Source organism: Populus trichocarpa, chromosome 15 (genome assembly GCF_000002775.5).
Source record: "Populus trichocarpa isolate Nisqually-1 chromosome 15, P.trichocarpa_v4.1, whole genome shotgun sequence".
Taxonomy (NCBI): Eukaryota; Viridiplantae; Streptophyta; class Magnoliopsida; order Malpighiales; family Salicaceae; genus Populus; species Populus trichocarpa.
The window spans coordinates 8,471,780-8,543,868 of record NC_037299.2 but is presented as its reverse complement, the minus strand read 5'-3'; the positions used below and the strand labels follow the sequence as shown (position 1 = coordinate 8,543,868).

Below are 72,089 nucleotides of genomic sequence, written 5' to 3'. Positions count from 1 at the left end.
ATATATTTTTATATATTGATCACAATTTTTTATGTACCTTTTAAAAACATTTTTTCTCTCTCTCTCTCACATATATATATATTATCAATCTTAAAACTAAAATGCCCTACAACCATTAAAGGAAACCTTGATTTTTATTTTTTAAAATAAACTTTAAAACAAATGGAAAACCCTTAGAAAACAAAAATATTAAAAAATATACAAAAAATGAAAAACCTAAAAAAATAATAACTTATAAAATATGAAAAATGAAAAAATCGTGTCATTAAACCTCATAAATACAAATATGTCCATAGCAATTTCTTATGAGTTTTTCAAGTCTTGTTAAGCTTGTGATTTTCTTTTTTGTTATGATTTATGATGTATTTTTGTCTAAAAAATAATAATAAAAAGATACACGAGAGAAAACATCACTTTTATACACACACTCACACATTAACCCTAAAATCTATGTCCTAGACCGAGACACGTACTAAAGTAGGAGGACTTCATGCGAAGTGCGTTCATGTATTAAAGTCAAGGGTGGTGTGTAATTATGCCCATCATCATCGTCATTATTGTTTGATGTTTCTTTCCTTCCGTGGATTCCGGTGTCTCCATCCTATCTATCTTCCGCGATTGTCGCAGAATTGTAGTAAGGGAAAGGAAAAAGGGGGGGTAGATAGCTAGCTGCATGGCGACGATTCAGAACAAACATTTCCAAGCTTTTCTTTTCCCTTCCTCTCCTTTTTTTGGCTGGTATAAGTAGCAAAACAACTTTTTATTTTTGTTTGTTTGTTTTCAAGGAAGCTGCCTGCCTGGGCATGCATTTGCAAACCCACAAAAACCCTTCCACTTTTTAAGCTCGTCTTTCTGGATCCGAGTTCACCGACCCGACTCAGTACAACTCGGGCCCGACTCTCACCATACCAAAATGGGTTGCGTGAGCTCGAAGCAGGCGGTGTCCGTCACACCAGCCCTGGACCATTCTGTCTTGTCCGGGTCGGGCCGGGCTCGTGTCGGAATGGACCAGCACCCCAGTTTCAAGAAGAATGGGGATCACCACCACCATCAGGTGGTGGTAAGTTGCGGAGGGAGCGAGTTGGGCGAGTCAGGAAGAGCTCCGAGTTCAAATGGCGAGTCGTTGAGCTTTAGATTGAGGAGTTTACACAAGTACATTGAAGGTGAGCAGGTGGCTGCAGGTTGGCCCGCCTGGTTAAGTGCCGTAGCTGGAGAAGCCATTCACGGTTGGGTCCCTCTCAAGGCTGATGCTTTTGAGAAATTGGAAAAGGTTGTTAACTAATTATTAAGTTTTATTTGTTTATTTTTTTCAAATTAAAAAAAAAAAAAAAAAAGGAGAGGAGGAGACGTGCTGTGTTTTTTCTGTCATCATAGACAATGTGGTGTTGGTTTTTGTTTTTATTCTTTTTTGTTAGTTTGTTTAAAAAGATTTAATCTTTAATGCCTTTGCTACTAATTAGCGCTTCTTGCTGTATATGTTCTTCATTTATCAAAAATCCACTTGTTTCTTTCTTTTCTTTTGGAGAAAATAAAATGTTGTTTGCGCAATATAATCCCTTCAATTTTATTTTATTTTAAATAATATACAAGCAAGGAAGTTTTAGAATGAACAATCCAGTTGGGGGTTGGGTGATTGGCATAACAACTCTTCTTTTAATCTTTATATAATGCTAAAAGTCTATACAGTGTTCAGCTACAATCATCTCTGGACAGCTTGGTTCCGAAACAATGCCAGGTCTTGGAAGGCTGCTCACATCATACTATGTGAATCTTCCAGATTAGTACTTCATGATTCTGATAATTGCACTTATTACTCTTATTATTTCACTGTAACTAGAACTTTGTGGAGGAATTTCTTTCCTTTTTTTTATCCGATTGTCGGTTGCTTCTTTTATGCAATTTTCATGTGTGGACTAGAATCTATAATGTCAAGTGTGAAGGCATCTTGTTCTCTTACTCACCTGAACTTAAGCCTTGCCTAGATGACTGCTGCTATTTCATTTTAGTTTATATTCTCTCCTCTTCAATTGGATAGTCAACTTATTTTCTGTACAATTGCTTTGATAGATAGGACAGGGTACATATAGCAGTGTGTTCCGAGCACGTGAGACTGAAACTGGGAGGATAGTTGCTCTGAAGAAAGTTCGGTTCGACAATTTTGAGCCTGAGAGTGTTCGATTTATGGCAAGAGAGATATTGATTCTTCGTAGGCTTGATCATCCCAACATCATGAAATTGGATGGATTAATCACTTCACGATTGTCATGTAGCATATACCTCGTCTTTGAGTACATGGAGCATGACATCACTGGACTCTTGTCTTGCCCTGATGTCAGGTTCAGTGAGGCACAGGTTTTAACTCTGCCTTTGTCTGTGTTGCTTTCTAGAATTTGTTTTTGGGTGTTTCAAGACATCATGGAAATAAAAAGTTTCTCTTAATCTGTAGCATCAAATTTAGAGTTTACTGTATAAAACAAAGCTCAATCATTCTTGAATACAAAGAAATGTAACATCATGTAAGAGATTTGTTCACATTCGTTACATGTTTAAGGTGTCACCTCTGTGAGTTAATTGCAATTTTTTTCTGCGCACTGAAGTATATTAATTACTCTAATTTGCAGATTAAGTGCTATATGAAGCAGTTAATATCAGGACTTGATCACTGTCACTCAAAGGGTGTAATGCATCGGGACATCAAAGGATCAAATCTTCTCGTAAACAATGATGGTATACTGAAGGTAGGAGATTTTGGATTGGCAAACTTCTGCACTTATGGGCACAGGCAACCTTTAACCAGTCGTGTTGTGACTTTGTGGTACCGTCCTCCTGAACTTTTGTTGGGTTCTACTGAATATGGAGCATCTGTTGATCTTTGGAGTGTAGGCTGTGTATTTGCAGAACTTCTTCTTGGAAAACCAATCCTTCAAGGGAGAACAGAGGTAAGCATCTTTTTCCTGTACATGGTTGTGCATTATTATGATTTTTGTGTGATTGGTGAAATATACTAAAAATAAGGTGCTAAAGATTTATATGGGGGGGGAATTTGTAGTTTCTGTTGAGTACTACTTTTCTCATATCTTTCTTGGGTTAGAATTAATACAAGTAAAGTAGATTCGTTCATCTCTCTCTCTCTCTCTCTCCTTTTTGTTGTTATCTCTCCTTTCATTATAGCGGCATCAGTGGTAGAATTTTGTGAAGCCCGCTTCTGAGACAGATTCCTGAAAATCATCATAACAACTCTCCAATTCACGAATGGATTGTACAAGTAAAATCCCTTAAAGAATGTTATGGTACCAGATATGCTTTTATTTTATCCTCATTTCAATGTGAGATGGCTTTGAGGAGAACCATTTTTGTATTTATCACATGAAGGCAGTTACTTGTTCCAGTCGATTTTGTGATTCTGTTCCTCATTTTAACAGTAGAGGGTGGCAAATCAGAGGCATGCCCATGTTGGGATGATCAGATATACCTGTTTACCAGTTTTGTTGTTGCAGACCTAAAGAATTATATTTTATAAAAGTTAGCTGTTCTTGTCATTTCTGTTGATTTGCTTTTTCTTCAAGATTTTGTATGAATGCTCTTTTTTGTTTCTTTCAGGTTGAACAATTACACAAAATTTTCAAGCTTTGTGGGTCGCCACCTGATGAATACTGGAAAAAGTCCAAACTTCCTCATGCAACTTTATTCAAACCACAGCAACCTTATGATAGTTGCCTTCGTGAGACCCTTAAAGATTTGCCAACAACTGCTGTGAACCTGATCAAAACTCTTCTCTCTGTAGAGCCTTACAAGCGCGGGACTGCTTCTTCTGCTCTTGCATCTGAGGTGATTATTACCTCCTATAGCATTTGATATGCCCGTTTCAAGAGGTGACCTTGATTTATATAGCCATGGAGTTAAATATAATTTATGTTCTATTTGAATCATCATACACTGGTGGATCACATTTTAGACGTACATTCTGTTCTAACCAAAAAACAGTGTTCATGTTTAACCTTCATTTATGGAAATTATTGTTTTTTTAGACCAAAAAATAGAAGGGGTGTCTTTTTATGGAAATTGTGTGACTAGGTGCCATAGGTTTATGCATTGGTAAGCTTATTTTAACACAAGCTCCTTACCTTCAATTTTTCAGTATTTCAGCACAAAACCTTATCCATGTGATCCATCAAACTTGCCAAAATACCCACCTAGCAAAGAGATAGATGCAAAAAACCGTGAGGAGGCAAGGAGGTGAGGATTCTCATTTTTCTCATCCAGTTTTCTCTAAAAGCATTTTGTTTCTCTTCTGAATTAAACATTGGTTTGGCTGCTTTACTTTTTTTAAAGAGCACTTGCAATGAAGTCATTCCATGTCTGCTGTCTCAACTGAGACATATAATTAGCTGGATTTTCTAAATATGCAATTGAGTTGAGCAACCTATGGATATGGGGTCCAATGATGATAAAATTAGTCCATCATGCTTTAAAATTGCATTGGACAGCATTTGTTACTGTCATGTGACCACTGCTATTACCAAGAAATGAAACAGATGCCTCTTGTTAAAATCTCATTTAAAAGCCTGTAAGTTTACAAACCTTATGTGGACAGCAATTGGAAATTTATGACTAGAAACTATATTGACTGCAGGCTTATTATTAAAAAACTCAAATCTCCAGGATCATAGGTTATACACTTATACTGACATCCAATTATATTGGCTCTGAACTTTTAGGAAAAAGATTGGTGGGAGAGGTCGTGGAACTGAAACTAGAAAGTGTACAAGAAAACTATGTGGAATCAGTAAATTGGCAGCAGAGGTCTCTCTCTCATACGAGCACACATGCACGCACACACGCGCGCACAGGTGTTTGTGGAAGCTGATTCACACTGATAGTGATAAGTTCCTTTCTGTCTCCAGGATCTAGCAGCTCAAAAGCAATGTGGTCAAATCAATATCAGTAACATGCGTGTTCCAAAGGGAGGAGATAGAAAGTCAAGTGGAGAGGCACGGAAGCCATCACTTGATAAATTGGAAGAGATTTTCCATATAAAGAATGCATCCCAAGGAGACATTCCTTTTTCTGGTCCATTAAAAGTTTCTAGTTCAAGTGGTTTTGCTTGGGCAAAACGGAGAAAAGATGATGCATCCATAAGATCCCACAGTAGGTCTACTTCGAGAGGTCATTCTAATAATAGATTAGAACCCTCTTCTGCGTTGCAACAGAAGACTAATTATGACACAAGAGGACATGATAATGGGGATCTCACCCATGGAATCCGTAACAATTCTAGAGGCCATGATTCATATGAAATTTCTAAGCTTGCTTTGCGAAAACAATGGAGGCAGTTTGAACGTCCAGATTCTTTTGATGCTTCCGAGGAGTACCATTCGCAAGAGCTATCTTTGGCACTTTATCAAAGAGAGGGAATGGAAGCAAGGGGAAGTAATTTGGTACGTTTGTAAATATTAGAACCGCATCTAACTTTAATTACAGTCTTTGTTAAAGATGAAATGAAATATGTCTTGATGCTTGCTTTCAATTTGTCTGAAGGCACATGTTGCTTGTCATAGTTTAAAATCGAATGAAATTCCTAGATTGGTAAAGGTTGGAGGTGGTGGTGAATACAGAGTTAGCAGCAGGGTTCAAGTCACTAGTAAGTGATGGTGTGCTTTAGCATAGAGAACAACAAGGGCAGCGATTTTTCAAGATTTTTATTTCTTTTACTCTGGAGAGAATTTTGAAACTTTAAAATTGTTATTTATTCAGAAAAAAAAATTCAGAGAGGAAAGGAGCGTTATTAGTTGTCTCTTGTAACTTTTTTGTTTGTTTATTGATCACTACATGTTGAAACAAAAAGCTAAAATAAGGCTTACAAAATATAATGTTCACATCATCATGATTTAAGCCAAGAGTCGGCAAACTGACACCATTAAACCACACTGGGATGATTTGCTCGGACCGTAGCTCTAATTACTTTGTAGATTTTTTGAACTGCACAGAATTTGAGATGTGAAATTAACTTTAACCATTTTTTGTTTGTGTTTGTGAATGGAATAGAGGGGTGCAGATTATAGTTTGCAACTGTCTACTGATTATCTAACTTAAGGTTTAACTTGAATAGGTTTTTGAAGACCAAGTGGACAAGGTCGACTTCTCTGGACCCTTGTTATCTCAGACGCACAGAGTGGATGAACTCTTAGAAAGACATGAGCGCCATATTCGCCAGGCAGTCCGAAAATCATGGTTTCAAAATGGTACGGAAATGATAATATTAATCCCCTCGTTTTTGTTTTTAATATTTTCTAAAGGTTTTGCATCATCAATCATACCAACTTGGGCTATGCCATCATTGTTTTCTTCATTGCTTTAAATCATCTTAGAGACCCTGGTTCCTTTCCTTTCTTAATCCTATGGTTTTACCTCAAAACTTTGATTAATTGCTGGAAGGCGTTGATTTATACCTAAAGAAATGTAAGTAAACTGGACCTCAGACCATTGATTGGGGACAACATGTGGCTAATTCATCATTTCCCATCATGACGGTCATAACTGATGCTGCCATTTATGAAACACTGCTTCTCTCAAGTTGGAAATGAAATTATAGAGGAAACTTGAACTCTGGAAGAGTGGGGCTTCCATTACTCATTAGTTTTATCAAATCATGATAGTTGCCACTTGCCACCGTGCATGCATCTTCATGAAGTTCCATGATGCTCAATTTGACTAAAATTTTATTTGAGATCCAGGCAAGAAGCATGGAAAGTGACCATCATTATATATGCTCAGCTTCCAAAGACACGATGGACAGGTTTCTCTCCTGGAAGTAATAATCAAGAAAACAGGTTCCATAACACTCATCAAGGAAACATGTTTAAACTGACCTACCGTACCCAACAACGGCGCTATTGAACCATCAGCTGGATAGAAAGTCGAATGAAAATCTAGAAACTACAAGTTGATTGTGATCCTATGTATCCAAAAGTGAGGAGGAAATTGGATTGAAGAGAGGTCCATATTGATGGTTTGCTCTCTTTTTTCCTGCATTTGAGCATTTAGTCTTCTTTTTTTTCCTATTCCTTTTGTGTTAATTATCACCTCTTTCTTTTCTTTTTCATTTATTCACTGTTTTGCCAAGCTGTTTTTTCTTTTTCTTTTTTTTGCTTTTTTTCTGATATGACCTATCCTGCTCCATGTAAGAAGTGGAATAATGGTTAGTGACCTGAGATTATTTATGAAAATGATCAGATTTTCAGGGTTTGCAGCATCTGTTTCCTTTTTCTTTTTTTTTCCTATCTGATTCTGGAGATTTGGCAATTAGATCAAACATGAGCAGGTGTAATTTGCCTTTAAGACATTCGCTGGGAGCCGCGATGTAGTTCAGCTGACAAGTCACAGCAACAAGTGGGTTTTGATGCCACCATCCAAGTCATGACATAACTGAGCAGAAGAAACCTTCGGTGACTTTCCAAGTCATGGTGAGTTCACTTTTCTTATTACGGAAAAATAATTAAAATGTTTATATTTATGTAATTCTGTTACATAAGATGAAATAAATATATGGCCTAGGTAACGGCTACTTGAAGTCATGAAAGAAATTGCGCGGGTATTTCATATTTTCAGAAAAAAGGTTAACATCAAATATATTCTCGAACCAGTGAGATGGTTTCAATTTTACACTTAAATTATCAATTGTATCTTTGAACCATCAAAAATGGTTAGATGACATTGTACACAGACAATACTGACGTGGATGTGGATGATTACTATGATGCCATGTCGAGTATGGATGTGGATGTTGATGTGGATGATTACTATGATGCCAAGTCGAGTAGAAATGGGGGAATTTGTTTTTGAATGAGCGGCTTATACGGGGAGGAAAGAATGTGGAGAGTGTTGGCTTTTTTTGAAAGATATATATAGATGTAGAGAAAATGATAAATTTAAAATATTTTTGGGAATTTCAAGAATCTTGTTAAATAAATCTAGGGTTGTGTGGGGTTTATATTAGGGGTGATTATTTTTGGTCTAGTTCGGTTTTTATTAAAAAAAAATAACCAAACCGAATATATTTAAAAAAAAAAAAAACCGAAACCGGTCGGTTCAAACTGACCGGTTTCGGTTCGGTTCAAACCGACCGGTTTTGGTTCGGTTCAAACCGATCGGTTTCGGTTCGGTTCGGTTCAAACCGACCGGTTTCGGTTCGGTTTGGTTTTATATGACAAAAACTGGTTCAAACCGGTTTGCCTCGGTTTTGGCTCGGTTTTTTTGGTTTGGCTCGGTTTTGGCTTGATTTTTCTGGTTTGACACGGTTTTTTCCGGTTGTTTTTTGGTTTGGGTTCGGTTCGGTTTTTTCGGTTATTTTTTTTCGGTTTTTTCGGTTTAATCGGTTTTTTTGTTTTTTTTCTCACCCCTAGTTTATATGAATATTACTTAAAGATTAAATATTTTTTTTGGCTTTGAATAATTGATTCAAGGCTGAGTTATAAACTATAATTTATCTAAGTGTTTGGTTTTTTATGGTAATCCACAAAAACCATCGATAAAAAATCTTTAAAATACTTTTAGGAGAGAGATTGTTATACCTTTAAGTACTAACTCTTTTCTTTTTGTATTTTTCAAGAATTCTATAATTCAGGTAGTTTCAGTACTGTGTATTTTGTGTTGTATAGAAAATAAAAGGCATAACATTATATTTATAAGAAAACCTAAAACTTGTATAAATGATAAAATATAAATTCTCTCTTGAATAATATTACATATATTTTTTAGAAAACAATTTAGAAATTTATTAAATCAAGTCTCTAATTTTTTTCAAGTCTAGAATTGTAATTTTCAATATAAATTACACTATAATCCTCAACTTTCAAAATTTACTTACAATCTAATCACACTTAATTAATCTATCTCATTTAATTTTTTTATCAATAGTTTTTTTGTGCGTGATGTATTAGGCTTCTTAATAAGTTGATTCAAATATAAATCACAATCTTAAATAAAATAAGATTAAATAAATTAATTTATTATCAATTCAACAATTAATTGATTTATATTTAAAGATCAAGTACAATTTCTAATAATTTGTCATGATTATTTAAATATTAGAAAAGTCATAAGTGGTTAGATTTAACTTTTCAGTGACTAGTTTATAATAATCATTATTCATTCATCAACAATGTTCTGATTTGGATATTATAGCATGAAGTGTTTATTAATAATACATATTTTGTGAAATCATGTTTGTTCTCAACACCATATTCATTGATTAATTGAATAAGATTTGAAATTCTTTTTAAATCTCATTTCACATTGTCTATGGATTTACAATCAATACTATTTAAGAGCGTATGAAATATTGTTTCTAATTTACCTAGAGTAATGAATCTTCTGTTGATTACTTAAATACTTTTATGTAGTTCATGTTATATCCAATATCTACTTGTTTATTATCCTTGATTAGAATAACGTGTTGCAGGATTAAAACATAACATTCACTATATAAGATAACTTAGTTATCTTAAGTTTAAGGATCACTTACACAATTGTCACGTGAGCCTTTCTATAAACACGAATGATCTTTCCATATGGAATTTTCATGCGGGTCAATCGGGTCAATTCAGTGTACATGTCATTTGACAAGTATCTATATAGCAGTTCTAGGTATCTCTTATACCTTAGCTTATGAGAAAAAATGTTTCTTTCGTAAAGGAAAAAACATAGTATATATTAGTCCGAACGACTCTAATTAATATGTGGTTTTAATAAAACGTTGACCATGAACATTTAGAAACATTGCTTTAATGCAATAAAAATCTCATAATTATAACAACTTTATAATTTTGTTTACAAATCTTTTTTTATCTCAAAATTTTTATCTTTACTCTAGATTTATTAATCAAATATTTGATGAATATTCAAGATAAATAAAATCTTTATTAAAATTAAATATGTTTATATGAATAAAGTTAATATCATGTATAATCAATTGATTGGCTACAAGGCATATATACTAATAGAAAAATTTACACCAAACTGGCAGAAAAAAATGAGGGACAAAAATATTTTGTACTTCTATTGAAAAACAAAGAGCATATTTTATTCAAATCCTTTAGATCATTTTGTAGTGTAATATATGTTTTAATTATTTGATGAATATTAAAAGTAAATAAAGCTTTTATTAAAATTAAATAAGTTTATATGAACTAACTTAATGTTATGTATAATTAATTGATTGATTACATGGCATATAAACTAATAAAAAAAAGGTATTGGTGCAAAGCAAATCAACAGGAAAAGAAAATGAGGAACTAAAATATTTTGTACTTCGATGATAAAAAAAAGGTATACTTTGTACAAATCCTTCATATCATTTTATAAAGTAATATATATTTCAATTCTAACTTATTATCTTACATGACAAAATAAAATAAATATATCTTCATAAACTCTTTTCATCAATAACCACCACCATTATAAAGCATCGGTTTTAAAGCTTACACCTTCATGAACTCTTTCTCACCCATATTAATCAACTTCTCCATCTAAAACTTTGAAAGATAGAAATTATATTTGATTTTTAATGTATTTATATGTTTGAAGCTTGACTTGTTAAGGTTAAAAATATTGCTAGGAACGATGATATATAATTTTATATGTTTAAAATTATAGTTTAGATGGTTGAATATAAGGGCAAGAAAGACAATGAATAACGAAGAAGAAGGGAGGAAAGGTTAAAGAAAATTGTAGTAGAAGATCGTTAATTTCCTGCATGATTTTTGTTTTATTTTAAATGTTATATGTTTCTTTTTTTGTTTTTTAGTACTCATTGGCCTAGGCAGACTAATGCACCTAGACATAACTACATGTTTGAGAATAATATAAATTATATATTAAAGTTTTATTTAATAATTTTTGTTTTTAGGTTGAGATAGTTCTTTAAAATGGTATCAAAATTTTGTTGATCAAACGGTCACAAATTTAAATCGCATCACTCTTATCATTTCTTCTAATTAAAACTAATTAATAGCACAAGGCACTTGTTATCTCTTCGCTTGAACTTGTACAAGCTTTCACTTAAAATGATGTATTATAAAATAATATAAATTATATACTGAGACCTCACATAATAACTTAAGCTTTTAAGTTGAAATAATTATTTAACATTGTATAACTCACTAGCCTAGTGCCATTTGATTTGTTTATTTATTGATATTTTTTATTAGTTTTTATTTTGCTTTTACAACTATAATTTATTGATATTTTAGAAATTATATAAAAAGTAAAAATTCTCATTTTATTTTCCATAAGTCTTGTAACTCCCCATTTATGTATTTAATCTTTTATTCTTAATTAATTACTTCTTCTTTTCATTCCTAAAACATATTTAAAATATAATAATATAAATCATTGTTAATAAAAACCACAAAATTATGTTAAAAATTACATACTAATCCAAATAAAGTATCAAATATCAAAATTGAATTCAAATTCATTGAATAATAAAATTTTAATTTATGTTATTTTGTAGCTTTTTAATGTAATTTTGAAGTTTTTGAATTTCATTGGTATAATAAAAACCTTTTTCATCTAATTGAAGAAAAAAAGGTTTTCTTAACTTATAAATTAAATTAATTTTAGATAGATTAAAATCAACATGAAAGAAATTAAATTAAAATTATAGCGTCAAGTGTAAGACTTTTGTTTTCTTTCTATTTCATTTGATTTCCAGAAATTGAAGTTTGGATTTTCTTATCTTGTTCATTTGTTAAATTTTCACGTATTATTTTCTTATCCTTGATGCATTGATCTTTGACACGTGGCATAAAACGTCATGTACTTGGACCAAAGTTTAGAAAAAAAAAAAAAAAAACAAACAAACCCTAACACAACCTGTAGAATAATGGTAGAATTAATGGGCAAAATGGGCGAAATCATGGCAAATTAAATGTACAAAGTTAAAAAAAAAAATGTACAAAGATAAAACATGTCATTATCTCATGCTTATTTCTAATTAAAGATACTTGCTTTTGAAATATAATCTAATAAAGGGAAAATAAACTTTGTAGAACATGTCGCTATTGACATAAATTATGGGATTTCTAAAAATCAAAGGAAAACATGGAAAATAAAGATGCCACCTAACTTTTTTAAAAAACTAAGATTTATGATATGTTTAAATAAATGATTGATTATGTTTAAAGAAAGATAGATATCACTCTTACCCTATTTTTTCAAATAAAATATTATCTTAATTATGTGTTTTTCTTAAATTTATTTTACATGTGTCATTAATTATCTAAATTTATTTTGGTTGAGGTTGGTTTGATATTTATATATGTTTAGTTTAAAACTGTGATTGAAATTGAAGTTGAACAAAAAATAGTTTAATGTGTTTGGTTAATAATGCTTTTTAAATTGAGGTTATAAAATAACTAAAAAAGATATATATTAATATTGATGGTTTTTAATTTAAATATTGTAAATTTAACTACTCCTATTACATCATGAAATAAATAATATTTTATATAAAATATTTTTTTATTGTTCTATTAAACTATCTACAATTCCATCACATATGAAATCTATCTGACAAGGACTACAGTTTCTATGATTTCCTAAGCGTGCAACAACATCAGGTAAAATATCATCAGGAACAAAATTGAGATTGCGATCAAATTATACAAATATTACATCATCATGCGATCTCCCTCTAATTTAATTATGTAGCGCCATTGAAAAATAATAAACACTAATTTTTCGAATAAAACACAATTAAAAATAAAATAAAAATTGGATTTTTATTTTATTTTACTGGGTCGAACCCGGTCCGGCCATGAACAATGGAGAGTGAATTAATTTAATCTCCACTATTCAAGTGGAGACGACAGAAGAAGAAGCAGCTTCAACTTGCTTTCGATTACCCTGTGTTTTAAACGTAAATTGTATTGGGTCCCACAAACAGTAAATTACGTTTAGTAATTAACCAAACGGCTTATTTAGTGTGTTTAGAAAATACGCGAAGGCTGCCTCAAATACAAACGGGCTCTAAGTTCAAAACATTGCAAACTTGGCAAAGACTCGTTGATGCATTTTGAAATCCAATTTAAGGTTAAAATATCATATTACGCCTACGTTAGTCCCTAAAATTAGGAGATTCGTTGATTTAGCTGTTAAAAAAAAGGAGCTTAAATCAAAAGTTGCAAACTTGAAGAAAACTTGTTAATTTATTATCAAACTTGTTTTGGGATTAAAAGCATCATGTTAGGTCTAAGTTGGTCACTAAAACTAGAAGAAACGTTGATCTAACCTTAAAACCAAATTTAATCAAAATATCAATAATTTGATAAAAACTCGTCAATATAACTTTTATTATTTAAAAAAAACATTTACAATAAAAATTTTGTATTAAAGCCATCAACACGCAATATAACATAATAAAAACAACATCAACTCCTAACATAACAAATAAAAAACAACATATACACCTAATATAACAATTCAAAAACAACATCATTACATAAATTTCACACAAAAAAAAAAACAACATCAACATACATCAAATTTCACACTGAGACCAAAACATTACGTCTCGGATAAACCTCTTACAACCTATCTTTCCAACCCCATCACAACATTCATAGGCAACTTAACAATTTAAAAACAACATTAATACACAAATCTCATAAATAAAAAACAATATCAATACACATCAAAATTTACATCGAGACCAAACCATTACACCTCGGATAAACCTCTTACAATCCATATTTCCAACCTCATTGCAAGGTATTGTTTCCAACCTTATTCTACCTTAAAAATAAATCATTGGCGGTATCATGCCCTTGGAGTTGCTCCACAACAATATGAACCCTAATACTTCAAATATTTCTTAACAATCATTCACAATAAATTAACAATCAATTAAAAATCAAATTATTAGAAATAAAATATGCAATATTCAATGTTAAAATTGTTTTTGGTCTGCGCTAGTGAATGGAAGGAAACGACTCTTTCCACAACGGAGTCACCATTAGCTTTATTTATTATTACGGTAAACTAGTGTATCAAAATGTCAATCTGAGATCTTATTTCAGGTCGCCACCTACTACAAAGGTGAGTCTCGGTAGGTGTGTTATTCTACATTTTTCCAAAAGAACATTCATTCATTCATTTTTTTTCTTCACCTTAAATATTCACCTAAGCTTTGAAATCGACCTCGAAAGATATTGGGGTAGCAAGGAAGTTGTCAGAATAGGGTTAGTAGCGATGGTAGATTTGGTAGTGGTGATAAGTGGGTTTACTCACAGTCACTCCTACTGACACGTGGGCCCATGTTCCACATCTATTAAGTATGTTTTTTGGCAAATCAGGAGCCTCTCCCCTTCCTATTTTTTCCTACGCTAGTGGTGTGCCACAGTGACACCTGAGGCAAGAGAACAACCCACTTCAAGTTTCGACCATTTCTTCTTTTCTCTATTGGTTCGACACCTTTTCTCTCCCTTTTTTTTCCCCTTTCTTCAAGTGGCTAGTGGCATGAAGATGGGTGTTAAAGCTATTTGGTTTATGTTCAATGAGAGGTGATCATGGTGGTTAGGTTTGTTAGTGACGGGTTCCTTAAAGATGATGAAGAAAGAGGAGTTGTTGTTGTGTGAGAGAGAGAAAAGCAGAGGGAGATGGTGTTGCTATTAGTTTTGATGGTGTCTAATGCCCTATTTGTTTTTGCGTTTCAAAATCGTTTTTGAAAAAATTTGAAATTTTATTTTTTTTCTTTACTTCAAATTAATATTTTTTTGGTGTTTTTAAATAATTTTGATACACTGATATCAAAAATAATTTTAAAAAAATAATAAAAATATTATTTTGATGTATTTCTGAGTTAAAAAGTACTTTAAAAAGTTACCGCAACTACATTCTCAAACACCCCTTAAGTGGAGGCTACATGTGGTGGGATGGTTTTGGCAATGGTGGCTTGTCGTCGGTGTTGGAGGAATTGTTGTCATCAGGGTGATTGATTTTTTTCTTTTCTCTTTCTTCAGCTTGGTTCTCATTTTTTTTTCATTGTTTTTGTTTTTATTCTTCTCCTCTTTTTCATTGGTCTGGTTGAATTTTCGACAATTTATTTTACTAATTTCTTCTTGTTTTGCCAAACAAAGCCTTTTTTTTAAATTTAATTTCTAAATTTTTTCCTCATCTTTTTTACCTTCACATATTTATGAATGTGCGGGATTATGTTTACATGGGAGGCTTTTTTATATTAAATAAATTGTTTTTTTATTATTAAAAAAAACAACAAAAAATCTTTTTTTTTTCAAAAATACATTTAAATATTTTGATTCGCGTATGGCCAAGTTTCTCAAAAATAAATTATATTTGTATAATTTAAGCATGCTAAGAAAAAATCACAAAAATAGTTTTTTTTTATTTTTTATTTTGCATGCATATTGGATTTCATAACTAGTTTATTAAAATTACGAGAACTTGACATTTCATATCAAAAACAACAAAAAAAAATATGTTGTTTCTTTTAATATATTATGAACTTATTCGTAAAATGTATCTCCGATATTGAATAAAAAAACAGTTCCTTTTGTTTTTATGATATAACTCTAAAATGGCTAGACTTGCCCCTAAAGTTATTGTCCCCTGTATTAGGGTGGATCGACTTTAACTATTAGACAGACTAACGGTTAGACAATAAAACAGTATCTTAGTTTGTATCAAACAAATAAACAATGCAGTTTACGTTAGGTAAGGTGTATTAAGGGTGATACGTCTTTTCTATATACAACTAGTCTCATTATCTAGGCTCTAAAACCAGCTAAGATTCTTAGTGATCAAAATATTAAGAGATAACTCCATTATTTTTTTTTACTGATAAAGATCAAAAATTTCTTGTTCTTTCCACCTATTATCACAAAGATTCCAATTTAAAAGAATGATCACCGCAATGCCGTACTATAGTCATTAGGTATCATAATTAATATTGAGGCTTTAATATATAAATAAGGTCAGTTTAGCTTTAATATTAATATACCTCGTGGACCATTTATTTTCATTCGTTGTTCCATTAATTCTACAAACTATTCCAACATTGGCCGTTTAAATAGCTTTGGTTCAAGCTTTAATGTTACCTTTTGGGAGTGGGAATCGCCTTGGCAAGGTTTAACCTCTCATTTGTTTGCAGATAAAATGGAAGATAGTTAATTAATTCCTAAAAAAAACCAGACTGAAATCATGAAATTCACCGAACATTCCTTTGTCAGTTTGGAGTTACGTTATCATTTCTCCCTTAGTGTCTCCCCGGCCCCTCTCTGGTTAGGGAATTTTTTTATTTTTTCCTTTTACTGTTCCCTCTCTTATGTTAAAAGAACAAGATTATCCTTTCAGTTTTAAGAAAGGAATTAAATAGCCTTTCTGGTTTTAAAAACTAACTATTATTTCATGTTGTTTTCCAATTTATTTTGTTTTTTTTTCTGTTTTAAAAATAGAAAAAGAAAAAAGAAGTAGATAACATGAAAAGTTCAGCTAGAAAAAAATATATTTTAAATTAAGCATGATTAATAAGAAAGTTTTACGATATAAATAAAGTAACTAGTAACATCTTATCGGTTAGTTTTTTAGATCAACTTTGAAAAAAATAACACTCGAGAACTCACTTTGAATAAAAAAAAAATACAACTAGGTAAGAGAAAATAAAATTTATGACCCATAAAAAATGATAAAAATACTCTACATATGATTTTTTTTCTTATACTTGTATTTATCTATTTTAAATTAAGCATGATTAATGAGACTTTTATGATACACATGAAATAACCAGTGATATCTTATTAATTATTTTTAGAGATTCATTTTGAAAAGAAAATAACATTGTATGATTCACTTTGAAAATAAAATATAGATACAATTAGGGGAGAGAAAATAAAATCTATGACCTACCAAAATAATAAGAATATTTTCATCTATGATTTCTCTTATATATATATATATATATATATATATATTTATCTATTTTTTAAAAGTGGTATTAAAAAATAAATAATAGAATGGTACTAATTATTTTCTAAGTAGTATTAAATTTATGTAGTTAATGCATGTGAAGAAATTAATTGATTAGTTTTAAAAACTAGAAAGACTATTTAATCTGTTTGATAAAACTAAAAGGACTAATCTATAACTAACTCCTGTGAAGATAAAAGAAAAGCGAAGAGGACGTTAAAAAGCACATGTCCAATTCGCATGCCTGCTTGTCCATCCATATATGAACGGGACCACGTTTTCTCTCTTTATCTCGTATGTGCGTGTCGTGTCGTGTCGTGTCGTGTCTTTATAATATGCGAGTAATATATCCACGTGTCAAACCACTTAATCAATGATCTATGGATGGAAGGCAGGAAAATGATTGCTTTTTTTTTTTTTTTTTTTGGGGGCAAAGCAAAAGCCAAAATGAGAGAGGTTTTTTCAGAATAAATATTACAGTAAACTTAAAGTTTTTACGAAATAACTTTGTTTGAAAAACATTTAATGAAATGATACATTTTAACATTGTTATGTTTTGAAAGCATAATATTTAGTAAATATTGCTATTAAAAAATACAACAAAATAAATATCATATTTTAGAAAAGCAAGAAGCTAATGTTGCTATTAAAAAGTGCGATAAGGTAAATGTTGCGCACTTCAGAAAAGCGAGAAGCTAATGTCGTGCTTCAAAAGTACAACAATTCAATATTGAAATTTAAACCCAGATCGAATAACAGAAAGAACAGTCATAAACGCAGCCTCTTCCCTCGTGACCAACACCCTCGTTACCCTCACTATCTCTTAAAAAACCCACCAAAAACCTTCATTTTACCTTTAAAATAATGAAAAACAAACTCATCCTAGACTTTAAGCATCATTGAATGTTTTTATATGTCAAATTGATCGGTCCTTTAGTTGTCGCCACTGCCGCCGCCACCTTAGCCTTTTTGTTAGTCCTACAAGCAAGGTAAACATATTGCATTGATATAAATTTGCGTTTTGTTTGGATGAAATGAAATGATTATGTTAGGTTGAATTTAGAGTTTATGGTGAATTTAGGGTTTGTCAAATTAATGTGAAATTAATTAAGAATATCATCAATTAGGATTGATTTAATATAATTGAACATGAAAATAAGCTAAATTAATTGTGTGTTGCATTTAATTGATGTTAAGTTGTCAAATTATGGATTTTATGTGTAATGTTGGAATCAACTAATAATGTAATTAATTACGCTTGATGATTTCATGGACGAGAGCATGAATGAGGTAAAATTATGACAATATATATGTTTCATTGAATTGTTGATAAGTTAATGAATTTGATATTTTATTTTAATTATATTAATTTAGATTTGATTTTATACAATTGAGCATGAAATATCAATTAGATTTTGTATCATGAATTATATTTAATTTATGGTGAATTTGTTTTAACGTTAAATTTTAGAATTTTGATTGTATTTAATCTGAATTTTGCCAATTAGTGTTATGATAATGTAATTTATTTACAATTAAGTCAAATTGATCAAGATATGATGTGTTTTTTAAAATTATTATTGTTATTGTTATTATAGAATGTCTTATAATATATTTATGTTATGTCTTTACAGTGACACTATTATTTCATCTTCCACTCGGATGCAGGTATTGTGATGTTATTTTGCAATTATATACATTTTGTAATTGTACCATTAAAAAATAAAATGAAACTAACATATTTTTAATGCTAGGTGGTGTGGTGGTAAAGCATTTTAAAATTAATCTAACACATGTGTTGATATTTTATCGGAGTAAACTAGATATACAACATGCTATCTGATTATTTTTTGAATCATTTGTTTAATAAAAATCATTACATTGCACTGAATTATTGTTTTTTAATATTTAAAAAACTTATATCCTACAAGTCATGTGGACGCCTTATTTTAATGAAAGATTGACGGTTGTTCCAGTTGTTTGCACTTGTGGGATAGACATATGGATATCATTGGTCTCGCTGATATTTTTTTTGAGATGGTTGAGCAACATTGTCTAAACTGGATAATGCGGCAATTCAACTACAAATAACATATTCCAGTTGGCATTGATACAAGTGATGCATTGCACACCATGACTTGTCAGGGTAAAAGTAATGATTACGACTAGTTAACCCGACATAGAATTTATGTATGACAGTAGGATGAACAAAGAATGATATATATATATATATATATATATATATATATATATATATATATATATATATATATCTTCATCTGTATGCATCATGTGATTACAGATGAAGAGTATATGACCTGGTACATGAGTATCACACATCGGGTTATTACTCTGGATCCCGAGTAGGTTCCTCCACCTAGATACATACAGTATGAGTAACTTGCCTAATGAATTCAAAATATCATAAGTAACCAAAATTTTTCTTAATTAATATATGTTAAACGTTGAATATTATGTATTGATCTTTTAATTTAACATTAATATTTTATTAATATTAGGTTGGTTTCATGCTACCGGAAGGTCGAGAGGCCACATCTTATCTTTATAATACTTACAAAGAAACAAAAGTTTACACCATTGGGTCCTGATGATTAAATGTTTGCCGTACTGGACATCAAACCTTTGGAGAGAGGTTAACTTTTGATGATGTTGTGGCAGGGGACAAGACTATTCAAGCTTGTTCAAGAGCTAGATCTAGTCGTGCAACTGACGAGTTTGGATCATCCAGTAGACGTAGATAGATAAATGAATTATGTTTATATATTTTGAGAATTCAATTACTTGAATAATGTATTATTGAATTATTTTTTATTCATTTTGCATGTATATATGTTTTTTATCCTTGACATTTCTAGGGCTACTTGTGATTATAAAATGTGAGAATTTATTGAGTTTAGTTAGAATGTTTTGATTTGAGTTATTGTGGTTTTTTGCAGGTTTTTTTAAGTAAGATAAAATTTTGAGTATAATTCTTTTATAGAGAAACTTTGTCCAAAATTTATTAAAATTGTAATATTTATAACTCTCTAAAATCATAAAGTAAATTAAATTTTAATTTAATAAAAACTATGATTTTATAAAATTTTTAGGTTTAAAACACAAAAATTTCCATAACTGGACATTAGCCAAAACAATCTAACTATTTATACTTTATAGTCCAACAATTTTCTTAAATTGATCTCTTTGAACAAATGCCAATTATATTAATGTTGTAGTTCATAACTACGATTTTTAATTGGATATTATTTTTTTAAATTATAATATTTATGAAATGTTATGATATGAATTATAATTTTATTTAATCATAATTTATATATATATAAACCACGATGTTAATAAAATATTACAGATATCTTTAAATCATGCTCTTTTACTATATCTTTGTTCTCCATGTTAATTTACATTTTATTTGTATTTTGTATCCTAATTGGCCAATTTATCAAATGAGAGAGGGGTCTTTGAATCGAAACTATTCTCCTTGACAGTCCCCCCTATGCTTCTCTCTCCATGTGATTTTCTTACGAAAAGAAAAAAAAAACAATAATAGTTAATAATAATAAAAAATACAACACCGATCAACATTTGAATCCAAAATAATTCCTCTTCCAAAGACCTTATCTCCACATTTTCACCTTGATCTCTTTTCTCGACTGTCACTTGCCACACACACAAAGACACTTTCCTCTGTTGATTATTATTATTTTAATTAATAATAATATTATTATATAGAGCTAAATTGAATAATATTATTATAGAGAGCTAAATTGTGAAATGTTATGCTCATTGTGGTTGATTTGATCCAATTACGTAACCGACTGTCTCTTCAGAAACGTTGTCCATTTTGTTTTTCTTTCAATTTTTATTTTATATACGTGTGTAATTAATTGTGTTGGAGAATATCGGGATCTGCTATGATTTTGAGTTGCTCAATTCTGATCTTTCCGGTGCTATTGTAAATCAACGGTTTGGATCCGATCGCCGGAGAAACAGCGCCATCAGATGGCGCTGTTCAGACGCTTCTTCTACCGGAAGCCGCCGGATCGGCTTCTTGAGATCTCCGAGAGAGTTTACGGTACTTTTTTTTTCCTTCTTAATTTCGCTATTGAATGCATCTTCAAATTTCTGCTTAATTGCTTGCTAGTTTTGAACAATTCAAACCTGATGATTAGGTTTCTTATAATTTAGTTGTGAATTATTCGAAGTCCGGTATTTAATCTTGGCAATGCACTAAGAATCTGCAATTGAGCAATGCTTAAAGAATTTTGCTGCTATTGGTTTTGTTAGTATTTCCTAGGTTTTGAGAGCTTAGACAGACTTGTTAAGTGGCTGAAATGTTGAGGAGTTTGATGGAGCTTTAGAAATTTTGACGTATCAGCACTTTTTAGCTAATTCGTTTTATCATTTTCGTTGTTTTGCAGTGTTTGATTGTTGCTTCTCCACGGATGTGTTGGAAGAAGATGAGTTTAAGGTGTACTTGGGTGGCATTGTAGCGCAGCTACAAGACCACTTTCCTGATGCGTCCTTCATGGTGTTTAACTTTAGAGAAGGAGAGAGGCGGAGCCAAATTTCGGACATATTGTCTCAGTATGACATGACAGTTATGGATTACCCTCGTCAGTATGAGGGCTGTCCTATGCTGCCACTGGAGATGATCCACCACTTCCTTAGATCCAGCGAAAGCTGGCTGTCCTTGGAAGGGCAACAAAATGTGCTGTTAATGCATTGTGAAAGAGGAGGTTGGCCTGTACTTGCTTTCATGCTTGCAGGTCTTTTGTTATATCGGAAACAGTATACTGGGGAGAACAAGACTCTTGAAATGGTCTACAAGCAAGCTCCTAGGGAACTTCTTCATCTTTTGTCTCCTTTAAATCCACAGCCTTCCCAACTTAGATATCTTCAGTACATTTCTAGAAGAAATTTTGGTTCAGATTGGCCTCCATCAGATACTCCTTTACTGTTGGATTGTCTGATGCTTAGAGCCCTTCCATTATTTGAGGGGGCCAAAGGTTGCCGGCCAGTTGTTCGTGTTTATGGCCAGGATCCTTCAAAACCAGCCAATAGAACTTCCAAGCTGTTGTTTTCTACGTCAAAGACTAAAAAACATGTTCGCCTGTACCAGCAGGTAATGCCCTTAGTCATGTAATTGAAAATGGTACATGAAACGCCTCCACTTTAAGGTGTTTCTTATGAATTTCATCAATTGCAGGAAGAGTGCACGCTAGTGAAAATAGATATAAGGTGCCGTATTCAAGGGGATGTTGTTCTTGAGTGCATCCATTTGGATGAAGATTTGGTACGTGAGGAGATGATGTTCAGAGTGATGTTCCACACAGCATTTGTGCGGGCCAATATTTTGATGCTCATTCGTGATGAGATTGACACTCTCTGGGATGCCAAGGACCAATTTCCAAAGGACTTCAGAGCAGAGGTAGGTTAACCTAATTCTTTTGTTGACCCTCTTTTCTGAAGCTGTAGGAGTTGAATGCATACTCATATCTGTATCAGGTACTTTTTGCGGATGCTGATGCTGTTGTGCCTAATGTCACCACAGTCATGGCGAATGAAGATGGGAATGAGACAGAAAGTGCTTCACCTGAGGAATTTTTTGAGGTGGAAGAAATTTTCAGCAGTGTAGTGGATGGGCATGAAGCAAAGGTGGATGAGGCTTCTCATATAGTTCATGACAACATGCCAGTTAATGTAGACAGCAAAGAAGTCTGGAAGGAGGATTCGGATCTTCACTCATTTGAAGACTGTGCTTCTGATGATGGGAATCGCAAACAGGAGGGGAAGCTAGATTCTAGTGTTGATGCAGTGAAGGATATTGCTGTGGATGATGTCAAGTACAAGGTAGATGAGAAGGTGGATACTGATTTTTTGGCAGTGAAAGACATTGCTGTGGATGATGGGGATCTCAAGGCAGATTCTGTGGTTGTTGCTACTGATACACTGAGTAAAGAAACAACAGAAGTGATTGAAGATGTGGATGGGGAACTTAAAAAGATGGAAGATCAAGGTGATGGAGAAAATACTTCTACAAAGAAGTTAGAATCCATCATTCCACCAGTAAAGTTGAGTGCTGATGTTGGCAGACAAAAACTTGAGAAATTAGTGTTACCTTCACCAAGGAGACATCCTACATCAAATGCAAAACCGGCTGCAGATTCAATTGTAACCAAACAAAAGACTAAACAACATGAACCACAGGGAACTAATGGAAAACAAAGCAAGCCAAATACTGTTCCTCGGTGGGTTCCCCCTAATAAAGGCCCTTTTACCAATTCAATGCATGTAGCATATCCACCATCAAGATATAATAGTGCACCACCAGCTCTTGGATTTTGTGCTTCAACAACGGACTCTAGTGCCGGTGGCCATGTAAAGACGACTTCTGTTGCTGCTGACCCTGGAGATTTAATTTCAAGTGGGTTTCCTACTACAACTGAATCACATCCTTCTCTTGACTGGCAACAAGTTGTGCACCCTCCGCCTCCACCTCCGCCTCCGCCGCCTCCTCCTCCTCTGCCTCCGCCGCCGCCTCCTCCTCCTCCGCTTTATTTCAACAAATCTTCATTGTATGATTTTCAGGCCAGTCCAGTAGGTGAAGCACCTCCCCCAGCACCAGCACCAGCACCAGCACCAGCACCTCCTCCTCCTCCGCCTCCTCCTCCTCCTCCTCCGCCATCCTCATCATTTAGCAGGCAGAATATTCAGATAGTTCCACAGCATGTATCTCCACCACCACCCCCTCCCTTACCCCCTCTGTCCAGTGGACAGAATATCAGGAAGGTTTTGCCTCCCCCACCTCCCCCACCCCCTTGGAATTCTAATTATACTCCAGCTGCTCTTGCTCCAACTTATTCTTCACCATCTCCTCCCCCTTTGAGTGCTTCTACTACTTCATATCATGGCAGAGTTGGAGTTCCCAATCCACCTCCACCTCCACCTCCACCTCCACCTCTTACACATGCTTCACATAGAGCTCCCCCACCCCCACCCCCTCCCCCTCCCTTGCAACCAGCACATGGAGCTCCACCGCCCCCACCTCCACCTCCACCTCCTTTACTTGGAACTCCTCCATCACCTCCATTTATGAGTCAGGCTCCTCCGTCACGACCACATCCTCCAAGACATGTAGCTCCTCCTCCACCTCCACCACCACCACCACCTCCTCCTCCAGGACGTGTAGCTCCTCCACCACCGCCTCCTCCTCCAGGGCGTGGAGTTGCTGCTCCTCCAGGATGTGCAGTTCCTCCACCACCTCCTCCTCCTCCAGGGCGTGGAGCTCCTCCTCCACCACCACCTCCTCCGGGGAGACCCCCGCCTCCCCCGCCTCCTCCTATAGGTCGTGGAGCCCCGCCTCCCCCGCCACCTCCGGGGCGTGGAGCCCCGCCTCCCCCGCCTCCTCCTATGGGTCGTGGAGCCCCGCCTCCCCCGCCTCCTCCTATGGGTCGTGGAGCCCCGCCTCCCCCGCCTCCTATGGGTCGTGGAGCCGGCCCGCCTCCTCCAGCTCCACCAGGTGCTCGTGTTCCTGGCCCTCCAGCACCACCAGGACCTCCAGGCAGTGCACCTCCTCCACCTCCAGGCAGTGCCAGAGGTCTCCCTTTAGGAAGAGGGCGTGGGCTTTCACGTCTTTCAGGGATGGGGACATCCGCTACAGCACCCAGAAGATCTTCCTTAAAGCCTTTGCATTGGAGCAAGGTAACAAGAGCAATACAAGGAAGCTTATGGGAAGAGCTGCAAAGGCATGGAGAGCCCCAAATGTACTGCAACTTCTTTTACCAATTGAATTTTCTTTTAGAATTACTAACACACTATTCAGCCATACTTTCCTGAATCTATACATGCCTCACTATTTACGGTTATGCATCATTTCTCTGTTTTTTTTATACGGTGTTGCATCCTTGTGGCATAGTGCACCGGAATTCGATGTATCAGAGCTAGAAAGCCTTTTCTCTGCAACCGTCCCCAAACCTGCTGATTTGGGTAAAGCTGGAGGAAGACGCAAGTCTGTTGGATCAAAAACTGACAAAGTTAACCTGGTAATCTAAAATTCATTTCCCTGCCTTGAAATTTGTCTGAAAAAAAACCTCAGATGTGTGTGATGGATATTTTATTCTTGTTGCTGGGGTTATATTTTATCTTTCTCTCACTTCTTAATTTATTTTCAATGGTGTTTCTTCTTTTTCCAATCATAATATCATAAGTTGCATTTGCTTTCTCCACAAGGCTTTAGTTAATTTGATTGTGGTAGGAATTGCACCACTTTTCTCATTAGCCCATAAGCCTTCGTTTTCTAGGGAAGATATCGTGATGAATGATTCTAGAACTGGTGTTTATTTTTGTAGTTTCTGTGATAATTTGGTGAGAAAAGTTACTTTGAATGTATTTGCATCAGTTATTCAGACATTCTTTATACAGACAATGAACATGTTGCTTAGTATGTATTTATGAAATTTTTACACTTGGGATAAAAACAAGACTACCTTCCAGTTTTACTTCTTATCAGTTGTTTACTAGAGTTTACATCGATTTGTTATCCTTGATCAACTGCACCTGGAGCGCTACCCAACTACCTACAAATACCAATCCTTGGATTTCCTACAACCAAGCACGGCCATGCATTGACCATACAAACATTAAGCTTGAAAATGCAAGTCTAAACGTTTGATGTTGGTAGCAACTGTAATTATTATTTGGATTTCAGGTGAATAGCTCAATAACCAATGTCAGTGGCCTTTGTTTTGTGATATATGGAGAAGTCCTTGTGTGATATAACTAAATCTTCATTTTATGGGCCATTGCATAATAGCTGGTTGATAGCTGAGCTTACAATATCTCCCCCGGATAAGTTATTTATCAATGTTATACCTTTTAAGTGCAGATAGAGTAACATATGTCTTAAATACTAGGCTGTATACTGTTAAGGGTCAAACCATGCTGAAGTTGACTTGGATTGAAATTGTAAGGATTTAATTTTCAATTTTTCATGGAAAAGTCAAACACGCTCTACATATAATGGGATGAAGGAAACATAATTGACCCTAAGGAATTTGATATTAAGGTTCAGTTGAGTTGGATGCTAAGCAGGTGTGATGCATGTAATAAAAAAGAAACTCCATTAAAGAAATATATGCCCCTCGTGCAGTCTCATCATGCATTAGTGATTTCATTTATCTGTGTTCAAATTCTAGTAGTTATTTATTTCTGTGTGATTGCCATGTGTGTTTTTGTGTATCTTTCTGAATATATATCAATTTGATTGCAATTTTTGCTGTTTCTTGTTGAAGAAAATATTATTATGATAGAATCTATATCCTTTTCTTACAACTTAATGTCTCTCAAATGAAGCATCTTGTTGTCAACTGTAGATTGATCTGCGGAGGGCAAATAACACTGAAATCATGCTTACAAAAGTTAAGATGCCACTTTCTGACATGATGGTAAGATCAAACATCTTGGAAGTGCTTGCAGTGATAAGAATATCTGTTTTATTTATCAAAACTATTTTTCTTGATTAGTGGATGAAGATGTGATATTGTGCGCACTTAGACTAGATGCAATGCTTGAGATTCCCAAGTTTAAATGGGATAGCATCATGTGGTTTGTGTTGATATTTTTGTTGTGTATATTTAAAAGAGAGTTGACTTCTACTTTTCAAGCAATTTGTGCTAGTCTTGAGCCATTTATAGAAATGCATGTTTTTTGAAGTGTAAAAGGTTGGGTGTAATGTAATGTTCAGAAGCTATCCTGTCTGTTGACCTAGGAGCACATTCTCCTGTGACTTTGATTTCCCTGATTTGGCCAGCCTTCACCACTGTTTGTTGACCTTGGAGCGTACTCTCCTGCAACTTGGATTTCCCTGTACTATTGTATTTTAAGTTTCGTTTTTGATGTGGAAATGGAACCAATATTAGGTTGCGTTGCTTTAGGGCTTTTGTAGACAGCTGTGACTGGGAGATGAGCAGAGCTGGTAATCTTGGGGCAGGATTTTGTGAATAAAAAGTGTATTATTTAGGGGTCTTAATATCATTTTAACCTTGTGGTGGAATTTACTTTCCCGAGCTATCATTTTCATCCATGACAGGTTATATATTACTTCTGTGCATGCATGCAATTTTGCCCCAGTTATAGTAGGTTTCCCTCTTAAAAGATTTAGCTCAGTGGTTGATTTAAGCAAAGACAACATGCTTATCATGCTTTTATGCATTGATACTAAAAATTTAGTTATTCTGGAATCTACCACCTTTGGTGCAAGGGGAGCTGCAACTTTTTTTTGTCTTTCTTTTTGTGAAATTTAGGTTATTTTTGTTATTCATTAACTAATATGACACCTGCCTGCATATTTTTAGGCTGCGGTACTAGCAATGGATGACTCAATATTAGATGCTGAGTTAAAAATGCATTTTAAAAAAAATATTTTAATGTATTTTTAAAAGAAATTTTTTTAAAAAAGCAACATCTACCTCACTATCAAAGACTTCTAAATCTTGCTACGATTATGGTTTTAAAACTACATGTCATCACATGTTCAAAAGTTAGGTGTTCTGTAGAATATGCTCATTTCAAAAGGTTTCTTTGGAGGTAGAGCTGCAACTTTTTTTTGTCTTTCTTTTTGTGAAATTTAGGTTATTTTTGTTATTCATTAACTAATATGACACCTGCCTGCATATTTTTAGGCTGCGGTACTAGCAATGGATGACTCAATATTAGATGTTGATCAAGTGGAAAATCTTATAAAGTTCTGTCCCACTAAAGAGGAGATGGAACTTCTCAAGGTGAAACTTCAAATAATTATGATCTCATTTACATTCCATTTCATATTCAAGAGTACTTTGACATTCTGTGACCCTTGAAACTCAATGTCAATATTAGACGTTTAACCATGATTAATTGCAAAATAACAGGGCTACACTGGTGACAAGGAGAAACTGGGAAAGTGTGAACAGGTCTGCAAAATTTATTTATCAACCAGAAATTCCTCATCTTTTACTGGAATGCATTCTTGAGTACTTTGTCAGGTGTCACACATGGGTTAGTTGAACTCTAGAAGATTGGCGTGTGACTCCATACCTGTAGCCTGGCTTATGTGACTTCTTAAAATCTTTATAGCATCTCTTTCATTATCTGAAATGATGGATTATGGCTAGTTAACGTATAATTGTGCTTGCCCATTTTAGTTTTCATTTTGACAATAAAGTAGATAGGTTTGCTGATCCATTTAACACTAAAAGTTAGTGTATAGTATCACTGGTATATGATACCCTTACAATTTCCATTTGAAATTATGAACTGCAAACTATCAATTTTTTAATTGAAAGTGCTGCATGAGAAGACAAACTTATGATACCCTGGTAATTTCCATTTGAAATTATGAACTCAAAACTATCAATTTTTTAATTGGAAAGTGCTGCATAAGAAGACATTAACTCGTGGTACGAGAAATTTGGTTTGGCCCTCTAAAAATGGCACGTGGAAAGTACTGTGGTGATTGTAAGCACCGTGAAAGAATTGGATTTTGTTCTTCAAGATTACTAGAAGTTTTGAAGTTAAAATAATCTGAATCTCTAATACTAGATGATAATAAAGCATTGAGAAATTTCTTCTCCTATATAAGAGAAAAAAGAGGAAAAGAATAGAAACTGTCTTGTGACAAGTTATGGGAGATTCATCAACAAAGTTTGGTTGTCTAGGGGTAGAAAGAAATACCCAATATTTCTAATAGATTTTCTTCTTTTATCTAATAAAAAGATGTAGGCTAAGAATATCAGTGCCTTTCTAGTCATTTTGCTCTTTCTTTCCTGGTTGCCCTTTTCCTTTCCTTTGCTCTTGTTTTGGTTTTGGTTTTGTTTTTAAAAGAAGGTTATTATACCAAAGCAGGGTACAAGTTGTTTGAACATGTCTGCATGAAGTATCATGAACTGCATGAGAAGTGATGAACGTGATAGGCAAGCCCCACTTTCTGATGGATATCTCCAAATTCTGTTTTTGTTACGTGTTTTATTTTAAATTATTTTATTGTTTTGTTGGGAGGCTTCAATGGGTCTTGTCCTACACAATGGTGGGTAACTCTTTTCACCCCTCCACCCATGGAAACCAAAGCCTCCAAGTGGAAATCCCAAGTCTAAATTGCCCTGTTCCTTTGGAGACTTCAAGTATTCTGTTCTAGAGTGATATTGGTGGAAGCCTGATAATGTCGTAGTTGTTATTGATATATGGAATATAAGCAGTAACTTTTCTCCATCACACTAAAAAAGAATGCTATATTATGGAAATCTCTTCATGAGCAGCAGAACTGCAAACTCTACTTGGAAGTAGAATCAATAACTTTAACACAATTTTTCAATTAGATGAGCAAATGTTAGTTACTGTTGTCTTTCATATTAAGGACATGGTTATTTATGCCCAAAAAGAGAAAGGATCCTATGACAGGACTTGGATGGTAGACTTAAAAGCTGTTTAGAAGCTATATAAGAGCTAGGGCAGTACAAGGGGAAAGCTGGAAGGCTCTTTGAAGACATCTGATATTATTGGAACCATGCAGGAAAAATTAGCTTGGCCCTGCTCAAGAATATCATGCACAAATTGAGAAATGGTCTGTGTGCTTGGCAGAGCTGAACTAGGATGCATGAAATTGGTGATAGTTGACTGCATGTCTTGATAGCTTCAATTGCTATAATAGGGCAATTATTAATTTGTGGATGTATGAATTGGTGAAAGCTGACTGCACATGTCTTGATGGTTTCAATTGCTATAATTGAGGTCATTATGAATTTTTATCTTTGAGGATATTACAGTGCATGTTGACTATAGTTTATCATGCTAATCCCATTCATTTGAATCTTTGGCATGCATGTAGATCACATTATTTATGACAACTGATTTTACCTATTGGTTATGCTGGATAACTTGAATGCATTTTTTTTTTTATTTTGATAATTTGAACTATTCAACTTTATTATGTGTTCCTCCAGTACTTCTTGGAGCAGATGAAAGTGCCACGTGTTGAGTCCAAGTTGAGGGTATTTTCTTTCAAGATTCAATTTGGCTCTCAGGTTTGGGCTGATGTGCATTGTTAGTGTGGTTTTCATAAATTTACAAATCTCCTAAACTATGGTTTTCTCCACAGTTTTCTTATCTTGCCCTGTTTCACAGATTTCAGAGTTTAAAAAGAGCTTAAACACTGTAAATTCTGCATGTGATGAGGTATGCTCTGCAAATGATAATGAAGCCTTCTATTAGTTTACATATTCATTTTTTTACATAAGGGGCATGAATATCTCTGCTTAATAGGTCCGGAATTCCCTCAAATTGAAAGATATTTTGAAGAAAATTCTTTATCTTGGGAATACACTGAATCAAGGAACTGCACGAGGTAAGTAGTTCAGGTTCTAAATTCTTATCGAGTTCTGGAATTCTCTCTAGTTGAAATTCTTGAGAAAATTCTTTATCTGGGGAATACTGAACCAAGGAAATTATAAATGTTTTATTCCCAATAAAGGTTTACAAGGAACTTTCGTAATGGCACCTGACATGATTATCTGTATGTTTTCATGAGACAATTAAAGAAGAAGCACAACTTAATTGCCTGTGACGGTGTGCTTGCTCTTTCCATAATTAACCGTGTCTTTGTTTAAAACCTTCTTGAGGGGCATAGCCTTTATTGCAACTTAGAGAATCAGAAGAACCATATGCCATCTTAGAGCAACAAGATCACAGTATTTATAAGATGTGCCAATTGCCACTATCTGTACAATTAGTCTTGAGCTTTGAGCTCTATTTTCAGTATATCACACAACTCATGGCTTAAACTCAACTAGTGCCTTTACCAACACTCCATGCAGCTTCAACTTTAAAGGAAACAGCTCCTCTTCCCATCTTTTGATGTCTGTTGTAGTGACAAGGATTTATATTTTTGAGATATTATAAATCTAGCGAAGTATAATTTGAAGGTTTTATGTGATGGGGAACTGACTGAGAATCATGGATCTGTAATTTAAACACATGTTGTTTGTTTTAGGGATTTTATGTTTTATTTCCTATCCAATAGTTGATTTAGTTCCATTCTATTTTCTGTTTGGCATTTTTATTTATTTTTTATTTTATCTATCATTATTTTCCAAGGATTCGAGTTTTTAGTTCTTAAACTATGAAAGTGTTTCCGCTCAACTCTAATTATTTGTCTTTCCTGTCCCTATTCTTCTCTCATATAGTCTCCTTTCCTCTTCTTCCCCATTCTCTTATTACCTAATCTCTCCCCCAACTAGTGATCTCTGAACACTTTCCTGCCAAGTAATGATCATTTTAGGAGTGATTCTCATGCGTTTTGGAAAAGAAACTACTATAAACAACATGGTAAACATGAATAGAACATGTAAGATATCAAATATTGGTTTTCTTTTGGAAGAATTGAAGCATGCATGTCCATATTATCTGGTACTCATATGATCAATATTGGTTTCTCTCACTTGTTTGTTATTTATTTTCCATCATCTTACCAGCTGATAGTCTCCTACCTCAATGAGCACTTTTTAATGTTTTGAGCTTTTATTCCTATTTGTACAGGTTCTGCAATTGGATTCAAGTTGGACAGTCTCTTAAAACTCACTGATACGCGCGCTTCGAACAACAAGATGACACTTATGCATTATCTTTGCAAGGTATGATTAGTGTCATGTTCTTTTTTTTTTAACTTTCCTAGTGGAATCAAAATCATGTTTACTGACAATTTTAGATTTTCTATTCTAAATTTGGTGATTGTGGAGCCTATTTGTGATTGCTCTGTTGCTTCCTGGGATGTGATGGTTATGTAACTAGCTATTTGATTAGCAATATTAAGTACTGCATTTTGTAATGAATTGAACAATGCAACAATAAGTTTTCCCAAACCATGTCTTTTAGGTGCACAATGCAGGTTGTGGAATGGGTGCTCAAGCAGATCCATATTGAATTAAGAAGGAACTGAACTCTATTTTTTGGCAGTCTTAAGTGCATTTAAAAACTTAGTGAAGTTTGGATTTTTTGAGTTTGAGATTTTTGGGAATATGTAATCTGGAGACTGTTAATTTGGCATTAGCATTAGATTAATATTGGGGAACATATTTGGGTGCACTTAGTTATATCATTAAGTTGGAAAGGATGTGATTCAGAAACGCAAAATTTTGAACTTGAATTGCTCTAAGATTCTATCCTTGTTGCAATTGTAATGTCATCTGCAGTGAGACTTATAATAGTTAATTTCTTCTCCTTTTGTTTTCAGAAAATGATTCATTTAATGAAAACATGAAATGATGAATCCTTACAAACAATAGATAGTCATAAAATATTCCATTTTAGAATCTCCACACTTGAGATTTTTTATTTGAATCAAAGTTGTATAAAATGGAAACTATATATTGTCTTTGCTTTGTTTTAGATTATGTTCATTGTTCTACTGATTGTTTTCATTTATCTACTGGTTCTGTAATGTTTGCTAATCGATATTATTTTTTACCTCTTATCAAAGAAATGAACTCCAGTGGCAATTGCCAATTTTATGTTCAGACTCACACTTTGTTTTCTTGTCTCCTAGGTCCTTGCTGCTAAGTCACCAATGCTTCTAGATTTTCACCGGGACCTTGTTAGCCTTGAAACTGCATCTAAGGTACATGCCTTGTTTTAATTGTCAACGACACTTAATTACAGTAGTAAGATTATGTTTAGATGGAGTCGTCGTTTCTTGCAGATACAATTGAAGTCTTTAGCAGAAGAAATGCAGACTATCATCAAGGGATTAGAGAAGGTTAAGCAGGAGCTGGCAGCATCAGAAAATGATGGTCTTGTATCTGAAGTTTTTCGGAAGGTTAGCCCATTGTTTTATTTCTATTCTGTGTAAAAACTGTTTTCATGGTTTTTATTTCATCTTGCCTCTTTAAAACTGCTTACTGAAATTTCCTCTATTACTATTACTATTACTATTACTATTACTATTATGTTGTTCCATCGTTTATTGCTTTAACTTTGTAGGAATCTGAAATGGCTTGCTATACTTCGGGGATTTGCCCTTTTTTTTTTAATTTTTTATTTTTTGCCTTTGGTCAATTGATACTGCATCATTTTCCTTTGTAAGAATAGGAGTTCTTGGCTTAGTGAGCTTGTTGAAGTACCGATATTATTCATTGCTATTTCTTTTTCCTTCGGGGGTAGATCTTATATAAAATTATTTCCTTAACTTTGATAAGATATTGACATTGATCACTAATGAAATATCAGTGGTTAGATGCATTAGCTGGCATCTGTAGTTGATGTAACATCAGATTCAAATATAGTTGCATGATTGGGCTCAACTTTGGTCCTCACTATAAAAAATCTTTATAGTATCTTAGCAGTTTATCCTTGTGAGAATGTGCCATTATCTAATTCCAATTTTATATGTTTAGTAGAGGATCAATGCAATTTACATTTTGTTTCTTATGCATGTTAATATGTTCTTTATGCACTAACATTCTCTTATGCGACTTCTTAGACACTAAAACAATTCATTGGTGTTGCTGAGACGGAGGTGGCGTCCGTGACAAATTTCTATGCTGTGGTGGTAATTTGCTGACTATTCATTTGCATCCGCTATTATCTACCAGAGTAAATAGGTTTTATTATCACAGTCATCAATCATTGTCTTGTGATGGACAGGGTAGAAATGCGGATGCCCTTGCACTGTACTTTGGTGAGGATCCAGCCCGTTGCCCATTTGAGCAAGGCAAGTTATGCATTGGACACTCTTCTTATTTAATTGATCTGTGGCAGTAATACGCTGTGGTATACCCACAGGTTATTTGTTAGTGGACTAAGTTCAGTATCTCAACTAGGTTTGATGTTTATAAATAACATAAAGGTTCTGCGGGATTGTACTTGATGAGGCTTGGGTCAGTTTTGTTGATTTGGAACTGGGTAAAAACAATGGGGCATGGAATAATATTCAGAGGGGGAAAAGGAGGAAACTTCTAGAAAATTATCCCAAACATGAGAAGACTAAACGAGGCCTATGATACAAATTGAATTTTCATGAATACTATATTGTTTCCTTGAGAAATACTTCAGTAGTTATATGTTGGAAGAATTGTGATATAAATATGAAATGGTGGAAAAGGATATATAAAAAAAAAAAAACAAGGACAAGCTGTGGACTATGGAGGAATCAAACTTTTGTAGTACTAAAATACAAGTCAAGTCTAGTCTATATGTTAAGGATTAACAATGGAGAGAATCTAAAATGACTTCTTCACTGATGCAGTTACCACTACTCTCTTAAATTTTGTGAGATTGTTTCGTAAAGCGCATGAAGAAAATTTGAAACAGGCTGAATTGGAGAAGAAGAAAGCTGAGAAAGAGGCTGAAATGGAGAGAGGAAAGGGAATAAATCTTACAAAGAAGAACATGAAATAGCTGTGAATTGGTTTCTTCCTTTTTCTTGCTTGGCAATTTGAGGTCCCCTGCTACAACAACCACCTGCCAGAGTTTTTCAGATTGAACGGTGGCGCACGCTGCTGAGTATTGGTGTCAAACATCCGAATCCCTGCTCCAATATTCACCAGTACGGTGCGAATACAACCCTTAAAAGTGATATTGACAAGGCAAGCGCGCCATTCCACGAGGCCTGCAGAACCTACCTTAAGCTATATTCAGTGAAGAATGTGTTCATTTTGCTAGGGCATGCTGGGTGGTTAAGAACACTGACCAGCGGTGGTTCCGTGCATGATATAAAAGATGCTGGATGTGGCCTCGACGCCTCATTGAGAAGAAATTTTGTAGTTTTGGTGAATCCTCATTATACAGTAGCTGATTCGGTTTCCTGCTTCGTCATTTGTTTGGCATAATTTTTTCTGCACCAGAGCGGATGTAAAAGCCGCCAAGTGACAGTGTACCATGAAACCATGTACAAAGCTCTAACCCAACACTAACGCTAGAATTTAATTTGTTTCTTGTAACATAGGGAGCAACCTTCCCCTTCTCTTCTTAATTTTTTCTAATAGAGATTTTGACTTGGCACGTCGCAAAAGATGTATAGGTTTTCAGGTGACGGGTTGCTCTTGGTGTAATTGTAACATAACAGCCAAAAAAAAAAAAAAAAATATAGCTTGCAGACAGTTTTCACTGTTGTTTCATAATTTAATTATTAAACATGGGGGATTCATGAAATATCCTGGTCTCCATTTACATTTCATGCTCAATATATTCTTAGAGGGCTTCAATTCAAATCGAAAAATGAAAAACATATATGATCATAGATAACAAATCCTCCACTACCTAGCTTTTCGGTCTGTATTTCTATCACTCAGTTTTTATGATATTCTTATTAAATCTGATTTATTTGATCAATCTTGAATTTTTCTAGCATAGCTCGTTGCTTATTTCTAATTTAAAATTAACCTTGTTGATCCAAAAATAATCTTGATGATGGGTAAAAATTTAGTTTGATTTTAAAAAAATAATATGATATATTTTTTTTTTACTAATAAGACGATAACATGTTAGATCGATCCGGGTTTTGTGGTTTAGCCTACTAAACTCATAACATAAATCATGAACTCCAATGACTCCAATGACTTTAACAACTGTTTTTTTAAACTAGATTTTACTTAATAATATGATAATATAAATAGATACTCGCAGAATTAAGCATCGCACCAACCAAATAATAAGGTATTTGTTTGAGATTTTGATAATATCATAAAAATAAATCAAAACAGATTATAAAAATCAATTCAAAATCAATTAAATTGATTAAAAAAAACCCAAAAAGAATTCAATCAAAAGAAAAAAAATTGAAAGATGAAAATTTTCTTTTAAAAAAAAAAATTACCCGGCATTGTTATTAAATCAGAGCTAACATGTCAACCTTAAAACTTCTCTAACTGATTTCTTATCTAATTTAAATTTAAAATTAATCCATATAAAAATTAACAGCAATAAATTAAAATATAATTTGACTTTACACAAATGTGAAAATGTCATCTTCTAGTTTTTTTTTTTTTTTTAGTTTAACGTGGGTGTCCGAGCCAACTTGCACGCACCTCGACTAATCCCACGGGCCCTGAAGTTAACGACCATGTAAGCCTCCAGTGGCCATCATATGAGCAACCACAAGGTTTGAACCTGAGACCACAGAGGGAGCAAACCTCTTGGTCCCAAACTCTTATCAGTGGGCCACCACCTAGATGGTTATCTTCTAGTTTTTTTAATAGAGAGAGAGAGAATGTTGATGATGTCACTCTTGAAAGGCAGAAATTGACTGAAGAAACTCTGATCTTAGGAACACTCCTTGACAGGTTAAAGTTTGCTGCCTCCCATCCACTTCTAGGGTTCTATTGGCCTGGGCGACTACACGTCTCTCTACTCCTCTCCTCTCCTCTCAACTTCTTCCTTCCATCTACAACAGGGATCATCACGGGTCGGATTGGATGAAAGATCTACCTCTGGACTCCATAAGACTTCTTTTTTATATTCTTAAAAAATTCCCTTTTAATTTCTTTTTTATATTCATTCCATCGATGGAATCAATTAATTGAATAAAATCTTCTATATAACTTCTCCACAAACCTATATAATATATAATAACTTAATTTACCATTTTGTTTAATATACTTATATATAGTATTGAATATGTTTTTGAGGATTATATTTGAGAAACCACCCACGACGAATGGTTCATCAACTAATTATGTGATACTAAGGGTTATTAACATGCTAATTTAATATATCTTGAATAAATAGTAATTAATTATCATTATTATCATATATTCATGATTATAAATTAATTAAACTTCTATTATAAAGTAAAGTTAGTAACTTAGATTTATTTTTATAGGATTTCCAATATAGTGTTGTAACTTTTATATATAGAAAAGTATTTTTATGTATTTATAACCCAATTTTGTTTTTCATAAAAATCCAGAGATTCACGTAAAAAAACATTTTTTCATAAAAATTCATTATTTTCCAAAATATTAGTCATTTGAGAAGTTTTTCACGATTTTTAGATTTTTTTTTATATTTTTAGCAAGTATGAAAAAGAGAGAGAAAGAAAAAATTGTGTAAATTAAAAAATATATGAGAGAAACAATTCAGCAAAAAAAAAAAAAAAAGAAGGAAAAAGAAAAACAGATCAAGAAAAAATGAGAAAAGAAAAGGAGAGAAGAATTAAGAAATAGAAAAATTCAAAGATAAAAAAAAAATAATGTCCAAACTTTCTTGGACAATTATTTAGCCGAACACAAAAATTCTATTTTAGATATCTCAAAAACCAGTCCAAAAATCCATTCATGCACATATCCCAAATTGAAAAAAGAATAAACCACATTATTTAATCAAAATACCCTTTTCCAAGATAAACATGAATCCATAAACATTTATGTCTAGATATACATCTTTCTCACACACATAAATAAATTTAAATATATAAAAAAGAGGATGATTGAACCATGAGAAATTTTATGATACTCACGCTGTAACTGGTGATATCCTATTAATTAAATTATTTAATTAGAATTATTTTATAAAAATAAATAAATTCAAGTAAGAGGGAAAAATACTAAAAATACACTTATAATTTTTTTTTATAAGTTATGGATTTTTTTTCTAGTGTTTGTTTATTTTTTTATATGAGGTTTAGAGCCACCTTATCCGACTCTCGGAGTTACAGCCACCAGAACACGGCATCCCCTTTCTCCCATGTTTTTCAGTGAGCAAATACCTTCCTCTCACGCATAATGGTTGTTCCTCCACCACGCATGACGGTAGCAACTCCTCTTGATAGCTGCAACAACAAAAGACGCCGATAACAACTACGTCTACAATAAAGAAGGAGAGAAACCAACCATCTACTAGGTGACCCAGTGGTAAGAGCTTGGGATCAAGAGGTTTGCTCTTCATGTGGTTTCAAGTTTGAGCCTTGTGGTTGCTAATATGATGGCCACTAGAGGTTTACATGGTCGTTAACTTCAGGGTCCGTGAGATTAGTTAAGGTGCACGCAAGCTGGTCCGGACATCTACGTTAATTAAAAATAAAAAAGAAAGAAAGAAAGAAGGAGATAAACCCAAAAATCTAAAAGCTCAAGCATTTATTGTTTATTCCACTGATGTATGTGGATATCTTTTTTAAATAATTTTTAATCCGTTGGAACTATCTCTCACTCGTTGCTTTTGAATTGATGCATTTCATTCCACTTAATTTTTAAAAATAATTTTTAATCTATTGTGGATTATTTCTCGCTCATTGTGTTTGAATTTCTTCTCATATAATCTTTAATTCATTGGGAATTATTATTTACTCATTTATTTTCAAGAATTAGTTTCTCTTTTGTCTTATATTCATAATTTTCAAAACTAGTCCCTGTACGTACCTTGCTTAATTTAAAGTAAATTTCAAATTCATTTTTATCCGTTGTAAACATAATTTCACTTAATAGCTTTGTGGTTCGCTTCAAATCATATTGCATTTACCAATTTGATTTCATATATATTATTCTATATTCAATAATATAATATACATTATTCTATATTCAATCAATTTTCTCACTTGTCTTAAATTCATTTCCAAAGCCAATCCTACCTTGTTTTAAAAGGACTTTCAAAATCCATTCTTGTCCGTTGTGAACATGTTTTCAATTAGCTTTGTGGTCTCTTTCAAATCATATTTCCCTTACTAGTTTGATTTTATTTTAATATTCCATATTCAATATATAAATTCAAAAATAATAAAAAAACATTTTTCTTGGTGCTTTGTGTTGTGCATATATAATAAAACATTGCGAGATGGTTGACCTATGATGATATTATAAGTGTGTTTGTGTCTGAATCCATCTGGTTGGTATATTATTATACTTTAATAGAGTGGTAACTCGAATCTAAAACCAACTCTAGCATAAAAAAATTAGAAATATGCTTAAATAATATATATATATATAATTCCTAGTTATATGTCGTTATCACTTTGCATAAATGTACATATGCTCTATGCTATGCATAGCAAGTACTCCTAAGATATTGGGTCGGTTTTCTTTTCTCTTCTCCTTCTTGCTAACCTTTTCCTTGAACATCATATAGGCCAGATAGTTCAACACAAAAACTAGATATATATGTTTTGATTTACATGTGATACATTTCACTATAAGAAAATTGATAAATACAAACAAAAATACAGAAAGAATATTTCATTGGTAAATTGTTGACGGATTTTACCGATGAAAATATTCCCTCGGTATTTACTGAGGGAATTACAGTGGAAAAAAAAATTTAAAACAAAGCAAAAAAAAAACGATGTCGGTAATTCTGTCAGTAAAATCATTGATAAACTGTCAATACTATTCATCATGTGAATTACAAAGGGAATCATCGATGGAACATTCCGTCGGTATTTTACAGAGAGCTCTGAAACTATTCACTTCCCAATAGCACTGTTAATTACTGTTCTTTACAGACAAAATCACCGACGAATTGAAAAGTTGTCGGTGTTATTTGGTGATTTTCTGAAAAATTTAAATTAAATATTACAGACGGAATCACCGACAGAATATGAAAAATATTAATATTTAATTATCCGTCGGTAAAACCATCAATAAAACGCCCCAATAAAAAGTCTAGAATCCCTAATTTCACAACAGACCTGTCTCCTTTCTTCTTCTTCTTCTTCTTTTTCTTCTCTTCTCTCCTCAACTCCTTCTCTTCTCCTCCATGTTCATGTATGTCTTCTTCTCCTTTCTTATTTTTTCTTCTCAGTTTTTTTTTTTATTTTAATTAGTATACTTTACGAATTTATTTTTTTTTCTTCTTAGCTACACTTGCAACTACATTAAGGTAAAAAAAAATTTTCTTCTTTTTTCGTGTTTTTTTCACTATATTTGTTTTTTATTTTATTTTTAATTGTTTTTGTTCTTAATAATTGTATGAATGTTGTTGTAGGATTTGTTTTCCTCATATGAGATCAATTTTTAGTTGATTTATTTATAGGATTTTTAAATTGTTTTCATATGAATTTTTTTAGTTGAATTTTTTTTCATGTTATTTATTTGTTGCAAATTTTTTTGAGTTGATTTTCTTCTTCTTCTTTTTTCCAAGCATTTTGAGTATTATAGAGTGTTGAATAATATTAATTTAATTATTTTATAGTTTTGTAAAATATATATATTTTTAAATAATTACCGACGGAATTACATACGGTTTGTTTCCGAGGGAATTACCGACGGAATAAAATATGTTTTTTGCTCGCTTTTTCCATCAATAAATCCATCGGTAATAATATTTTTTTTATTACTAACGAACTTACCGACGGACAAAAAAGTACCGACAAAAGATTCACTGACAGAGACTTTCCGTCGGTGATTTCGTCGGTAATTTTTTTACCAACATAATGGTAGTGCAAATACAATTGAAAAATTCCATTAGTAAATCTAAATCTAAAAATTGTGGTAGTGTTTTATTTACTACAGCTCCTTACTCTTTATTTTATCTTAGATAAGAGACTACACCTCGTTACTCTTGAAGTTTTTAGAAGACTAGTTATTTAAGTTTTCTAGTTGCCCTCTTTTGTTTTTTTTTATAAAAAAAATTCCCCTCTCAAAGCTCATCATTCAATGCCTCCGCAAAATTTTTTATATATATTTTAATCCCTGTATAATATTTACTTTTTAACTAAATTCTACTTTATAAATTATATTAACAAAAAATTTAAAATAGTTAAAATACTATGGCGGGTACTCAGGTTTTCACCTGACTAGATTGAATATATCTGTGAAACCAAGCAAAAACCCAATCCAATCAAGTTAGGTGAATGTTAGATTCTCGATGAATCATGTAAAATTATCATTCCTACTTGACCATATATTACAATCCTATCATTTTATATTTCTATGATATCTCTCTGTAAAAGCTACCTACTCACATTTTTACACGCAAATGACTTTTTTTTTATTCGACCACAAGTGTTATTTCAGGACCAGTTTACATATCAACTAAGATTAAAAATTTCATGTCATGTAGTTCTTAATATTACGGTTAGTGTAGGTTTATATTGTTGCTAACTTTAGAGTCTATGAGGTTAGTCGAGGTACGTACAAGCTGTTTCAGACAGTTTTATTATTAATAATAAAAGAAATTTAAAATTTCCTGTCTGAACTATTTTAAGAAGCCCCAATTGAATTAACCTATAAGTGCGTTTGGAGGAATTAAATTCTTCTTAATGATGGTTCAAAGTTTGAACCTACAAAGATCAAAGAAGCGAACATATCTTCTTAATCACCGGACTAATCTTTTAGACATATTAAATATCGCGACCCCTGATTTTAAAATACTCATTTAGTTTCCTGCAAGTGGGTAGCCCAATTAAATGGACTCCCTCGCCTCGAAAAGAAAAAAGAAAAAAGAAAAAAGAAAAAAGAAAAAGAAACTAAGGAATGCTCCCTTCATAAATTAGATAATTTGTTTTAGTTTTTATTTTCTAGCATAAGAACTTTAAAATTAAATGTGTTTAAGCTAGAATAGTATTAGAATAGATAATTTTTTTATAAAATTATTGTGCAAATCCATATAGTAGAATAGTATATAATCGCTAATGAATTTCAAGTTGATGAATTCTCCGTCGTGGTTTAATTCTTGAGACTGACTAATCACACATGATAAGAATTAAGAGTGCATGAGTGTATCAGTGGCGTAAAAAAGAAGAAGAAAAACTTGCTTTACAGTGGAGGTTGGGATCTACAGAGTAGCTGAAATTTCAATTTTCTTGATGACCAGTGATTGATACATCTACAACGCCATTTTTGTCCTTTGTTCTCTTTTTCAGAAATTCCAATGTACAAGTAAATAATTAAACCAGAAAATGTAAACGAGAAAAAAGAAGAAAGAATTGAAGGAAGAATGTAACAGCTTGAACGTGTGTTACAGTACTTGTCGGCTTCAAGTGAAGTATGGTTTCTCTGAAACGATCCTTGTGAATCTTTCTTGTGTATAGATTACCCTTGTGACAAGAGGAGAAAAGTTGTTGCTACACCTTTAAGCTAATAATATAACCACCATTTTCTAATTCCTCTTCAATTTCATTGATCCTGTAAGCGTATTTACCTTGTTGATCAATGCAAGAGTAGGTTGCCTTGCAGCTTTTGAAGAAGATGCAACTGACAATGGTTTCAAGAACAACAAGAATTGAATACAAGTAGATGATAAGCGTCCCCTCTGAAATTATTGACAAAGAGCTTGGTGCTTCACGGATATGACGATAAGTTCTCACAATCCGGTATCGGAACAATGCTTCAACCCCTGCCAGGGCTATATTGACAGCAAGTGCAAGTGATAACGCCGTTGAAGCCCTTCCCCTGATCATAACGCAGGCTTTTAGAATGGCCAGGTATCCTCCGATTCTTTCCACGCCCGATAAGACCAACGCTAAGTTGCATATTATGATTGTATGGGAGAGGATGATGGAGTAAACAACAGCTCCAGCAGCTGAGAGGAAGAGATGAAAGCCAAATCCAATATTCTCAAGGAAAAGATTAGAAGTAAAGAATAAGAGAGAAAAAGCTGTGGCATTCGCTGAGAGGATCAATAATGAATTGCATATGTAGGTGAGGAGGAGAGGATTGAAAATGGAAAAAACACAATAGAAAGAAGGTGGCTTTTTGTGATTATTATTGAGAGCTTGAATAACAGATGCTTTCATGATGAGCAAGAAAGTAAGGGCAAAGGGAAGCGTAAGAATTGAAAGGGAGATTGTTTGAGAGAGCTTGAGATTGACAAGGTTGAGCAACTCCGAGGAGGGAGGGAATCCTGCCGCCTGGAACAGACTGGTCAACCTGTGGTAAATGACTGGAAGGAGAGATGAGGAGGAGTCAAGAAGCAGGTGTGCGAGGAGGATTGAGGCCGAGAAAGGGAAGGCGAGAAGGGCCGCGGTAGAGGTGAAGTATTGATAGTTTTGAAGGAAAGTAAAGATTGATTTTCGCAAAATCTTGCTGCCTGTTTCTTCCATTGGAATATCATCTTGATCCATTGATGGGAGGGAAATGGGCATGAAATGAGTGACTCACCAATAGGCTAGAGATGTGCAAGGCAAGATTGATGTTTCCTCCTCTTTATTTATTTCTATAGCAAGTCTCCCTCCCTCCCTCTCTCTCTCTCCCCTTTCTTCTTTACGATGAGATGGGTTAGATAGAAGAGGGTTGTTATAGGACTTTGGATTGAATAGATAGGTCAACTAAAATTTAAGCAAAATAGAGAATTTGCACGTGTGGAGTTGGTTCGGACATTGTTTTTGACAATGGTGTATTTGGATTTTTTTGGGGTCTGTCTTTGTTATCTCCAACTCGCACTTTAGTCGGCCAAAAGGGGCTTGGAGTGTCTAATTTAACCAGCACTTGTCTAGGTTTAAATTCAATAGCAGCTTGGCTTGCTAATTCAATCAGTGCTAGCTTTCGATATGCTTGAAACACAAGCTACATGTATGAGCTCCATCATAGGATAAGATTTTACTCGATTAGGCTTACAACTGAAGTATCCTTCCAAGCTCTCAAACAGCATATATATGAACTCAACTTGCCAGGAGGAATCTGGGAATCGGAAAACGAATCAGAAATGGCTCCGAATTCGAACAAAAAAAAGGCCTCTTAAGGAAGGAGGTGCAAGAAAATCTTCCATGTAAGAAAATTATATTTGCAGGGTATGTGCCAGAGAATTTGCTCGGTAAGAAGCTCTCGAGGGGCTAGTTGGGTGTCCACTGTTTTTGGTCATGTTTCACGTGGCACGTGACTGAATTCTTAGCTTTCAAGAGAACTTTAATAATAACTAGCCCAAAAGATAAGGAGGAAATGGGACTAATACTTGAATTACAAATGAAGCAGAACACAGGTGGGAGGCCCTCTAAGTAACCTCCACTACTCTTCTTCTTCTTCTTCTTCTTCTTTTTTTCTTTTTTTTTTTATGGCATCCACTGGTTTAATCATTAGCATATCCCGTGACATTAAATTGGACAAAACATGGATTGAAGCTAGCCAAGCCTGTCAACTCCGTCCTACGAACCATTTTGTGTTTTGAAAGGGTAGCTATGGATCCGACTTCTTTCTTCTTTTTGCTAATCGAGTGGTCGGATACGAAAACTTCAATCCGAGCACGACAATTTATAGAGTAAAAGATGAGCAGCTCTAGTCATGTGATTAACAAAACAGGGGTTGATTTCACTGGTGTCCATATGAATACTAAGCCAACTAATTAGGTTTCAATTTATCATAAAAATACAAAATTAAAAGAAAGAGACGGGAAAGTAAAACCAGAAGAAATTTCATGCTTCACACCAAATTCATGACAATTCTTTTTTTCATTCATTAGTTGAGCCACTTTACAGTGAAAGTAAAACTAGAAGAATGTTTATTTTCATTTATTTTTCAATCCTAAACTTTTTAAAAAAGAGATGACGTTGTTTAAAAGAGATGAGGAATGAAAAAATCATTAGTCGAGTCATTTTTCAAAGAAAAAACTTGTTGTTTTTATTGTTAACGAATTCCATCAAATATGTGTTTAAGGTGTTTTTGGATGAAAATAAATTGGAAAATGGAATCTTGAACCCCAAAAACCTATCCCTTCATTTTTCTAGAAACCAGAGTGGTGGTCGAACTTTAGGTTATGACCCAGTGAACTGTGCATCGTTTGCCACGATAGAGAACGTGTCGTTTGTTACTTTTTTTTTTAAAAAAAAAAAACTAAGGAGTAGACAACCTGCTATCCGCCTCCTAACAAAGAAAAAAAAATATTCCTTAAGACCATGTCCCTGAGCTTTTTTTGTACCAGGCCTAGTCATGCCAGGCCACTCAAGTCCACACATTTTGACTCTTGTTTTTTTTTTTTTTAATTAGCTCTTTGTTTTCTTTTTATTTTATCTTTAGTTTATTTTTCAATGTTATCCTTCAATGTTAAATTTTTTTTATTGAATTTTATCATTTAATATTGAGTTGATTGTAAATTGATTTTTGTATTTTTATCATATAATAAAATAAAAAATGAATTCAACTCTATGAAGTCTATAACTCAGGTCACGAGTTTAACGAATTAACCAGAGTTAACCTAACTTGTTTTTTTCCCTTTCGACTTGCAAGTCAACAAGATCACGTCAGGATAATTTTCACACAAATTAATTTAAAATTTAGACTAAAGAAATCAAGTTAAGATTTTTAAAATTTTTCCCGAGTTTAAAATAAAAGATATTAATGGCCTACTTTCAATCATATAGGTATATAAATTGAAAAGAAAACACATACATGAGGCTAATAATAGGCATACAATTAACAATTTGCGATTGAAATAATAATGCAATCATCAACAAATTGAGACCACAAAAAAAAATTGAATTAGCCAAAACCAAGCCAAGAGAATATTCCTATAGAAACGACAGCGAAGTGCACGGGCCACTGCTCGAGGATGACGGAAGATGACCACTGGGTGATGGCGCGGTTGGTGCGCAGTGTTTTGACCTGGCGGCTGCTGATAGGTTAGGTACGAGGTTCTCGTGATATGACGTGGCACTTTGCAAATTTTTTATTAAATATTCTGTAGTTGTTGAAATTGGAAGCAATATAAGTAAAATAAAATAGGTTGCTTTCCTACAAGGTAAAGGGTCATAACATAAGTAATGACCTTCTAACTGAAAAGGGTTCGTCTTAATGAAACAACGACACTTTAGCTACGTTATTTTATTTTTTAGACCTTTGGAATTCAAGAAACGGAGCAATATGTTTGATTACCAGATCAATCATTAAGGATTACAAGTTTAATAATTAAAACACATATATGTATTACAAATTTAGTTAGTTGGTTGTCTTCGACTCAAATCCAAAACCACTATTTAATTTAAATTAAAAATAAAAATATACAATAAATACCTTTTTAGTTTTTAACAAATAATAATGGAGCTTATCTTATATAGGGTGTAAATGGTGATTATTACCTTCTATATTATATAACCAGCTCCTTACTTGAAATATCTAAAAGACTATTTAGAGTTTCTAGTTACTATAAAATGAGATGATGACTTTTTTTTTTCTTCTTAATTTGACCCCTTCTGACATGTAGTTCACCAAGATGTTCCTTGCGACAACAATTTTTATTTTATATGTTTGTTTGGATACTTGGTTATCGAGCTAGATCAATCTGGCTCGAAGTATGTATATGCGAGAGTCAATGTTTCAATTACAAAACTGTATATGTTTTGATAATTAAAGTGTGTTGTATAATTTGCTTTGATTTGCATGCTATTTCTTATCCTAACATTCGTATTTTATTTTGTCATTTGTATATTGGATATAGATTCATATGTTCATACAACATCATTTGAGATCACACATCTTTATTTTAGATTAGATGAGGGAGTAGGTGTACCCAACGACTATCAGCCTAGGTAAGACTAGTGAAACCACCACTCATGTCTTATTATCAACTTGAATATGGTTAGTATGCTAATCTGACACAACCATGGTCTATGCTTTCACATATCTTATAGACCTTATATCGAGCTTTAGAGGACATCACTAAGCAATGAGAAATCCTTTTTTACTAAATAGTAAATTTGCCACGGCTAAAACTTTCTCTTAGGGTGTCTCCCTATGCTACCACAACTTCATATCTAATATCTAGCATGCATAATTAAATGTTCTATGTATATATGCCAAACTTAGTTTACAAGTGAAATATAGGTTTCCTTGAAAATCCAGCTTCCTTTTAAGATCTATAACACTAGACTAAAAAAACAAAAGATGGATGTATAATGAGGAGAGAACCTAACTAGATATTAACCAATAAAAGAGATTATCATTCTAAAAAAAGAGATCGCTAAGCTTGCTCAATCGAGCATTATAGATTGTCCTACGAAAAGATGGAATATTTGGCCATAATCAAGCTCCTATTGAAACGTAATTCATGCTCAACACTCAACCAATTTCTCAAGCACCGACTAGGCCACTCACCTTCACTACTAAAAGCTTGGGGGCACATAGTGTTTCATTAGAATCTTTATTCACTACCAATGTATAGCCAGAACCAACAGTCTAAACAACCTCGATGATTGACTTAAGGACCGAGGAAACTCAAAGAACCAAAGTAGCAGAAAAGACATATTTTAAGAAATTATCAGCAATTAAAGAGAGGTTTAAAGCTATTGAACGAGTAGATTTATATGGTCAAACAAAATTGACTAATATATGTTTATTTCTTGATATCATCATCTCTAGGAAACTAAGATACTTGAGTTTGATAAGTACAACGACATGTAGTGCCTAATGACTCACCTTTGAGTGTACTACAATATGATGACTGAATTTATACATGATAAGAGACCAATGATTTATTTCTTTTATGAGATTTTAAGTGGTATCGCTCTTAGTTGGTGAATGAGACTCAACAACTCTAAGATAAAGAAATAGAGAGACTTGATGGATATTTTTATCAAGCAATACAAATTCAACATGTTTGTAGAGGATCGTTCTAGCTTATAGATCATGGAAAAAGGTCCTAAAGAATTGATCCGAGTATATAAACGAAGAAGGCGCAAGGTAGTAGCACAAATCTCCATCTATTGTTTGAGAAGGAAATGATCACCCTATTCTCCAATGCATTTATTTTGAGTACCTAGTTGGTAGTTTAGCCTAACATTTTATAAATTCGGTAGTGGTGGATGAAAGAATAATAGGCCATAAAAGAACGAAATAACTCTATACTTTAAATGCAGAAAAAAAAAGGTTACAAGAAAAACGTTAAGGTTCATTACCTAGAATCTAATCATGATAAACCAAGAAAATAATGGAACAATATATGTGCAAGTTGAACCAGCAAGAGGATATCCACCACATCAAGTTTTAAACATTCACCACTTCCCCAATTAGTGCCCCAATAGTTTCCAACCTAAATTTCCCCAACAAGTTCCCTCAAAACCAATATTTTTTTGGTCAAACCAATAACCATACCTAAACCGCTACGCAACCATATAGAAACCCATAAAATAACTAGTAAACACTACCACCCCTTCCTTTACATTTGAACAAAATATTTTAGTGATTGGTCAACATTATACAAATCATTCATGTTCCTCAAAACCCATTACAACCATCATAACCGAAGTAGTACAAGCTTGACCAATCATATGAGTAACCATTCTTACGTAACTGGGCACAATATTGACAATTGTTATACTTTTAAGGACAAACTGCTCCAACTTATTGAACTATCTAAAACTCATATTTTTTTATTCTGTTTATATAATCATCATTAAAACTATCTAAAACTCATTTTTTTTTTAACTCCCTTTATATAATCTCTCCATGTAGGTTTTTCTTTAAACATGATAATGGAACTTATGACCATCAAGTAAGGTCATGTTTTTGCCAAGACATATGACTTACAAATCTATTATTTAGTTTTTATTCCTTGAAAGTTGTGCACATGATTTTGAACAAGTGTACTAAATAGCATCCTTAATAGATTTTTCTTTGTAATATTTGAGGAATCGCTAGGAAAAGCTGAAGAGTTTTTTTTTTTTTTTTCATATGTTGAGAGAAAGAAATATGGAAAAACTTATATCCCATGATCTGATGTTCAAATTGTTAGTGTATATGCCTTGTAATCAATCAGTTGTTTATATGTGGTATTGACTTTGTTCATGTAAATATATTTAATTTATTAATAAAAACTTATTTATCTCTAATATTCATCAAATATTTGATTAATTAATCTTTAATATAATAAGATATAATGTTTTTTTTATAGTATACCATACATGAGTTGTAAACACAAATTGAATCAATGCTATGAAATTAAACACAAAATATATAAACTAACCTTTGTATAAGAAAAGAGACTAAAAGTACCAAATTAAATCAATGCTATGAAATTAATTTCATCTTCATAATTCATCCACCACTTTAATTTTTTGGTCTTCATACCTATCATATATAAACATACAAAATTTATAAGAAACATTAGCTAAAACGAAATATTATTTATGTTTGGTAAATTTTTTAAAATAAAGTAAAATAAAAAAAAATTAATAAAAAAAGATTCTTACATATTTATTTTAATTGTGCTCGTTGTTCTTTTATGAAATAGAAATCATTGATTATCATATCTGTTGTGGATTTTCAGCATTACCGAAGACAAGAACACCTATTTGTTCATTGTATGATGCTAAAAGTTCCACCATTTCAAGAAAATTACCTAGTTTTTTTTATTCTGATTGTTCATTATGTCCTCTAAAAGCACATGTTTGAAATGTGAGTCAACGAATAATGTCTATTAAAGCTTTAATATGAAATCAATTATTTAGAATTTCTTGAGATGTTTATCTCTCAACCACCTTCTCAATATGACATGATTAATTTTTCAAATTCTCCAAGCACAAGACAACAACTCTATGAGCTAAATTTGGACCTTTTCTAATATAAGTAAAAAAAGCACATTGTTATTAACTTTCTTCCAACAATTGAATATATTAATAGTAAATTTATTTGATCTTAACTTTCTTGTTGGTTTTCTTGCAAATAGATAACAAGTAAAACAAAATGCAACATTTTTCTTTGAATTTTTAAGCCAGGAAAAACTTTTGAATCGATAAAACTGAAATCGACAAAAATGTTTTTACCAATCAACAGATATTCATACATCAAATGTTAATATGACCCTAGATTATTGTATGCCCTTCGAATTTTAACTTGTTGATTAACTAGGTATTCCTAAATTTAAGGACAACTACTTGGATCTCAAATTAAATGATCAATATCAATACTTTCCTGTTCAATTCTTACAATTCTAGTAAGAGACTACTCAATAATCAATGCAGTTTCTTTGCAATCTAAAGCATGTTAGGGATGCTTAACCATTGATTCAATATTAGACACTAGAGTTGGTTTACTAGGCTATGTTTTTTCTATTTTTTTCTAAAAATAAATAAATTAATTCTTCATGTCTTAATCATGGTTTAACTTGAAATCAAAACATCCGGATGCCATGAAGGGTCAAACAAGAAGGTTGTGTAAACAATAAAGGGTCATTAGTAATACATCAAATTCGATGCCAATTGCCAAATTGCTCCTAGGCTAAGCTAGTCTGTTTTCTTTAGCATGAGCCATATGACAAAAATTGCATGAAATTTATGCCGAGATTATCTTTAAGGAGGCAAAGCTTATGTGGGCCTGTGGCATTAGAAATCGATATTCTAATTAAATTTCTGTCCAGCAGCTTTTCAACCTCTATATATCAAGCCTAAAGGAAATATCCTACACTCTTTATCCTTATGGATGGTTTATTTTGAATTGCATAAAGCAAAAGCATTGAAATCATAAGTCGAATAATGAACCAAATGAGAAGTTAGCAGTGCACAAATCCCACTGGAGGAAAGATTCAACGTTAGATGAACAATCACATGAAAATAAAAAAAGATCATGAATCAACCTCATTTTGGCATCATAGCAACCAATCCAACTGTATTTAGGAATTAGGCAAATGGTTTTTCCCCCACTACTAGGACCAATTATAATCAGGAATCTTATTTTATGGGAGAAAAAAAAAAAAGAATCAATCAATTTTTGAAATCATCTCTTCAATCTTCAAAATTTCCAGAGATTGAGGTTTGTTTCTAGCTACTTGTTGAAAGATACAAAAATCCCTAAAAATCTACTTGTTAGAGCTTTGTTGAAACCTATGGAGATAAGTAAAAGGGAGAAGTTAATTTGCCTTGAAAAGAAAATAATCCAAGCTTGAATTGAAGTCCTTTGATGCTGGCAATTAATTTATAAAACCATGTAACATAGTTGAATGCTGATATGAAAGCACCAAGACAGGGACTAAATACCTGGTTGTGTAAATTAACAGAGACAGGCCAGCATAACAAACGTCTGTCCAATTACAATATAATTCATAAACGCTGAAAATTTATTACAAGAATTGCTAAGAAACAAATGATTCTACAGCTAGCAGAAGGGGAAAGGAAACCCCATCAGCCAAAATTGAATCCCCAACAGTTCTTCCCTGGTAAATTTAAATCCTCTGTGGTATAAAACTCGTTCCTTTTCCTTTAAGAAACTATAATAAAAAAAGAAAAAAAATTAAAAAGTAAAGATCCTAACAAAGCCAAAATTTTCTATTTCTGGCTCTACAACAATGCGATCCTGGGTCAACTGTTTAAAAACGTTGAAGATCGCATAAATATCAAGAATCAAGAAGTAGCACATTTCAACTAGTGACACAATCTTGGTAATACGGGTGACTCTGATTTACATACCTTTCCCAAAGAGGCTTGTACCTGCTAATGGCCAATTTAAGCCATGGTTTCATGTTCCCATTAAAGTGAATAACCGCAGCACTGTCAATCAGACGGTCATCAATGTTCATATCATATCCCAATCCTAACACATGCCATCTCCGATCAAGCGGCTCAGTCAGTCCATAAAATGCTAGAAGGGCTGGGGGGAGTGTTCCCAGCTTCCACAGTGTCTGATCAGCATTCTGTTCCTGCCAGTAATGATATTGTGCAGTCACATTTTCCTTCCTCCATGCAATCAAATCAAAAATATTCATTCCAAACGCCCAACCACATGCCTGCGGGTCAAATTTAGAGCTGATGATTGGGTTTGAAAAATTGATATACTTATAATATCGATGGAATGTTTCAAGACAGGTTTCCACAGCTCCATTAACATTCCCATGCAAATCCAATGAAAACAGTCTTGTCAGATCCTTCTGGACAACAACATCATCATCAAGGAAGACAATCTTTTCCAGAAGCGGATAGATCTCAGGGATGTAAAAGCGGAGATGATTGAGCAAAGACAGGTACTTAGGGTTCCGCAGTTTTGGCTCAACCTTCATATCTTGATCTGCCCCAAAGTAGTAGGCCCTTGAATCTTGATGAATGATCTGTTTGATAACAGGAGCATAAGAAGCATTCAACCAAGAGAACTCTTCTATATTCTGCACTTCTACAGTGGCCCCTTTGAAGTCATTAGTTAGAAACCAAGCCTGCATGGATCCATAGCTGATTCCATTTGTTACTATGTGGAAAACAAGTTGTTTTGGATGGTCAGCATTGCAGACTGTGGAGTTGACCACCACAGAGGTGGCCAGAATATTGTCTGAAAATATGCAGAAATGATAGAGATTGTTGTCCACAACTCGAGGGGAGTTTCTCTTCTCCTCTGCATGATTTTGGAGGGGCAGCTGCTTAAGCCAGTCATTTATGAGCTTAACTTTCAGGCAGTGAAGACTCTTGGGCAAAACTTCAGCCACTAACTGACCAAAGAGTGTACTCTGAACTGTTGCTGCATTTGTTCGCTCTTCTAGGGCTTGGATATGAGATTTCATTGTCATCATGGTGGTTGCAATATCATAATGAGCATCTTGTGCCTTGAAAATTAGATATGATAGGCTACTGATTATTGGCTCTGCTTCTTCTACTGTTATGGGCTCCCCTCTCATGGCAGCTTTTGAAAGCAATAGTTGGCAACTTCTTATCTTTTTACTCAGTTCCCAAGCAAGATGAAGGTTGTTGTGCTCCTTAGCTATTATGACATAAGCCTTGGCAAGTGTCATTTGTTCTGCCAACTGCCGTGAAAATGAGCTGGCATTTAATATTTCCTTGGTGAAATTAAAACCCCCGCGTTTTATTGCATGTTCACCCTGGCAAAGAAGCATCACTGTTCAGTAAGTCGATAAATCTTAAATAGAACAATGCCTGTAATTACTGCATATGACTTGAAGTGTCCGTGTATTGTGAAAATGTGTGCAACTCATATTTTGTAATACAAACTTCTGTTTATATCTCTATAAATTGATCATTTAGATACTAATGTTGTGGGGTATGTTAGCAATCCAAAAATAAAACACAACTATGCATGAAAAACAAATTTTGTTTCTTATCTTACTTAATTGCCTAGAGTAACATAGAAAAAGTAAATTCTGGTCAGAAGGTGATACCTGCAGATTTACTAGATGTCTTAGCAATATTCTCAAAACTACAGGATTAGCTGTTTTGTCCAAGCTTAACCTCACGCTAAGATGGAGCGAAAAATGAAAATAAGGCAATTGTGTGACCCAGTTAAGAAACATAACATTTGCAGCCTCTTTTGATTTCAGGCAATTCATTATTACCAAAAACTGACACTACTAAAATGTATGCCCGGCATTCTCAAAAGAACACCACAGTATCATAGAACCCTATTGATGTGTTGTAAGATTTTAATATTCAATGGACTGATGACTCTTCTCATAACCTCTGGTCCACATGAGGCATGCCAGAGAAAAAAATAGAAATACCTTTACTCAGTAAACTATAAAGTGCAAGATTTTAATATTCAATCGACTTGATGACTCTTCTCATAACCTCTGGTCCACATGAGGCATGACAGAGAAAAAAGTACAAAATACCTTTACTCAGTAAACTGTAAAGTGCAAAATCTCGGGAAAAAAGGGTAAAAACCATGGATTGAAGCATTTAACCATGGAAATCTATGTCCTTGGTCATATAGTTCAAAGATTACATGCATCTGGCACACGTTTCAAATTTATTTCCAACATTTAAAGTCTGTGAATGCATTTCCACCATTTTCAGTATTCTTCAGTCTTCTGACAAAATAGAAATGAAAAGATCCAGGAATAGATTACTTCCATCCCATCATAATCATAAAGCCTGTAGGAAAAAAAAGTAACAGTAGCTTTGGTTGTGCAACATAGTGTAGCAGAAGTGCTTAGATTTGAGAGGACAAAAGACAAGGGATGAAGAACCAATGCCACATGTCATCTTAAAACTCTCAGCATACTTGACCCAGTCATGTAATTTATTAATCCACAAGATGAGATTAAAAAAATGGGATTTTCCATGGTAAGACTCCACTCCTTAATGAGCTGGGTTTATAAGAAAATTATATATCTTGTAACTAAGCATCTGATAGCCTTCCATGTTGACTGCTACATAGTGGTTGAAAAACTACCATTGGAGAAAGCACCCCATATCCCTGCTTTCCCAACAACAGATTTTAGCTCGCTATGTGAGATTACAATGTTGTTTCCCCAAAAAAGCCCTGTGTTATCAAATACTTAATTGTTCTGTTGAACTACATAGCAGCATCAAACAGACACCGAGAAGGTCATGTATCCTATAAGCATGTTCTCAAACAAGAGAGCATACAGAACCACTTTTAGTGAAACAATGGCTATCACAGTTGTAGTTATGGGAAGATGGCATGTCTGAATTCATCAAATATATAAATGAACTTTAGTTGTTTCATCATTCCCAACAACAACCCTAACAACAGGAAACTACGGAAACAATGATAGATGAATGGATTTTGGTAACATCTCTCGGAAAAAAGCAGGTAAACCAAGTAATGTATAATCTATGTCTAAACATGTATGCCTAAAAGAAACATCATTATTTTGAGCAGAACTGGCATACAATTTAATCACCATTATGTAGCTCAGGGCAGCCAACAGATGAGTTCTGTAGTTCATTCAAATCCTATTTTTTTATACTGATTAATAATAAGAACAACAAGACCTCATTTTATCCATACAAAAGTCATTTAACACAAAAAGATTATTAAATTGAATCCACTTAGTTGATATAAATCACACCGAATCAAATTATCCAAACGTTGATATGATTGAAACAAAATATTTATCAATCAGTTACACTTATTAAAGCTTCTGGATCAATAGGGTATCGTCAAAAATCACTGAATATATCAAACTAAACAGTTAAAAATCAAATTCGTAGAAACACACGAGATCAAATAGACATTAGAGGGGCAGAGAAAAAAAAACAGGAAATGGGTTCTTAATATGTAAGCAAACCTTACCATTATTGGCTGGTTAACCTGATCTTCATGATGATTGTGGAGAAACACAAACAAAACCAATCCTGCAATCAAGAACATCCCAATAAGCGCCCAGATCCACTGCGATAACCTCCTTCTAACTGGACGCCGGTACTCTGCCGGTCGCCTCCTCATATTTCTTCACAATTCACCACCAAGGAAAACAAATTCAAGATTTTCCAAATCCACCATCACCCCCAAGATTTAAAATACCAGCAAGAAACAGTCACAACACTACCAAGAATTGAAAAGGGTGAGACAGAGACATAAATAATAATCAAGAAATGGGAAAGAACGGTATATCGAGTTGAATGTGGAGGAGTTCAAATGGAAAGAGCAAGAAGAGAACGATTGTGATCTGGGTTTTATCGAGAGTGTAAATACTAGAAAAAGAAATGAGAGATAGAGTAGAAATTTCCAAACAAAGTCGTCTGTCCTGGTCCTTTTATATTTATATATATGAGAAACTAAAAGTGGGGCTGCATGCCTGGTTGTGCCTGTCTATGGAGTGAAAAGAAACTAGCAAAAAGGAAACAGCCAGCAAGTGTATGAAACATACCATGCTCGATTCTTGAATCTTTTTTCCATTTTATCACCTAATGCAGCAAGTGTAAAACATAGATAGCACAGCAGGGAGTTCCCACCTTGCATCGGCACTCAACGAAATTTACCGTACCAAAGTAGAGTGAGATTTTAGGACGAGTCTGAAAGACAGATTTAATGTTAGTTACACTTTCTAGGATATATTTGATCGTTAAAAAAAAAAAACATGGTATAAGCTTATACAAGTTCATTGTTATGCCTTGAAGATGCATTGCGTTTCTAAGTTTAAGTTTTGCAATTTATTTCTCTAGAAAAAGCCACTGCAAAGTGAAATAATTTGTTAATTATTTTTTATTATTCAAGTTTTAAGATTAAATAACTGAGTTTTAAATGCACAAATACAAGATTGATACAAATAATAATTTAAACTCAATGATGGGTTTTTCTCAACATAAGAAGAATGGTGCAAAAGATTTTTTTTAATTATTTTTTTCTATTTAGTTTAGAAAATTAAATAATATGCTTAATAATTTTATTTTTACTAGTTTGTTTAGGGTTTTTATTTCTTTTCCATTATTTCTAGATTTTATTGAGTGTTTAGGTTGGTTTTTAAGTTTATTTAAGGAGATTTAAAACTCTTAAAGTGACATGCTACTTGAAAAGAAATATTAAGTAAAATTACAAAGTATGGTTGTAATAATCTATTTTGGCACTATGACCTAAAAAAAAAATTGAAAAAGATGTTTTAAGATAAAAAATGATTTTTTCAAAAAAAAAAAACAATTTCACAGTAAAAATTGAGTTATCATGTTAAAAGTTGACTTTCATGTCAAAATTGACCAAAAAACCATCATTTTACGATCATGACTGAGTTTGCGTCGTCAAAGTTAGTCAGATGGGTAAAAACAAAAATAAAGTTTAGGATTTTCTTGATCCCCTCTAATTCTTCATTTTTCTGATTTTTTCTCTCATTAAAAAAAAAATGGTTGAAAAAAAGAGGAAGATATTGGAATGTGAAATTCGATCACCCAAATGAATGTGAATTGTGATTAAAAATCTAATCTAAGCTCCCCTACACCCAATTAAACCCTAAATGGATCACAATCATAGATTTAATTTAAAATTATTTAGATTTAGATGGTTGGATCAAATTAGATGCAATATGAACCATCCAACCAAGCTAGCTCATGGATCCATCATAAATCGGGTCATACCTCAGATCCTGGTATTTATTGAATCGATGTTTGAATGATTGAGCGACCATTGCTTTGTATGACTAATTATTTGATTAATTATTGTCATGCATTTCTTAATTGATTGCACTTTATACATCTCCATGAAGTGTTTTGTCAAATGAAATCTTAAACTCCGTATTCTAATTTTGATTATGTGGCTTAATTTTCAAAGATGAGATGATTGAATAAAAATTAATTGCTTTATTATTATTGCGTCTTAAGCATAAATATGAGATGAATTTTGAGGATTATTGAATTGATTTTAAAATCTTGTGTTTTCTTATTAATTCACCCATAAGCAATTTGTTTTCAACTGTTTTATTTAAATCTAATGTTTAATTAGTTCATTCATGAGTGATTTATTTTGACCAATTGATTTCAAAACTTGTACTTATTTTATTGGCTCACGCATGAGTGGTTTGTTTTTAATTGATTCTTTTTTAAAATCTTTTGTTCAATCAGTCCGCCTATAAGCGACTTGTCTTGACCAGATAATTTCAAACCCAAGTTTTTCTGATTGGTTTACCCATAAACAATTCATTTTAATCAATTATTTTCAAAATTGATTCGTGCATGAGTAGTTTATTTTAACCAATTGATTTCTAAACCTCATTTTCTGATTGGCTCACCTATAAGCAATTTGTTTTTAATCAATCCTTTCAAAACTTTTGTTTTCTAACTGGCTCACCTATAAGTAGTTTGTTTAACCAATCTTTTTTTTAAAATCTTGTGTTGATTCATCCTTAATGACCACTTCAAAACATATTTTTTTCTTAATGTATTTTCATACATGTAATTTCTTTTTATGCAATAACGTACGATAACATGTTACATGCTATACATATATATATATATATAAACCTTGGAGGGATGGTTGGCTGATTATGATGATATTTTATGTGTAGTCCGTGTTAGATTACATTAGTTTTTTTTTTACCCTGCATTAAAAAGATGATAAAAATCAAGAGCGTCTGATAATTAGAATTTTATATGCTTATGTGTTTATTTTATTATATTTGTTATCGAGTCATGATAACACCTTTTTCCAAGGAAAGGATTCCTATGTATTCATTTCTTTTTATTTTACCTTACCCTTTTTCTTTATATGCATTATATCTAGAGATTTGTTTTCTATTATTAATGTGTGTAATGCAATTGGCCCTAGGATAAATGTTGGAGAGGTATCGTTAATTGAGTTCATCTTCCTTCTATGTAACCAACTCTTTATCCAAACTTTGATAGATCAATTATCAGGTTCTTAAGACCATTAGCCTTAGGTGGAGACACCTTAACTTTATAGATGATATTTGATCATTTTTCTCATTTTATCTTATAGGGAGACCCCTATCCCACATCACAATGTGAAATAAAGTTAAGTTGCTTCAGTGACAAGATAGCTACTCCAATAGGAAGGATAATTTTTAAGTTAAGTCATGCATGCATATCATCAACATCATTTCTAGTTTATGCTTTTATGTTTATATGATTGTTTGTATGATTTGTATTCTTTATGTTGTTCTAAATAATTGACTTGTGTGTTGTGTTCGCTTATGTGCTATGTTGCCTTATTGCCACATCAAAATTGATTGCTACCATCTTTTTCACTTCAAATTCAATAAAACCCACGAAAACAAAGGCTATTTTGGTTTCCTTATGCTTATATTCAGGCCTTATACTTACTATTAGATTTGATGCTTTTGGTTGCAGAGAAGATAAAAGTGTGTGCCTACTTGAATTTTAGTGTCAGAGATGAAGAATATCCTTTCCTCGCGTGCTGCTGTTTTTTCCCCCGCCACCATGATTAACAATTTGATGAGTTGAATAGTGCTTGCTATATATAGCGAGCACTGTTCACAAAGCTAGAGTGGAAAGCCTTTTAGAGAGCATGAAAGCTATGGAAAAACCATGCTTACTAGCTAATATAGCTAAGGATTTGGTTTAGCTAGCAAGGGTGTGGATGCTCTAACAAGTTTATCTAATATTCTTCATGATTGCTGCTTTCCAAATTAGCACACAATTAAGATATTGAGTGTGGACTATTTTTAAACCTTCAAATTATAAAAAACACTAGGAGGCATAAGTGATTCATTGCAGAGCAAGATTCATTGCACTGTGATTTTTTTATAGTGTAATGATGTTTTTGCCCTCCATAGTATAAGCCAATGATGCACACGAAATAGAGAGAAAAATGGTCTTTTTATGAGATTCATTTGGTATTATCAAATTGATCAAGGTTAAATCAATCATCTTACTTTTTCTAGCACAATAAAAAGACTAAATTACCCTTAAAAAAAATTGCATGGCATCCAAGGGCTTCTTGGTCTTTCATTTTTTAAACAGTAAAATGACTAAATCACCCCTAATAGAAAAAAATCCTAAACTTATTGTTATGATCTTTTATGTATTTTCATTATGGTTTTTGTTTTTGTTTTTTTTTAATTATCATGTGGGCTAAGGGGTGATTTGATAATTTAGCAAATTTAAATATTATTAAAAAAATGGTTGTTGTATGCATTACACACATCAGCGTGTGGGTGTGTTCATGAGTTTCAAGTGGTGTGTACACCTTTGCCGATTGGCCAAACACCAGATTTCAAGGCAGCATTGGAAAGTGTCCGGCATCACCTCCATGCTTGAGTGGCATGTGTGAACAACGAACCACTGGTTTGTCACTAATGACCTATTCTTCTTTTGTTTTCCCCCCCCTCTCTCTCCCTTGATTCCCATGCCTTTCAACTTGGTTTTTTTTTTTTTTAATTTAGTCCCTATTCTTTTAATTAATGTTTGTTTTATTTGAATTAATTTATAGAATTAGAATATTTTTTTAATTTTATCCTTATTTAAAATTTTCATCTATCAAACTTGGTCCCTATTCTTTTAATTGCTATTTTTTGGGTTTGTTTTTTATTTTCTTGATTTATTTGATTTTTCAATTTAATCCCTTATTGTTTTATTTCATTTAATTTCTGTATCAGATTTGGTCCTCATTCTTTTGATTGTTATTTTTTTTTAATTCTAGATGGTTGAGAATTTTGCATCATGACCTTTTGGGCTTGCCTTCTAAGGGGTAATCTGGTCTCATGAGCTTAGCACGAGTTTCGAAGATTAACCTAATTTAACTTTGATTTTTTATAAGGTTCTTTTTTTTTTCATCATTCAATATCATATTGTTGGGACTTCAACTTCATGAGTTGTTTTGCTTTCTTTTCTATAAAGTTATTCTGATTGAGCCGGGACATGGGTTTCGATGATTAGCCTAGTTTAACTTTGGTCTTTTATTAGTTTTTTTTTGTTTTTTTTTTCAATTTTATCATTCGCCATCATATTGTTGGGCCTTCAACTTCATGAGTTTTTCCGCTTTCCTATCTAAGATGTTATTCCAATCTCATATCCTCAATCATAGGTTGGTTGAGTTAAGTAGAGGTTTTTTTTTTTCATTTTTTTATTGATTTTTTTTCATTTTTAATTATTTTGTTTCCCTAGGAGTTGACCTCCATTTTTTTATTTAGTTTTTTGTTTGGAGTTATCTTGCCCTCATAAGTTGGTCGCGTGTTTGATCTGCTGACTTGAGTTAGTTTTTTTGTCTTTTTTAATTTTTCTTTCAGGTCATCCTTCGCTGTTTGCTTTGTTAGTGATTGAATTTCAGTTTTGTTTTTTATTTTTCTCTTTATAATGTTGTTTCATTCTCATTTAATTTTTGTTTTGTTATCAAATAAGATCATTGAGATTTTTTTTAAAATATTTATAGGGTGTCTTTTCATAACATTAGAAAACACTTTTTTTTTATTGATCATTGTCGTTGACTTTTTATTTTACAGCTATATTATTAAATTAACCATGTTTATTGAACTTATTTGAATCGATGACTCAAGTCTCAAATTTTTCTTACTCTTTTAAGAATGCTGAACATTTTTTTTATGCGAAGAAAAATTTAACCCGACCCAAAGAATAGGACTGTTATCTAATGTAATACTATGCTTTATTATTGTTATGGCATGCAAAAGAAGAATAAATCAAGGTAGGATAGTAGCTAATGGAGGAAAGGATTCATCACTTCTCTTTAAATTTTTGTCTCTTCAGTGCGAATAAATCAAAACAACAGCATTTTTTTTCATGCTTTTCCAATATTTTGATGCTTTAAAATGGCTGCATGTCTGTAATTTTTTTTATTTTTTTGTGTATAAAAAATGAAGAGCCTCAACGGTGTGGGAAGGAGATTCCTTGTGTGAATAAGGCAGGCCCGCGTGATTAGAAACAGGCCATGGATCAGAACTGCATTCTTTAAACAGCATTTTGTATTAGATGTTCTGCTACTAGACAGTCCCCCTATTATCCCATATATATATGCAAGTGATGCATGCTTAAACTGTTAAACAATTGTCTGGCCTCGAAGAAGAACCTCCACAAATTTATACTCAGAAAATCACGTAATTGTTTGGAAGGACAAAATGGTGTCCAGAAGATTGATGAATTTAAGTGTTTTACAGCAAATAGGTTCTGTTTTACTTATTTCCATAGCGTTACAGGCATAGTTTAAGTTCTTCCTAAGATGAATGTCTGTTTTCCCAATTGGTTTGTCTTTTAGATCTACACTGTGTTTGATTTTCCCTACCATTCCTTTTTCAGCTGCTCGTTATGCGCGTGTTGTTTTATTTAGTCCATTTTAGCACTGAAGCTTCTCTTATTAGCATCTTGTACTGCTTAACATGCATATCAAGAGGTTTCTGTGATTTAATTTTCCAGTGAAGTTTGCTAACTTGCACTTTGGTTTACGATTTCTTTGAACATCATATTTTCTTATTTGCAATTTACGCTCCACTCTAATTTGATTACTGAAACGTACAGATGTTCGATTATTCATAGGCTTTCATTAATCTTGCATTCAAAGGTTACTCCAAAAGCCTTTCTGAATGCTCAAAAGAGAAGATGGTTTCCGGTCAAAACATATTCACAAAAAGATAAAGAAAAGAAAAATAACAGAGGTTCATGTGTTGCGTTGTTAGTCTAGAGTGTGTTTGGAAGTGTTGTACGCAGCGATTGTTTTTTAAAAGTCGAGTGTGTTTAGGAATGTGGTATGTGGTGGTTGTTTTTCAAAGTACTTTTCATTTCAAAACACATCAAAATAATATATATTTTTATTTTTTTAAATTATTTTTGACATTAGTATATTAAAATGACATGAAAGTATAAAAAAATATTAATTTAAAGCAAATAAAAAAGTAAAAAAATTTCAAATTTTTTTTTAAAAACTTCGAAACACAATGCCAAAAAATATGTATTGTATTGCAACTTTTTGTTTTTAAGTGCTGCTAACAATGTAAATTGTATGTTCAATTGTTTAAAAGAATGTCTAATATTTGAACATTTAATATTCAACAAGAAGATTGTGATGTTCTCAACAATTTAACCAATATTTTTATTGTTTTATTTTTTTTAACTTTTAGACTGTGCAGCTGCAAACAACACAACCTATATAAATGCCCCCTGAATTCATCGAACCGGCTATTCCCAGAATCGATTCTCTTAAGAATCATACAAAAGTAGGGAAGGAAGTGAAATAAATCTAAGCCAAAAGCCAAAAGTTTTTATGACGCTTGGTGGTGATCAAATAACCTCCAAGTTTTTTGCCCTTCCTCCTCACTGCAATTGTCATGCAGGAAGCATTTTGGATGCAATACCCCACCGCCCCAGAGCCACCGCGGTTCCCCTTCCCTGCCCATCTCTCAATAAGGCGCCACATTATCGATCGTTTTCTTTGCCCCATCACAAGCAGTGATACGCTTCGTTGTTTTGCTTCTTCCACTATTATGGGACCCCTTTCTTTACCCTCATGCACCGCCACCGCCACCTGCACCTGCATGCATACATCCAAAATAATTGAAATCAACAACTTTATGAATTTCTATTTAATGTTGTTAAGGCAGCAAGATACTCTTTTTTCACACATTTTTCAATAATTTTAATAACTTATCCCATATTAGTACTAACTAAATATTCTAATACATGATATAAAAAAGTTATTATGGTTGGCAGTTGGCACTAACGATGGTGCCCCTTCGAACCTTGGGGCTTCATTGACTTTAATGTCATGTTGTCTTTTGTGGACTTAAGAACTTAAGCTTAAAATTAATGGAATGTCATTGTCACTTACCCCTGGCCTTCTCCTTTGACACATATTTTTCATGGAGTGAAGCGTCTCATGAGCCCTCAGATTAAGCTTCAAACTAGATTCAGGGCCTGAATTAAAAAATAAATTACCTAATCATCAGTATGATTGCTACGGTAGTCCGTTTGATTAGTCTCATCAATTCAGTACGTAGCTATAAGTAATTACTAGAGTAATCTGACCTTGTTTGGATGGCTTAGAGACATAAAGAAGAACAATGGTATCTTGGTTCTGAACCGTGTGAGACAACGCCCATTCAAGAGCACCCATGGCTTCACGGCTTGTATCGACTACCACCATAACCTTGTTGCCATTTCCAAAACCATCGCCACAAAAACTCTCCTTGCCACTGCCCAAAAACTCCATTTTTGAATCACCTTCACTGGAACTAGAGGTGGGTTTGGACCGATGGGAGGGAGAACGGATCCCAACACGAGCTATGGATCGACCAACACTAAACTTTGTTAGTCTCCGACGTGACGGAGCCATGTTGCGCTGAGCAGAATTTTGTGTGGGAAACTGAGCAATATATATTGAGAGGAGGAGTGCTAGCTAGTCCACCGAGCTACTTGCAAGCATGTCTTTTTCCTCGGGGCGTTGATAGTTTTGACATACAACTTCTTCTTCATTAATCAAATTTCTTGTCTGTTTCTTTTCTTTTCCAAGTGAGGTGGCCTCGTCTTGTACGTGCTTACCATTACCATGTAGCTGGCACATGGACATGGGCTCCATCACCATAAGTTACTAGTTGAATTATAGGATGACATCTTAAGCGGTTCCACACTTTGTAAGACAAATCCAATCACATATCGACGATAAAGTCCTTGGCCTATTACATGCATGTCACTAATTCTTGCAATCATTAAGGTTAGGAAGAGATGAATCTAAGCACTTCCCTCTTGCAATCACTAAGCGGGATTGGTGGAGATGCACCAGGAGAAAAATTAAATAAAAGTGGGCGGGGATTCACCACGAGCGGAAGCTTCCTTTATCCAAAATATTGTTAGTTCAAGTAAAACAAAATATAAATATATCTATTAAAACATGTTTTGTTTCATTAATCATATCGAAGCCCCCCCCACTTGAGATTGAGTTTTTTTTAGCGTAACATGAACTTAATATAAATGTATCTCCCATGAAGCAATTTGATCCAACATAGTTAGAATTTAATGGACAAATTAGTTTATCAAACACACATGTCTACTGAAAATTTAATAGAGAAAAATTCAAATCTTCTTCTTTCTCTCTCAAACCAGTTTAATTCTTTCTCTTGTCCTCTCAAAGCTCACGACAAGGGATCTTCGGTACATATAAAAACGTGTGAAGGTCAGCACAAAATTCCATTAAACTTCCGACAACAATTATACGGCCATGGGAAGATTGCGGATCGATCACGATGCGAGAATTCTATAGTTATTGGTATCCAAAATAAGCGTGTTATGCAGGACACGTATTATTATTATTATTATTATTATTATTATTATTATAACAATCGAAGAAATTGTTAGAATATGATGATAACTACGTGTGTCATGATCGACATCGATCATGGACTCTTTATTTTTTCTTAATAAAATATAGGATCGATGTGATGGGGATTTTAGCAATAGTTTGCTTTGAAGTCTTTTGGAAGCTTCTCTTCTAAGGTTAACCATAAAACATTCCTTTATTCAGTATTAACAAAGAATTTTATATCGATTTTTATTTTCTTGTTCCATTTTAACTTTATTTATTTTTCTAATTACAGATTTTCTTGTTAAAAACTGACTTCTAAGACAGGTTTATTTTGAAACAATCAGCTTCAAGGCCATTAATTAGAAGAGTTATACTAATAATATTTTTTAGCCAGCCCCATACCAATTAATTTTTTTAATATAATTCATCACCACGTAAATATTCAACATCATTTTCTCTTAGGCTTTACCCTTTATATATAATTTATCCTTTATTTTTTATTTACAACTCTATACTTTATCTTTTCGACTATTTAATTTAGTAAATTTATTGTTTCTTTGCAATTCTCTTCATTACTAATAAAAGGAAAAAAAGAAGTGATGTTCACATTCAAGTATTTAAGATTAATAAAAGGAAAAACAAAATGTCCAAGGCAAAGGATGTTCCATCAGGGGAACAGAGAAATTCACACAAGTCAAAATGGAATATGAACAAAACAAAAGTGATATACATTTCGGGACCGTTGTTAGCTTACAGATTCACATTCAAGTTTCTAAGCTTTATGATCACTGAATGCCAAATTGTCTTTATTGGTCGGGAAGAATGGACTCATCGCCGGCCCCCACTATCATCATACCGAAAGACCTCTCCTCGACTGAACTACAAATAGCATCCCACTTTGTAACCAAAAAAAGGGTTATTGTCTGAGAGAGACATGCAGTAGGAGAACATGAAATTAACCAAAGAGACTGCATCTTGAATAACTTGTTTATTTAAACAAAAGCTATGTATCAAATATTAAAATCATAATTCCTAAATAAAAAAGGAGTATTGTAGAAGTATAGAATCGACAAGAAATTAAGGCATAAATAATGGGAAGACCCAAAAGAAACCCACTGCTGAATAAGCACTATAGAGGTGGAATCTACAAAAATTAAGAAAATAAAAGAAAATAAAACACCGAAGAAGCTCTAGAAACTAGTTTGATAGAACAACGTGGATAACTCTCTACTGAGAGCGGGCGGTACTGCAAAAGATTCTAGTGGAGAGTGAGGATACGTGGAACTTCTACAATGGACATTGAGAAATCCATTGGTTTGGGATGTGTGAAAAAATAAAGATATAACTTTAGGATTGAAAAAACGACAACAACTTTGCTGGTGTAGATAGCTAGATAAAATATTTCAAACGAAAACACAAAAGCTTCCTAAATTATATATATATAAAATATTAGGCCCTCACTATACCATGATAAAACATAAAAAATATAATGATATAATTTATATTACTGGAGAAATTGAAACCACAAGAAACTATATAGTCTGTTTGGAAATACGATGTAAATCATGTTCCCTTAAATTTTAAATTTGTTTTTGCTAAAAAATATTTTTTTTATGTTTTCAGATCGTTTTGATGTGCTGATATAAAAAATAATTTTTTTAAAAATAAAAAAAATATTATTTTAATGCATTTCTAAATAAAAATACTTTGAATTTTAACCACTACTATAATCTCAAATACACCCTGTATCTTGAATAACTTGTGTGTTTATTTATACATGACATATACACTACATATTATCATAATTTCTAAATAAGAAGGAAGTTCCTAAAATAAATAAAAATTACAATCTCTTGGATGGAGTCTTAAGTCAACCCTATAATCAATATTATATAATATTATATCATAAATATATAATGTTTTAATAAATAAAATAATTAGATACTAAAAAGTAAAGTTCAACAAGTCTTTAAATATTTTTATGTTTGATGAGAGTGATGGAGATGAATGGATTTAAAAGATAAAAAAAGTTACAAGGATAAACATTAGTATATGTTAATTACATGCACAACATATATAAATCTCATAAGTTTAATAAACATAACAACAATTATGCTTTTTTTTTTTTTAAAACTAAGTATAATATATAATGGTAAAATAGATTTACACCCATCCACCTAGGAAGCCCAAGTCCGAGTTTACTCTCCCCTCCTCCACTATTTGGTAAAAGAAAAGGAGAGAAAATTGATAGGATTTAATCCTAAGAACCATAACTACTAGTTAGGAGTATGAGGCCTTTACTTCCTTATAAAGATACGAGTGGAATGAGAGTTAGATATCAAATTCAACTCAAATTTTTTAAAAATACAAAAACTAATTGCTATTTATTATTATAACTCTTTTGAGGGGTGGAATTAAACATCCACAAATATCCATTCATTGTGAGTATATGCTTGTATATGATAAGTTGTTATATCTTAAAGAACAAGCGGTCTTTAACCTATTGCATAAAAAAAAAACTTTGATATGCCATCACATCTAAATTTGTTCTATTTTTCTTTATTGTATGATCACTAACAACATCACAAACCAAGTTCATCACTAACAACATCCAGACCAAACTGATGATCTATTTAAAAGCAGTCGCCATACATGTTTGAGAATAACCACTTTATTCTAAGTTTGAGCCCTTTTTATCCTAGGCCACCTTCCTTAAATGGATAACAAACATAGACCCAGGCCATCTTAGCCCCTAAGTAGGAGAGAGAGTAGCCTTTCTAAAGGAAAGCAACCAAGATACCAGCCCTCTTAATAATAAAGCAAGGAAAAATAAACATGGAGGACCAATAAACTTGGATGAAGACGAAAGCTGATTTGATAAGTTAAAGACGCCTAATATAAATAATTGAAGCTAAGGTCCGCAGTTTAATCCTGGAGAGAATTCGCTCCACCAAAGGCTTACAATCAAAATGACTCTGTGTAGTAGATATCAATGGGACACCCAAATATCTTACTAGTAGAGAACCCAACCTAAAACCTAAAAGATCCTACAAAGAGGTTCCAAACTCATCATCAACTCCTGATAAGAAGACTAAGGCTCTTTTCTAGATTTATAACAAGACTACACAACCCTGCAAAATCATCCAAAACCTTTCTCACATACTTGACTAAGTCCCTATCTACCCGACAGTAGATCATAAGGTCATCAGCAAAGCACATGTGAGTAATGGCATTATGTTGGCACCACCAGTTATAACAAAACCTCGGGTTTTGTGAATCCTCTTTAAGAATGCCTCCTAAACCTTTTATAGCCAAAACAAAAAAAATAAGAGGATAAAGAATCATCTTGCTGAAAACCCTTGGAAGATGGGAAGAGACCATGATTCTCTCCATTTATAGCTATAGAGAAATAAATCGTAGACATGCATACCTCAATCCATCTAACCATGACACCAGGTACTCCAATAGCTCTTAAACCTGTAAGGATAAAATCGCAACTAACTATATCAAAAGCTTTACTGATGTCAATTTCCAAAGCACATCTAGACATATAACTAGCTAAGTGGTAGTCAAGCATTAACTTTTGAGTTAACAAGATAGCATCGAATATTTGTCTTCTCAGAACAAAAGCATTTTGAGTAGGTCCAATGATCTTCAGAAAAATCTCCTTTAATCTATTCATAATGACTTTAGATATGTATTTGTACATCACATTACAACATGAGATAGTTCTAAAGTCATTCATAGTGGTTGGAGTTTCAACCTTTAGGGCCAAGGCAATTCTAATAGCATTAACACATCTAAGCAAAGTAGAGGAATAAAAAAAACACTTCACAACAGTAATGAAGTCTTCACCATTAATATTCCAACTTCTTTTGAAGAATAATGAGGTATAACTATCTAGTCTAGGAGCTTTATCATCTGGATGGAAAATAAAGATTATTTGATCTCATCATCAGTGATGCGTGACTCCAAAAGAGGAACACTATTATGAGCAATCTTGTCAGAAAAGCATCAGGAGTCATCCTCTATAGTGATTGTCGAGTGTTAAGAAAGTAGCCCTTAAAAGTAGCAGATTGCCAACTGACCCTAACCCTACTGATCCTAAATCCGAGATCATGTCTCATCAGTCAACCAATAAATCTTGTTCCTTACCTGTCTATATAATAGAGATTTATGAAAGAATTTGGTATTCTTGACTCTTAAGTTTAACAATTGAATTTGAGACCTCTGCTTGTAAAATGCTTCCTTATCTTTACTCAATTGAAAAAACTCCTTTGTAAGCTTTTTCTCTGCCCACTGATACTCAAAATCTAAAAAGAACTATCAAGTACAATCTGTGCTGCAATCCATCTAGTCTTTGCCTCAATCACACAACTAATTATGTGGCTAATGTGTTGGTGGTGCAAAGACTTTAACTTAAGCTTTAGCAATCCAAGTCTCTTAGTAAACTTATACATAGGGTTATCATCCATAGAAAACTATCATGTATCTGCAACTGAACCTAATAAGTTATTTATGACTTTATTTAGTTATAAACTTGCATTAACTTGCCCTTACAAGATTAGTCATAAACTTCATTATTTATGAGGGATGTTATATAATAGGCATATGTAGTTACAAACATCTCACATGAATAAAGGCACGGTGAAGAAGATTACCAATTTAGAATATTATTGGTCAATTATGGAAGTTATTAGTTTTGAATATGTGTTGATCACTCATATAATTTTTTGAATTAATTATGCTAAATGTTTATTTTTTTCTTTCCAATAAAGATAAATTATAGTTAGGAACATAATCTTGAGCGAAGCCAGGTAGCAGCCTCACAAATCTAGCAAAATATAGGTGTTTGATATTCTAAACCTTAAGAAAGGGTATATTATTTCAAAAGAAGCTAGATTAAAAAGAAAAGGAAGAAGAAAAGGTAAGACAAAATATACAAAACAAACTAGAATGTAAAGGAAAAAAATAAATTGTAAGAAAGTAGTAAATCACACATAAAAGATTATGTATATAAGGTTGACTTTGTTATTAGTAATTGGATGACCTATTTATGTTGTTACCGAGTTAAAATCTTATGTAAACTATAATTCTTAATTCTATACAAATTGTTCATAGTAGATCAAGAGCTCGCAATATGAAACCTAATATAATTTATATTTTTACCAGCATGTCTCCGTATTGGAAGTCATATATTTTCTTACTAATTTGTAATAGCTGTCAATGTAATCTGTTACGTACTATTATTTAGAGTAGGACTTGATCTTTTAGTCAATCACATAAACCCTTATCTCTATAGACAATTGACCTTTTCTGGTTGATCATGTTTTTAGCTCTCTTAATTGATCACTTCTCATCTTCCCTTGGTTGATCACTTCCCATCTTCCTTGTTTAATTTGAACTCTTCTTAGATTTGCTAATTTCATTATTTATGATCAGTTATAGCCTTTCTTTCCCTATTTGGTAGTGAACAATTAGTATTTTTACATAGTTGACACATGTTTAACTTTTTATATAGATAAGGCCTTCTATATTCTTTTATTTCTATATTGAATAAAGGAATATTCCTATATCATGTTAATGTTATAATCAATTAAACAAATCAACAATCTATGATATGAATAATGAGTATTGTTTACTCAAAACTATTGACCGTGCTTTTAGTGTTTGCCCAACATTCTAGCCAATCAAATCATTTCAAACAAGCATGCTTTGGCTATTTCGGGTACGATGTTTAGGTTCCATAACCTATAATGTTTAAACCATAGTTAATTCATCTACTTTATAATAAAGAGATAGAATCCTACAAATTAGAACCCAGCAAGGCTCCAAATGATTAAAAACCACTCAAGGTTTGACAAAAAAAAAAAAAGTCTAACAAGACTCTAGTAAATTAGAACTTGGCAAAGCTTTGAGACCAACAAGGCTCTAGTTGATTATAAACTCAATAATTTTTTATCAAGTTTACATTGATATTGTATTTTTTTAAAAAAATCAAAATACAAAAAATATAAAAAATAATTAGACAAGGGACTAATATGCAAAGGTTCTGAGCCCAACAAGGCTTCAATTGATTAAAAACCACTCAAGGTTTAACAAAGAAAGTGTTCAGTAAGACTCCAGCAAATTAGAACCTGACAAAGTTCTAAGATCAGCAAAGCTCTAGTTGATTATAAACTCAGTAATTTGTTTTTATCAAGTTGACGTTGATATTGTATTTTTAAAAAAAAAATTAAAATACAAAAAATATAAAAAATTATTGGATAAGGGACTAATATGCAAAGGATAGAGATGAGGGACTAGAGTATGTTTTAGTTTCTTGGGGACCAAGAAATTAGAAGGAAAATGACATATTTGTTTTACCTATAAATAGGTGTAGAAGAGAGATATAAATTTTTTGAAGGAAGGATGGAAGAAGCTAACGAGATACTTGAAAAGAGATATAGGTTTCTTTTAAATAAATTGAGGAAAAACATAGACTTAATATGAAAATGATTAAAGATCATTGCATTGGGATTATGACAATGAATGAGAGATCAACTTATGTCATTCTAGAGTCCAATATTAGAGGGGGATATAATGGTAAAAGAAGTTTAAAGCATGAAGTAGGAAAATTGTAAAATTTAATAAAATAAATTCTATAAAGAAATGATCAAAGCAATAGAGTATGTCAATTCAAAATTAAATGACAAAATAAGAAAAGTAAATGATAAAGTAATTTTTGAATTTAATCATATTATAATAGAAATGATGTATAGGATTTTTAAATAAGTGGCAGATGAAGTAAAAAAATCATTTAGATGAAAAAGAAAAAAATAAACTAAACTTTAGAAAGATAGATTTTAGATAAAATGAAAAGGTTGTCCAAAACAATATAATATCAAGAAAAACCTTCTGTTTGAATCTAAAATGAACTTAGAAAGGCCTTTAGTAATAGAAAAAGTTGGAAGTAGTTCAAATGATAAGTTTACTAATTATAAGAATTCACCATCGAGGGATGTTGGTGAAAGACTAATCCAAGACTAATTCCAAACAACTCATAAATAAGTAGATCTCAAAGTAGAGCTAATCCATAGTACATTCTAGGGATAATGGAACAAGCCTCCGAACTAAAGGTTTAACAAACCAATAAGCCAATATATAGAAGACCCTATCTAGACCACATTGATAGAATGTATCCTTACCCTAGCAATTTCAAGTTTCTAAACTTCACATTGTTTAATGGCCAATGAACAATATCTGTTTTAAAACATATAGAAAAATTTATTTGCTAATGTTAATTTTGACTTCTTGAGACTAAGACTATTCCCAAACTTATTGTTTGTGAATGATTTTACTTGGTACATAAATTTGACACCGAATTTAGTCCAGAGTGGGAATGAAATGCAAACAATATTTCAGGCTCATTTCTGTAGCACATAATTAAAGTTTGTTTTGGTTGATTTAATGAAACTGAAATAGTACCTTGGAGAAATTATAAAACAATATTTAGATAGATTCATGGAAGCTAGGAAAAAATATTGGGCTAGGATTCCAAAGAAGAAATTTATAATGATTGCTCAAAAGCTATAAATTTAGAATTAAGAAAAACATTTGAAGAAATGAAGTTTAATATATATATATATATATATATATATATAAAAGTAAAAGCTTCAATATATGAGAATTTGTTAAAGGAAAAGAAGGAAAATAAAATCCTAAATTTTAAGACGTAATGGGAATGTAGTAGAGTTTGTGTCAGGAAAACCTGTAATTTGCAAAGTACTGACTAGAAAGAATATCAAAGCCTTAAAATCTTAAAAATCAAATAAGCAAAGG

General features: G+C 32.9%; 5 protein-coding genes across 13 annotated transcripts; 2 read left to right on the top strand and 3 right to left on the bottom strand.

The window, feature by feature from the left end:
- Positions 1–463: 463 nt before the first annotated feature.
- Positions 464–7,252, top strand: LOC18105782 (protein IMPAIRED IN BABA-INDUCED STERILITY 1). The gene is made up of 9 exons (XM_024586863.2): positions 464–1,270; positions 2,068–2,352; positions 2,622–2,939; positions 3,601–3,828; positions 4,139–4,236; positions 4,719–4,803; positions 4,905–5,438; positions 6,110–6,242; positions 6,735–7,252. Exons 1-9 carry the CDS (start codon positions 914–916, stop codon positions 6,752–6,754), a joined length of 2,058 nt encoding a protein of 685 aa, XP_024442631.1. The 5' UTR covers positions 464–913; the 3' UTR covers positions 6,755–7,252.
- A 13,227-nt stretch (positions 7,253–20,479) lies between these two features.
- LOC18105776 (formin-like protein 20) lies at positions 20,480–35,178 on the top strand. Of its 9 annotated transcripts, none has more exons than XM_052447405.1 (17): positions 20,484–21,076; positions 21,423–22,126; positions 22,211–22,432; positions 22,510–24,767; positions 24,920–25,046; positions 26,376–26,447; positions 27,684–27,782; positions 27,912–27,953; positions 29,979–30,059; positions 30,160–30,210; positions 30,298–30,379; positions 31,570–31,664; positions 32,576–32,647; positions 32,729–32,845; positions 33,509–33,577; positions 33,673–33,739; positions 34,339–35,178. In XM_052447405.1, the coding sequence occupies exons 1-17, from the start codon at positions 21,004–21,006 to the stop codon at positions 34,341–34,343; spliced, it is 4,236 nt and encodes a 1,411-aa protein (XP_052303365.1). In that variant the 5' UTR covers positions 20,484–21,003; the 3' UTR covers positions 34,344–35,178. The 9 variants fall into 9 exon arrangements, 5 of the variants coding, with proteins under 5 accessions (XP_052303366.1, XP_052303367.1, XP_024441762.1 ...); XM_006374378.3 differs by having other exon boundaries at positions 20,486–21,076; positions 34,274–35,178; XR_008057413.1 differs by lacking the exons at positions 32,576–32,647; positions 32,729–32,845; positions 33,509–33,577; positions 33,673–33,739; positions 34,339–35,178 and having other exon boundaries at positions 20,481–21,076; positions 30,134–30,210; positions 31,570–31,637.
- A 6,560-nt stretch (positions 35,179–41,738) lies between these two features.
- On the bottom strand, positions 41,739–43,353 carry LOC18105774 (uncharacterized). Its single transcript, XM_024586082.2, has one exon. The coding sequence runs from the start codon at positions 43,037–43,039 to the stop codon at positions 42,020–42,022; it is 1,020 nt and encodes a 339-aa protein (XP_024441850.2). The 5' UTR covers positions 43,040–43,353; the 3' UTR covers positions 41,739–42,019.
- Positions 43,354–50,839: 7,486 nt separating this feature from the next.
- Positions 50,840–55,632, bottom strand: LOC18105773 (hexosyltransferase GAUT11). The gene is made up of 2 exons (XM_006374374.3): positions 54,852–55,632; positions 50,840–52,674 (listed from the first exon to the last, which is right to left on the bottom strand). Exons 1-2 carry the CDS (start codon positions 55,002–55,004, stop codon positions 51,232–51,234), a joined length of 1,596 nt encoding a protein of 531 aa, XP_006374436.1. The 5' UTR covers positions 55,005–55,632; the 3' UTR covers positions 50,840–51,231.
- A 6,407-nt stretch (positions 55,633–62,039) lies between these two features.
- Positions 62,040–63,390, bottom strand: LOC18105772 (uncharacterized). The gene is made up of 3 exons (XM_024585899.2): positions 62,996–63,390; positions 62,799–62,884; positions 62,040–62,501 (listed from the first exon to the last, which is right to left on the bottom strand). The coding sequence occupies exons 1-3, from the start codon at positions 63,300–63,302 to the stop codon at positions 62,211–62,213; spliced, it is 684 nt and encodes a 227-aa protein (XP_024441667.1). The 5' UTR covers positions 63,303–63,390; the 3' UTR covers positions 62,040–62,210.
- Between the last annotated feature and the right edge of the window lie 8,699 nt (positions 63,391–72,089).

Coding starts and splice junctions, on each gene's coding strand:
- LOC18105772 (XM_024585899.2), bottom strand. CDS start 63,302: ATGGCTCCGTCACGTCGGAGACTAACAAAGTTTAGTGTTGGTCGATCC. Junction 62,885..62,995: donor CTCTAAGCCATCCAAACAAG/GTCAGATTACTC, acceptor TTTTTAATTCAG/GCCCTGAATCTAGTTTGAAG. Junction 62,502..62,798: donor GTCAAAGGAGAAGGCCAGGG/GTAAGTGACAAT, acceptor GTATGCATGCAG/GTGCAGGTGGCGGTGGCGGT.
- LOC18105776 (XM_006374378.3), top strand. CDS start 21,004: ATGGCGCTGTTCAGACGCTTCTTCTACCGGAAGCCGCCGGATCGGCTT. Junction 26,448..27,683: donor TGCCACTTTCTGACATGATG/GTAAGATCAAAC, acceptor GCATATTTTTAG/GCTGCGGTACTAGCAATGGA. Junction 27,783..27,911: donor AGGAGATGGAACTTCTCAAG/GTGAAACTTCAA, acceptor GCAAAATAACAG/GGCTACACTGGTGACAAGGA.
- LOC18105774 (XM_024586082.2), bottom strand. CDS start 43,039: ATGCCCATTTCCCTCCCATCAATGGATCAAGATGATATTCCAATGGAA.
- LOC18105773 (XM_006374374.3), bottom strand. CDS start 55,004: ATGAGGAGGCGACCGGCAGAGTACCGGCGTCCAGTTAGAAGGAGGTTA. Junction 52,675..54,851: donor AGGTTAACCAGCCAATAATG/GTAAGGTTTGCT, acceptor CTTCTTTGCCAG/GGTGAACATGCAATAAAACG.
- LOC18105782 (XM_024586863.2), top strand. CDS start 914: ATGGGTTGCGTGAGCTCGAAGCAGGCGGTGTCCGTCACACCAGCCCTG. Junction 4,804..4,904: donor TCAGTAAATTGGCAGCAGAG/GTCTCTCTCTCA, acceptor TTCTGTCTCCAG/GATCTAGCAGCTCAAAAGCA. Junction 6,243..6,734: donor AAAATCATGGTTTCAAAATG/GTACGGAAATGA, acceptor TTTGAGATCCAG/GCAAGAAGCATGGAAAGTGA.